Genomic DNA, 65,462 nt, shown 5'->3' on the forward strand with positions numbered 1-65,462 from the left:
TATAATTATATATATATATTATATATATATATATATATATATATTATATATATATATATATATATATATATATATATATATATATATATATATATATATATATATATATTCATATATATATATATATATATATATATATATATATATATATATATATATATATATATATATATATATATATATATATATATATATATATATATATATATATATATATATATATATATATATATATATATATATATATATATATATATATATATATATATATATATATATATATATATATATATATATATATATATATATATATATATATATATATATATATATATATATATATATATATATATATATATATATATATATATATATATATATATATATATGTATACAGGCCTTGAGATTCAATCTTCCATTTTGAATAGGAATATCATAAACTCAAACATATTTCAAGAGTAAAATTTTATTTTTAGATGGGAAACATGTAACATGTTTGTCGCAACCATATTCTTTTCTCATAAATTGTGTATATGTTTTTGGCAGAGAAAACAATCCAGATTAAATATTTTTGATCTAAAGGGCATGTAAAGCCAATTCTAGGTTGATGCCTAAATATTTTGGCATCAACCTAGAATTTATTATTTTGCACTGGGTTGTCATTGGTAAAGGATAACTTTTTTTCGAAAGCCCTAAAATGTTTGGAAGATCTACGGTAATATTATTTCCCAATTTCCCTAATGATACCCCATGATTTATAAAAGAAATATCAAATAAAAGACAAAAAGATTTTTTTTTCACTCAATGATCAGTCGTCAATTTTATTGGGTCAAAGCCTTTGATTGGTTCTTTAGCACATTACTGTGTTTAGTAACCGTATCCGTGACCGTAGCTGTCGTGGTGGCCGTAGGTTTCGTGGTGACCGTAGTTGTCGTGGCCGTAGTTGTCGTGGCTGTATCCGTGACCGTAACCATGACCGTAACCATGACCGAAACCATGACCGAAACCGAAACCGTGTTCACCATCGAAAGAGTGGCCAAGAGAGTAAGAGGGAACATCGTAGACATGGTGGGCAGGAGCGCTGACGGCAGCAGCAGCGGCGGCAGCAGCGGAAGCGGTGGAAGCGTGTCCGTAGTCATGACCGTGGTAGTCATCATGACCGTGGTAACCGCCATAGCTGGGTTTGGCAGCAGCGACAGCAACGAAGGCAAGGACGGCAAACTAAAAGTAAATGGAAAGAAAATGGCTCCGTTAGCATGGCTTATCCTTTCGTATGTTTCTTGTTGTCAAAGGATTTTTGTTTTTTGATTTTTCTAAACAAATCTCCTTGGCCTTAATACTTACAGTGATGGCTTTCATTTTGATGTTTGTTGTTGTGATTAGTTGTGAATAACTATATAGTTTACTCGGATTGTACACATCTTTATATATGAAATTCGAAATGATTCCGTCAGGTTGGGCTTATGTTACGTGACACCATTTTGTGATGCATACTTTTTCCCCTAATATGTCAATTTTGTATATAATAATAATTATTAGTGCTATATTTTTTTATTTTTTGGTTTATTTCGAATTGAGTTTCTATTGCATACCACCACCTGGCGGGAACCTGAGTCGTTTTTTTTTTTTGCTCCAAGCTCCTCCAAAGCACATCCACACAAACCCTTAAATTATGAATTATTATTTAGTTCAAACAAAAGATGTACAATAAGTAAAAAACTAATAATAATAATAAACAATATACAGCAAACCGACAACACAACCCTCCATCCACACCACCCTCTCACCAAAAACCAACAAAGGCATTCCATGGAGAAAAAAAGTGTTTGAATAAATTCGAAATGCATGTAACTGCATTTAGTATGGAGAACTATACAAAAGCCTTTGGGGAAAGAGAATCAATTTTCATAAATTAATTTACTTTCTATTTGTGTAATAATATATATTTATTAAAATAATTAGATTTATTAGTTTTGATGTTCTAAACGAGGTTGGATATATCAGTTGGCTATGAAATGAGTACCACGACTATAGTTTGAAAGAATATGAGCTAGGCCAAAAGTTTTGTTAACTCACACCCTAAAAAAAATCGCTCCAGTAACATACACCCCAAACACATTTTGCTTCAAGCATATATATTTTCAGGATTGGCCCAAACAAAATATTGTTTGTATTATTCAAACATATTATGTTTCACCTTAGGCCATATACTGGTAGAAAAAATGTTAATGCAATTTTCTTTGTGTGGATATATTTTTACACTGAAGAAAACTTTCGGTTAATTATAGAAAATTTTGAAATTTTAAGAAAATTTTAACTAACCAGTATTACAAACGCTGGCATCACGCCGATATGACAAAAAATAAGTAAACATTTTTCGACAAAGTCAAGAAAAATTATTAGACATAAATAATTTTTTTCACTTGTTGAAGAAAATTTTGTAGTTTGAAGGACAAAATTGGTGTTCAAAATTGCAAGAATGTCTCTAGTGACATACGAAGTTCATGATGGACGCAGTTTTAGTAAAATTTACAAACTTAATGAAATAATGAACTATTTTGTGAGAAATCGAATTTAGTAAATATTTATGCTTAATTTGTGTATAATTTTTTACCGTTTTTTAGTTCATTTAACTAAGGTACGCAAAAAATTATTAGAGTAAAAAAAAAACTTTCTCCAAACATACTAATTCCATGAACTAAAATAAAGTTAAATTGGCTTTAGTGAAATAAAGTGTTCACGTTTTTTGAGTGTAAGGCGCCAATTGGTTACTTCCATTATTTTACTTACTCTCTAGGCTATTTCTAAATCAATATATGTTTGCATCTAAGCATATTATAGTTACAAATATTTTATGGCCCAAACATAATATGTTCTAACATATTAACATATATGTCCCAAACATGTTATGCTAGTTTATGAACATTATATGCGTGCACTTAAAAATATTGTGTTAAAAAATTTAAGTTCCAAACATATAATTTTTACACCCAAACAAAAACAGTCTTTTTCGTCGTAATGACTTTTTAAGCCATTAAGTTTACTATCAAAAAATAAAAAAAAAAACATATGGACTGGAATGGTATGGAATGAAATGAAATTCACATACACATCTAATATATAAGGACAATACGTCGCACACGGACGAAAAACACTTTTTTTCATATGTTTGGGTGTAAAAATTATATGTTTGGAACTCAATTTTTTAACACATTATTTTTAAGTGCATGCATATAATGTTTATAAATTAGCATAACATGTTTGGAACATACAAATTTTGTAAATAAAAAATTGAAATTTTTAAGTGCAAGCATATAATGTTTCTAGTTTATGAATATAATGTTTATAAATTAGCATAACATGTTTGGGACATAAAAAATGTTGTAAATATAATATGATTGGCAGCAAACATATATTAATTTAGAAATATATTAATTTAGAAATTTCATCCGATCCGGCTGAAATTAGGTACATGGTGTTCGTATATGGTCTCTAACAACCATGCAAAAATTGGTCCACATCGGTCCATAATTATATATAGCCCCCATATAAACCGATCCCCCGATTTGGCTTGCGGAGCCTCTAAGAGAAGCAAATTTCATCCGATCCGGCTGAAATTTGGTACATGGTGTTAGTATATGGTCTCCAACAACCATGCAAAAATTGGTCCATATCGGTCCATAATTATATATAGGCCCCATATAAACCGATCCCCCGATTTGGCTTGCGGAGCCTTTAAGAGAAGCAAATTTCATCCGATCCGGCTGAAATTTGGTACATGGTGTTAGTATATGGTCTCTAACAACCATGCAAAAATTGGTCCTTATCGGTCCATAATTATATATAGCCCCCATATAAACCTATCACCAGATTTGACCTCCAGATTTGAAAAATTTTCCCATTCGGTTGAAATTTGGTACGTGATGTTAGTATAGGGTATCCAACAACCATGCAGGAATTGGTTCCTATCAGTCCATAATAATATATAGCTCCCATATAAACCGATCCCCAGATTTGACCTCCGGTGCCTTTTGGAGGAGCAAAATTCATCAGATCTGGTTGAAATTTGGTACGTGGTGGTAGTATATGATATTTAAGTCTTTAGTCTTTCGTAGAAGTTTGTACGCAATCCATGGTGGAGGGTACATAAGATTCGGCCTGGCATAACTTACGGCCGTATATACTTGTTTTTATTTTTTTTTTGAGATTTTCAAATTAAATTTCATTTCCATTAGAAAACTGTAAAGAAATTTTTAAACTATAATTTAATGAAATTCCAGGAATAAGAAAACAACAGTCCATTTAACCCTTATACTACGTTGGGTATTAGGTCGTATTTTGCATCACCGAATTTCTTACTTTTGGATTATAATTAAAAGTTCTTACTACTCAGCATGAATTGAGCATATGTTACCAATTAATCCACTGAGTGATACAAATTGTTAATTATTTTCGAACAGTAAGATATGCGGTGTTGAAAAATACGATATGGGTCAGCAAATGACCCCAACGTAGTATAAGGGTTAATTATTCGCAGCAAAATGTATTATTACATACCGCCCTCGTACATTGAAATCAACCACGTATAAAAATAGTCTTAATTGAAATGCATTTAATTTATGACAGCATCTGAATATGACTTGTTTTAAGCTGCATGGATTTGTATTTTGCCTATAGGTTTTTTTCATCAAAAACAATTAAACGTGTAAAGGTCTAGCGGATTCATTTGCATTCAATTATGTGTCACATGCATAATATTTTCAAATACGGCCGGCATTGCCGGCACATGAACATTTCTTGCCAATGTTAGTAGCACATATTCAAAATATACTACAATACACCATTTCCAAAATATAGATAAAAGTAATATATAATTAATGTAAAATATTTATATTAATGAAAACTTTTGCTGTAATTGCTTCTTTACTTCATTAGAAAAATTAAAAATAAATAAGAACTAAATCAAGTTTTCAAAAGTTCTGGAATATTTGGAAAAAAGACGCAACTGCACTGGAAAAATTATTGTCACGAGACCACAGATTTCATGTCCTTCAAATACGAATGGGAATTTTGCTTAGCATTGAAGAGGCATTTCTCTGATGCAAATTTGTTTACTGTACATTAGTTAAAACAACTAAAAAGGGAGAAAATTATACACCATTTTTAAGTATAAATATTTACTAAATTCATATTTCCCACAAATTAGTTCAGAATTTCTTAAACTTTTTAGATTTTACCACAAATGTGCCCATCATGAACTTCGTATGGCGCTAAAGATATTTTCACATTTTTCAAGTCCAAGTTTTCTTTCAAACTACGAAATTTTCTTTAACAAGTGCAAAAAATTAATTATGTCCAATAAATTTTCCTGAATCTAAGAAAAAATTGAAAGATGTTCCACAAACATTATGTTTTGAGAGAATCTCGGGATCATTCAACCATTTGTTTCCACTTCCAATGAAGTTCTTTTGGACCAGTCTTAGAAAATAAGCTATTTCGCGGCTTAAAGTGAAAGTTTAAATTTTCGAGAATTAAATGAAGCAAGAATGAATAAACCCTAAAAAATCGCTTCTGTAATATATACCCCAAAAACATTTTGCTTCAAGCATATATATTTTCAGGATTGGTCCAAACAAAATATTGTTTGTGTTATTCCAAAATATTATGTTTCACCCTAGGGCATACACTTGTAGTAAAAAATTTTAATGAAATTTTCTTTGTGTGGATATATTTTTAAGGCGCCAATTAGTTACTTCCATTATTTTACTTGCAGCATACTCTCTAGGTCTCTCTTTCTAAACACATATATGTTTATAGGCTATTTCTAAATTAATATATGTTTGCATCTATACATACTATATTTACAAACATTTTATGTCCCAAACATGTTATGCTAGTTTATGAACATTATATGCTTGCGCTTAAAAATATTGTGTTAAAAAAATTTGAGTTCCAAACATATAATTTTTACACCCAAACATATGAAAAACAGTATTTTTCGTCCGTGTAGAAAATCAGCAAAAACGTAAAAAAATAATAAAAATAAAGTTAAAAATGTCACCACCGCGAGGATTTCAACCTGTGCCTATTGACTTTTTCACTTCCATGGAAGTTCTTTTGAGAAGGTTTTGCAAATTACTAGAATTTTCAATTTTTTTTAAAGAGATATAGTTTCAGAATTTGTGCAACCAAAAAATTTTTTATACTGTGCAAACATATTTTATGTTTCACCCTAAGCATATTTTTAAGGCTCCGAATGCACAATTTAATGTGTAAATTGTTTAAATTTAAGCAATTAAAATTTTTGATGTTGATGTTTGTAAGCTCATTTATCAACATAAAAATATGTCTCTCAAGCAGAGCATATCTTTCGTTATCATCTTTATCTCTCTTCCACTCTCTGACGTTTCTAAACACATATATGTTTATACGAAAATTCCAAATTAATATATGTTTCCATCCAGAGATATTATGTTTAGGAAAATGTGATGTCCCAAACATAATATATACGTATAGCCCCCATATAAACCGATCCCCAGATTTGATTTCCGGATCTTTCTGGAGGTACAAGTTTCACCGATCTAGTACACCCCCAAAAAAAATCGCTCCTGTAACATACACCCCAAACACATTTTGCTTCAAGCATATATATTTTCAGGATTGGCCCAAACAAAATATTGTTTGCATTGTTCAAACATGTCATGTTTCACCTCAGGGCATACACGGGTAGTAAAAATTTTTAATGAAATTTTCTTTGTGAATATATATTTTTAAGGCGTCAATTTGTACTTCCATTATTTTACTTGCAGCATACTCTCTAGGTCTCTCATTCTAAACACATATATGTGTTTAGGCTATTTCCAAATTAATATATGTTTGCATCTAAGAATATTATATTTACAAACATAATATGTTCTAACATATTAAAATATATGTCCCAAACATGTTGTGCTAGTTTATGAACATTATATGCTTGCACTTAAAAATATTGTGTTAAAAACTTTGAGTTCCAAACATATAATTTTTGCAACCAAGCATTTTTCGTCCGTGTACGTGATGTCAATATAGGTTTCCTAATAGCAATGCAAAAATTGGTCCATATCGGTCCATAATTATATATAGCCTACAAAAAAACATAAACCGAATCTCACAAAAGTGACTTCTGAAGGAACAAATTTCATCAGACACGGTTGAAATTTGTGTGTCTAGTAAATCTCATAAATTGGTTCATATCGGTTCATACTTATCTATAGATCCCTCTATATAAACCGATCAAGGACTGAATTGGTTTATTTAGTTATTAAATACGTCTTTTTTTATCTAAAAAAGATTCCATATTGACTAATTTACAATGTAGAAGACAGTCCCAGCAAAAAAACAAGTAAGGAAAGTCTAAAGTCGGGCGGAAATTTAAGATGGCTAATGCACTAGGGTGGAACACAATTTTAGTAAAAAAATATGGGAAACATTTAAATCTGAAGCAATTTTAAGGAAACTTCGCAAAAGTTTATTTATGATTTATGGCTCGATATATATGTATTAGAAGTTTAGGAAAATTAGAGTCATTTTTACAATTTTTAGACTAAGCAGTGGCGATTTTACAAGGAAAATGTTGATATTTTGACCATTTTTGTCGAAATCAGAAAAACGTATATATGGGAGCTATATCTAAATCTGAACCGATTTCAACCAAATTTGGCACACATAGCTACAATGCTAATTCTACTCTCTGTGCAAAATTTCAACTAAATCGGAGCAAAAAATTGGCCTCTGTGGTTATATGAGTGTAAATCGGGCGAAAGCTATATATGGGAGCTATATCTAAATCTGAACCGATTTCAACCAAATTTGGCACACATAGCTACAATGCTAATTCTACTCCCTGTGCAAAATTTCAACTAAATCGGAGCAAAAAATTGGCCTCTGTGGTCATTTGAGTGTAAATCGGGCGAAAGCTATATATGGGAGCTATATCTAAATCTGAACCGATTTCAACCAAATTTGACACGCATAGCTATAATGCTAATTCTACAACTAAATCGGAGCAACAAATTGGCATCTGTAGGCAAATGAGTGTAAATCGGGCGAAAGCTATATATGGGAGCTATATTTAAATCTGAACCGATTTGGCTGATATTTTGCAAGTTTTTCGAGACTCATAAAATATTCGGATGTACGGAATTTGAGGAAGATCGGTTGATATACACGCCAATTATGACCAGATCGGTGAAAAATATATATGACAGCTATATCTAAATCTGTACCGATTTTTTCCAAAATCAATAGGGATAGTCTTTGAGCCGAAACAGGACCCTATACCAAATTTTAGGACAATCGGACTAAAACTGCGAGCTGTACTTTGCACACAAAAATACACCGACAGACAGACAGACGGACATCGCTAAATCGACTCAGAATTTAATTCTAAGACGATCGGTATACTAAACGATGGGTCTCAGACTTTTCCTTCTTGGCGTTACATACAAATGCACAAACTTATTATACCCTGTACCACAGTAGTGGTGAAGGGTATAAAAATTGGAAGTTCTTCTAAAGGCACAACTTAAAAAACACTTCCAAATATGCCCTCGCAAAGATGTTCTTCTTTTTAACTACACAGGAAGTTCTTTTGGTTTAATTTTTTAAAAGTAGCTTTTTTCATATTTTTAATAAGAAATTTTAATTTTTTTTTTTTCAAATAGGTTAAAAAGGGGGAAAGAATTAATAAAATGGTACAAATTATTTAAAATTTTTCGAAAAAAAAATCTGAATCCATTCTAGAAAAATTTCGAATTTTTGAAAATATTTGTGGTCAAACGTTTTAGACAAGCGTTAGAATGCAAATCATAAAAAATTATAAAAAATATTTATTTGTCAAAATATGGCACAATTTTATAATTCACATCCAAAAAAAACATAAAAAAAATATTAATTAGTCAAAATATGGCACAATTTTATAATTCACATCCAAAACATTGAATTCGGACCACACCTTAAAAAATGATGCAACTTCAGTGCAACGGTTGTTGAAATGGTGGACATCCGTCATATGGCAAGCCCATGTTAAATTCATCGCTTCTGCGCCAATTTTGCACCGCTTCCGAATCCAAAAAGAACATTTTCACTACTTTTTTGGCGACACTTTTTTTGCTGGGATACTAAGAAGTTTTAAGATAACTTGCCATTGACAAGTTTTCATTCGATGGTGGATGACAGGATAACGAACTTTGGGCCGCATATTCTTGTTTTATTTTAAGATAGAATGAAGCTATTAAATATCATTGTTTAAAACAAAGTATGCTCGGTTCCAAAGATTTTGTCTTTACACTAATGATTATGGTATTGATTCCGAGCCAAAGAAGTGGAGAATTGAAGTAATCCCAATTATCTTATACATTTAAATCCCAATTATCTTATAAATTGCAGTACTTTCATAATAGTATACCCAATATTATGTCGAATCACTTAACAATAAGGACAAAACGACTTCATTGAAAAGTTTATCGATTTTATGACAAGAGAAAATTTTGCATTCGTATTTTAAGGACTTGACTTTGGCCTTACTACAATATTTTTTTTAGTGTAAAACAAGCAATTAATTAATTGAAAACGGAAAGGTCGAATAAACATACCTTACTTCAAAAAACTATTATTATTTCTTTTCTTTAAATAAAATTTATAAACTTTCATTCCTATATTTGCTATTGTGTCAATTAAATATCGTCATATACTAATTACTATGGAAATGGTGTCTGGAAAACAAAACCATCCAATGTTGAAATAATGAAATGGTGTCATACGTAACATTTCTATTTGCAAATAGTTTAGTAAGCGAATTTTATTAATGGCATACATTGTGCGGGGAGTACATTGAATTTCCGTACTACTTATATTAGAGTGACCAGATTTGGTTAAATAAATATGTACACGCAAAGAAAAAAATACTTGCCTGGGAAACGAAATTGTAGACAAACAAAATATTCCTTCGTTATATGGTAGTTTATTTAAGAGCAAATAAATACGAACTTATGAAAAACATCGCAAGGTTTAACTCTAAGTAAACGTATATATATTCTTGGCCAGGGAGAAAGACGATTTAAGCATGTCCGTCTGTCTGTCTGTTATAATCACGCTACAGCCTTCAATAATGGCGCTATCCTGAAATTTGGCACATTTTCGTTTTTTGTTTGCAGGCAGGTCAAGTTCGAAGATGGGGTATATCGGCCCAAGTTTTGATATAGTCCCCATATAAACCGACTTCCCGATTTTGGGATCTCGGGCTTATACACTGTTAGAAAAATATGTTTTTCATATGTTCCGATATAAACAAAATGTGTTTCGGGCACGATTTTAAACCACAATATATTTAAGTGCGAACATGTAATGTTCCTAAACTAACACTAAATGTTTGGGACATCTATGTTAATATGTTAGAATATATTATGTTTGGGGCATGAATGTTTCATAAAAATAATATGTGTGAATGTAAACATATATAAATTAACAAATTTCGAGTAAAAATATATATGTTGTGATATTTTATTCAGAGAGCGACAAAAAGAGAGTATAGAGAAAGAGAAATAGAGATGGAAACCGGGAGGGTTGACGAAAGATATCAACACAACAAAGCGAGAGAATGAAAAAAGAACAATTTCTGTAAAACCGCTTGTATGTGGTTTCGGAAAACTGTTTTATGATAAGGCTAAAAATTTGATATGCTTAAGTCAAAATATTATTTAATTTGAATAAAGAGAATAGACATTCGGAACCAAGAGAATAGACATTTGAAAAACAAACTGCATATGTTTTCGCCTTGAGAGCAGCATTTTATGCATGTGTGAACATGTGTTTTGTTTATCATTTTGGCATTATGGGCACAATTTTTCGTTAAAATAAATCAGGGATCTTCATAAAAATAACGAAAGGGCACTATACTCTTTTTAGAGTTGGGACAGTAAAATGAAATAAGGAGGAAATAGTGAAAAATTACACAGTAAAATGTAAAAAACAAACTTTAGTTCCTCTTTATTAAAAAGTAGTCCACGAGGAGTTGACGGACACCATCAAATATAAAAGCGTGCATTAAGTTCGAGTTTTACAGCTAAAACAATTTAAAAAGTTTATTTTCTTTAAAATGAATTATTAAAGAAAAATAAAAGGAATTTTAGAGCGATGGTGTTAAATGCTAGTAAAAAAATGTTCACTCCTAAATAAATTTATGTTCATATTATAAAATTATGTATGTATGTTTATACTCGACTCCACGTTCTTCTTTTGTTAGTTTTTGATTTCCTTCCAAATTTTAAAGTTTTGTACAAAAACAGTTTTTTTTTTTAAGTTGTTATTTTTGCATTAAAAAATAATATTTTATACAAACATCAGTCAATTTCGTTTATATCAAGCACTGTTACTGACTATAAATCTTTAAAAACACACATTTCGAAGTTTCAGTTAAAAAAATTTAATATAGTATAAATATAAATGTTTTAATTAAAAAAAAAAAAAACAAAAAATGTTCGGTCGGAGCAGGGATTGAACCCACGACCCTTTGTATGCAAGGCAGACATGCTAACCACTGCTCCACGTGGCAAACAAATGTATGTTTCTGTTAAATAATGTTATGTTTGCATGGGCTCGTGGGCGCTGCAAACTATGCTATATAAATGTAACTTAAAACGATAATTATCTACTGGTGACTATAACAGCTACGTAGCCCAGTGGATAGTGTGTTGGCTTACAAACTGTATGGTCCTCGGTTCGATTCTCCGTGCAGGCGAAAGGTAAAATTTAAAAAAATTTATAAAAGTGAATAATTTCTTCAACATTATTTGTATTACAGAAAAAGGTGCCAATAACTAAAAAATTTCGTGGAAGTGAAAATTACGAGTATGTTAGGGAATGAGCACAATCGTGTTTGGGAAAAATTCTTCCAAGCATATAATATTTTTGGCTCAAAATGCTTCCAAACATATAATATGTTCACATAAAACAAACATATTAATGTTTCGGCAGTATGCAATAATATATGTGCTTCCTGCAAAATATGTTTGGAACATATGTTAAAGAAGCGATTTTTTTGAGGGTGTAAAAACCGTAGTTTTTATCCAATTTGCCAGAAATTGAAAATCTAGAGGTACTTGAGGACCATAAAAAGGTGTGCCGAAAATGGTGCTCATCGGTCCATGCTTTGGTATAGCCCCCATATAGACCGATCTCCCGATTTTGTTTCTTGGGCGTCTAGAAACTGTATTTTCTATCCGATTTGTCTGAAATTGAAAATCTAGAGGTATTTTAGGACCATAAAGAGGTGTGTCGAAAATGGTCCGTACGGTCCATGTTTTGGTATAGCCGCCATATAGACCGATCTCCCGAATTGTATTCTTGGGCTTCTATAAACTGTATTTATTTCACGATTTGCCTGAAATTGGAAATCTAGAGGTATTTTGGGACCACAAATAGGTGTGCCGAAATTGAGGTGTATCGGTCCATTTTTTGGTATAACCCCCATATAGACCGATCTCCCGATTTTATTTTCCTGGGCTTCTAGAATCCTTAGTTTTTATCCAATATGCCGGAAATTAGAAATCTAGAGGTATTTTAGGACCATAAAGAGATGTGTTGAAAATGGTCCGTATCGGTCCATGTTTTGGTATAGCCCCTATATAGACTGATCTCCCAATTTTACTTCCCAAACATAATATGTTCTAGGTTAGGTTAGGTTAGGTTATGTGGCAGCCCGATGTATCAGGCTCACTTAGACTATTCAGTCCATTGTGATACCACAGTGGTGAACTTCTCTCTTATCACTGAGTGCTGCCCGATTCCATGTTAAGCGGGCATGCTAACCATTGCACCACGGTGGCTAATATGTTCTAACATATTAACATATATGTCCCAAACATATTATATTAGTTTATGAACATTAGATGTTTGCACGTAAAAATAATGTGCTAAAAATTTGAGTTCCAAACATATAATTTTTACACCCAAACATATGAAAAACAGTCTTTTTTGTTTGTGTACTTGCCAAAAGGGTCAGCTGAAAATGTACACCTTCGATTTGTCATCATAACCCAAGTCCCGCCGATGGTAATTGTGTGGGTCGGACCCACCCGAGGGGTCAAAATAAATGCGAAATATTATCGGAAAAATGTTCTAAAAGCAGTATTGAAGGCCGCAAAACATGAGCATTCAACAAGACTCAGCACCATCGAACTCACTTCCTTTCATTTCTACCACCCAATGGCCAAACAAATCTACGAATCTCAATCCGTTGGACTTTACCCATTTGGGAGAATAAATTTGGTACTAAAAATACCAAAGTGTATATCATCTCAAGACGGCAAGCCGCCGAGAATATGCCAAAATATCGCTCAGCTACTTTCGGTAGTTTCGATGATGGCAAAGGGCGCCAATTAGAACAAATCTAAATTGATGTTAAAATTTGATGTTTTCCGAAATTTTTTGCTTTTGTACAATAAATTAAAAACAAGTATATATGGCCGTAAGTTCGGCCAGGACGAATCTTATGTACCCTCCACCATGGATTGCGTAGAAACTTCTACGAAAGACTGTCAACTACAATCGAATTACTTGGGTTGTGATATCTTACAACTTCTTAACATCGTTTTCTAAATTGTGAGTTAGTATAGGTAAGTCTACAAATAATTACGAATCGTCATGGACTTTTGCACGGTACGTAGAGAGCCAGAATTGAAATATGGGGGTCGCTTATATGGGGGCTATATAGAATTATGAACTTTATATGGACCAATTTTTGTGTGATTGGGGATCGATTTATCTGAGGGCTATATATAACTATAGACCGATACGGACCTAGTTAAGCATGGTTGTTAACGCCCATATACTAGCACAATGTACCAAATTTCAACTCACTCGGATGAAATTTGCTCCTCCAAGAGGCTCCAAAACTTAATCTCGGGATCGGTTCATATGGGGCCTATATATGATTATGGACTGATATGGACCACTTTTGGCATGGTTGTTAAATATCATATACTTCCACCACGTACCAAATTTCAACCAGATCGGATGAATTTTGCTTCTCCAAAAGGCACCGGAGGTCAAATCTGGGGATCGGTTTATATGGGGGATATATATAATTATGGACTGATATGAACCAATTCCTGCATGGTTGGTGGATACCATATACTAACATCACGTACCAAATTTCAACCGAATCGGATGAATTTTGCTCTTCCAAGGGGTTCCGGAGGTCAAATCTGGGGATCGGTTTATATGGGGCCTATATATAATTATTGACCGATTTCGACCAATTTTGGCATGGGTGTTTGAGGCCATAAATTAACACCACGTATCAAATTTCAACTGAATCAGATGAATTTTGGTCTTCCAAGAGGCTCCGGAGGTCAAATCTGTTGATCGGTTTATATGGGGTCTATATATAATTATGGACCGATGTGGACCAATTTTTGCATGGTTGTTAGAGACCATATACCAACATCATGTACCAAATTTCAGCCGGATTGGATGAAATTTGCTTCTCTTAGACCAATCGCAAGCCAAATTTGGGGGTCCGTTTATATGGGGGCTATACGTAAAAGTGGACCGATATGGCCCATTTGCAATACCATCCGACCTACATCAATAACAACTACTTGTGCCAAGTTTCAAGTCGATAGCTTCTTTCGTTCGGAAGTTAGCGTGATTTCAACAGACGGACGGACGGACATGCTCAGATCGACTCAGAATTTCACCACGACCCAGAATATATATACTTTATGGGGTCTTAGAGCAATATTTCGATGTGCTACAAACGGAATTACAAAGTTAGTATACCCCCATCCTATGGTGGAGGGTATAAAAAAAAATAAAAAACTACTGAAGCCGACCCATTTTGGTCGGTAACGGCGGACACTCAATTTTACCACCGACGGCGGCGGCTTGACGACTGAGCCAACGGAAATATGTCTACTCGAAGTATCCGAACCACTATGGGATTAATCGTACAACCAATCTTAATATTCATTCCAATTTGTTGAGCATGAATTTTTCTAATTTATTACAGAATCTTAGGTGTCGATTCGATTGGGTTAAAGATTAAATTTTTAACAGAATTTGGGGAAAATTTTAAGCCATCATATAATATTTTTTATTAATTGGCGGCTACATTTCAGACGAGCCATCTTAATCGGCAGTCGACTGGCCAGGGGGCTAAAGTCGGCGGTGTGACTCGACGGCTTTAGAGTCTACCCTGTATTTTTTGTTGATGATTTTATGTTTGTTATGAATATTTTTTACAGCGATTGTGAGTACCATTAATGGTGGCGAGAAGTAATGTCAAATCACATTTTAGAATAAATAACAACATATTAGATGACATGATGCCAATATACAATACAACTTGTTTTTAAGTTGTACAATAACATACATCATTTATGTTGCAAAATTATATCATTGGATATATCGATGTCTGGCGTCATAGAGATTTTCAAAGTACAAATTGTACCATAAATATAAGCAGAGGGAGGGAGCAGAGAATGAAACCGATCCATTTTTGTCGGCGGCGGAGGACACTAAATTTTTGCCTCTGGCGGCGACGGTTTAACGGCTAAGCCGATATAAAATTGTCTATTCGGGGGAGCACAATTATCCGTTATAAAATCAATTTGAAGTTTTCCGAATTGTACACAGAAAAAATATCACCAAAATATTTCCAATTAAAAAGTTGAGTGAAGTTGAAAATTTAATTATTTTTAATAAATTAATTGATACAATTAACATTTTAATCAAACTCGGAAGACTAAGTCAGATTAAAAAGATGATGGATTTTTTTTGTTTTTATTTTTAATTAAAAATTTATTTCAAGAATCAATTTTTTAATTAAACTAAAAAGACAAAATCAGTTAAGAAAGTAATTGAAAATAGTTAAAATTTTAATCAAAAAATTTATTGAACATCTGCAACCAACATCAATTAAATTTTTAATTGGATCAATCAATTTAGGTTAGGTTAGGTTAAAGTGGCAGCCCGATTAAATTTCAGGCTCACTTAGACTATTCAGTCCATTGTGATACCACATTTAACTAAAAGTACCTATTACATATGGGCACTTCTAGTCTTAACCACTGAACCTTCTCTATTATTTACTTTTGTGGAACCAACCAGATTGCTCCAAAAACATTAGCAAACTGCTTAAGTTAACGTTTTCCAGGTCAGCCAGTAATCTAAAGCTATATGCTCCTAAAATTCGCTTACGCCTTACACAAAAAGCAGGACACTCACACAAGAGGTGTTTACTTGATTCCTTTTCCTCCGCATCATGACAGCTCATACAGTAGTCATTATACTTCGCACCAATAGTTTTTGTAGAATCGCCTATCAGGCAGCTACTCGTTATAGCAGATATTAGGAGTGCTATCTGACGCCTTGAGAACACTAGCATATCTAGTGTGCGGTTTAAGTTTAAATGGGGCCATATTTGCTTGGTGTCGTTACAACCCTTGCAATTTTCCCATCGAATATTGGCCATCATAACAGCCTTCTCACGCAGTAAGAGCTTCCAGGTGGCCAGAGGTATACCAACAGATTCTAGTTCCCCTGGAATATGTAAGGTAGTTCCTAGCTTTGCTAACACATCTGCTTCACACACACAAAAAATTATCACCAAAATTTTTTCAATTAAGCACTTAATTGAATTTGGAAACGGATTCAATTAATATGTTAATTGATTCAATTAATTATTTAATCAAATCCGAATAAAAACCAATTAAAAAAATGATTGATATTTGTTACGTTTCCAATTAAAATGTTAATTGATTCAATCAATTTGTTAATCAATTCGGAAATAATTTTCAATTACAAACCTGATTGAAATTTTTTCCGTTTCCAATTACACATGTGATTGATCCAATCATCTTTGTGATTGAAACTGAAGAATTTTGAGCAATGGAAAGAGCGAAAAGAGAACAAGAGAATGGGTATTTATTCAACAATGTATGATGGAGAGATCAGTCTGTGGAAGTAACTCGTAACGAACGGTTGGGTTTTTGTTTTTCGCGTAAATTGAAAAACATGATTGGCGACATTCTGTCTGCTGCATTCAAAATGTGTGCATAAATATTTTGAACGCAACAACAAATCATAGCAAAGGGTTGAAATAAATAAAGTGTGCAACAACAAACGGCCACGTGGTAAAGGTTTGAAAAAAATATGTGACAGAACGCATTTGAAATTACCTGTGTTTGTGTTTTGTGGTATTGTGAAAATGGAAAACAATCTACGTTTATTGAAGGTAAGAAATTGTGAAATGTGAATACCGTTGTCCATTGAAGCTTGTTTACATTAAACGGACTAAAGTAATATATTTTCTATTCATTTCTTTTAGTGACCAATTTTATTTCGTGAAATTGACCAATCAATCCCATCAACTTCATCATTTTATCAAATATATAATAATATGTTTGCAATAAAAAAATGGGTACCGTATTGATCTTTTAAAATTATAATTTTTTTCACTCCTAGTTTTCTTAAAACCAAGAGCGGTATGGGTTTGTTGGAAGATTCACCTTGAAGTTGCGAAGTAGCGTTGGCATTAAATTGCATTTTTGTTTTACCAGCCTTTTTCAGTTTGAACCCAAGTAGAGAGCAGTATATTTGGTATATAAACTAATGAGCTGAATTATGTAATGGTAAAAAGTTCTTTCTTTTGGATTTAAAAATATGAAAAATATCCGAAAATAATAAAAATATGTATTTTCCATTTATATTTTTTTCTATTTCCAGAATTTGCAAAGTATCATCAATATAATACCAAATATTACATTGCTTTCCCATTATTTTTGTCTTTGATTGGTTCAAATTTTAATAGACGATTTTAATGTGTGGAAATTTTGGAAAGGAATTGTTACTAAAATTAAATTACCGAGCTCCTTAATACACCTTTTTATGCTAAAAGACTACAACTGCAACCTGGAACTAAGAATTGAACTTCATATTCTATGCAGGTAATGTTTAATAAAATTAACTTTTAATTGAACAAAATTAAATTCGAATTATTCTGTTTTCTTTCAGAAAAACTAATTTAGCTTACAGGCTGCTGATTTATTGGAAATCTAGGCGCATCTACATATTAGAAGGAACATGCTAACATGGTTATTATTATAAGGAAGATTTATATAATTTATTTTTTCACCCTATAGTTGTTATTGATAGTTGTTCTAACATAACTTACAAATACAACTGTAAGTTATGTTAGAACAAAACACAAAATACAAGAACCAAATTTATTTGTCTATTGCATAATTAAAAAAATAATAAAATATTAAATATGTTTTATAAGAAACACATATTTTCTTTTATTTCAAAAGAAAAAAAAACTAACTACGATTTTGGGGTCGCAATATATACATTTTTTGATCGACATTTATAGCCAATTTCAATTAATTATTTAATTGAATGAATCAAATAGTTGATTGATTTTTGTCGCGAAATTAATTAAAATTTTAATTGATTCAATTAAAACTGTGATTGAATTTTATGTTAAAAATCAATCACGTTTTTAATTGATTCAATCACACAATTAATTGATTCCGTGACAAAAGTCAATTAAATTTTTAATTAAAAATCGTGTTGGTTTTCAATCAAAATGGGTGATTGATACTATCATTTTCGTGATTGAAGACATTTCAATTAAAAAAATGATTGAATCCGCGATTTTCGTGATTGAAATCAAACAAAATTTTTTTGTGTGCAGTTCCCCGGTATGTTCCTATGGCCAGGCACCCATATTAGGTGAATATTGTACTGCTCAGCCATCTCGTTGAGAGATTTCAATCAATTGGAATTTGCTCATAAAATCAGTTAATTTTTTAGTCAAGTAAAATAAAAACTGTGATTGATACTATCATTTTTGTGCTTGAAGACATTTCAATTAAAAAATTAATTGGATCAATTAATTTCATGATTGAATCAGAAAACAATTTTTTGTGTGTAATAAGATTTACTGTACAACCCATCTTACAATCAATACTAATTGATTGTAGGCAGAGAATGAAGCCGCCGAGTCGCGCCGCCGATTTTAGCCGCCGCCGACCAGTTTCTTCCAGCCGAAGCCGCCGCCGAATATATCGACTCATCTCGACTCATAATTAGCCGCCAAGTAATCAAAAATATTGATTTAAATCAGAAAAATTTATTAATAATTGTTGTATTTTTTGTTAAAATGTTTAACTTTCAACCCAAAATCCATCAGTATCATGTTTCTATAATAGCTTTGCAACCATTTAGCTCAGAAAATGCAAATGAAATGAAAATTTGATTGTAAGTTTGGTTGTACAACTAATCTCATTACCATTCGGATTACCTCAAATCGATTTTATAATGGATAATTGTCCGCCGCCGAATAGACGAATTTATATCGGCTTAGCCATCAAGCCGCCGCCGCCGGAGGCAAAAAATTAGTGTCAGCCGCCGCCGGCAAAAATGGGTCGGCTTCATTCTCTGATTGTAGGTGGAAATTTCAAAATTTTGACAAAAAAAAATATAACAATTATTAATAAATTTTTCTGATATACATCAATATTTTTGAATATAATATCAATAATTTGGCAGCTAAATTAGAGGCGAGTTAAGTTGACATATTCGGCGGCTGCATCGACTGCCAAAAACTGGTCGGCGGCTGCTAAAAGCAGAGGCGCGACTCGCCGATGAGATATGAGAGCAATGTGCTCTCTTTTTTATGGTAAAGCTATTATTTTCGCCTGCTGATATGCTTCCACCGAAATACTTTCCTTCAATGACAAAGTTGTTACTATGGTAATTTTGCGGTGGCTTACCTACACTCACAATTGGTAGTGGAGTTTTCGCTGGGATTATATTACAAAAGAGAAAGTGGTGAGAGCTGAATTAATCATGCACGCAAGGAATGAACATTAACACCCCAAACATGTTATTTTTAAACGGTGAACATGGAACATTTTTGTCGGAAAAATGTTGCTATCTCGGCATACAAGGTCGCCGAAATCAGATACATCATTTTCGAGAAAATAACACGGTTGCAGCAAACATGATCTATGTTCAACGTCCAAAAATAACATTTTCCTCTTATAACATGGTTAGGGTGATCATATTCCTTTGCTGGGTGTATGGAAGTGAGAGTGATATAGGGAAGATGAAATCAAGATTAGAAATTATGAAATTGGAGCTAGTACTCATTGAATTGTTTGACATCCCGTTAAAGACGTCATTTTTTATCACAAAATTATTATACTAATTTCCAACCTACGATATGTTCGTTTGTACATTTTGGAGGAAGTCCGTGCAGAGTGTAATTAAGTTTTTAACCCTTAAATGCGCACTGTATCTTTCAAGATACAACCAGAAAAAAATTCTTATGTTTTAACATTTCCGAATTCTATAAAATCAAGTTTGTTGTATTTAATGCATCATAGCGTTATTTCTAAAAGTATGTTTTTTTCGGAAAATTTGTTGTACTTCTGAGTAATCTGCAGTCAAAATTAAATATCAAATTTTGACTAAAAATTCAAAAATAAACGAAAAAAAATTAGTTTGATTCGCACCGTATTTTTGAAGAACAACCACTATTTTTTTTTAACACATAACATACATATTTTTATACCCTCCATCATAGGATGGGGCTATATTAACTTTTCATTCCGTTTGTAACTCATCGAAATGTTGCTCTAAGACCCCATAAAGTATATATATTCTGGGTCGTGGTGAAATTCTGAGTCGATCTAAGCATGTCCGTCCGTCCGTCTGTTGAAATCACGCTAACTTCCGAACGAAACAAGCTATCGACTTGAAACTTGGCACAAGTAGTTGTTATTGATGTAGGTCGGATGGTATTGCAAATGGGCCATATCGGTCCACTTTTACGTATAGCCCCCATATAAAGGGACCCTCAGATTTGACTTGTGGAGCCTCTAACAGAAGCATATTTCATCCGATCCGGCTGAAATTTGGTATATGGTGTTGGTATATGGTCTCTAACAACCATGCAAAAATTGGTCCAAATCGGTCCATAATTATATATAGCGCCCATATAAACCGATCCCCAGATTTGGGTTGCGGAGCCTCAAAGAGAAGCAAATTTCATCCGATCCGCCTGAAATTTGGTACATGATATTGGTATATGGTCTCTAACATCCATGCAAAAATTGGTCCACATCGGTTCATAATTATGTATAGCCCCCATATAAACCGATCCCCAGATTTGGCTTGCGAAGTCTCCAAGAGAAGCAAATTTCATCCAATCCGGTTGTAATTTGGAACATGGTGTTAGTATATGATATTTAACAACCGTGCCAGAATTGGTCCATATCGGTCCATAATTATATATAGCCCCCATATAAAACGTTCTCCAGATTTGACCTCCGGAGCCTCTTGGAGGGGCAAAATTCATCCGATCCGGTTCAAATTAGGAACGTGGTGTTAGTATATGGTCGCTAACAACCATACCAAAATTGGTCCAATCACACAAAAATTGGTCCATATCGGTTCATAATCATGGTTGCCCCTAGAGCCAAAATTAATCTACCAAAATTTTATTTTTATAGAAAATTTTGTCAAAATTTTATTTCTAGAGAAAATTTTGTTAAAATTTTATTCGGTTCATAATAAAATGTTCATCATTGTCAAAATTTTATTTCTATAGAAAATTTTGTCAAAATTTTATTTCTATAGAAAATTTTGTTCAAATTTTATTCGGTTCATAATCATGGTTGCCACTCGAGCCAAAAATAATCTACAAAGATTTTATTTCTATAGAAAATTTTGTCAAAAGTTTATTTCTATAGAAAATTTTGTTAAAATTTTATTTTTGTAGAAATTTTTGTCAAAATTTTCTTTCTATAGAAAATTTTGTCAAAATTTTTATTTCTATAGAAAATTTTGTGAAAAATTTAATTTCTATAGAAAATTTTGTTAAAATTTTTTTCTGTAGAAAATTTTGTCAAAATTTTATGTCTACTTTGTCAAATTGAATTATATACGTATTGGATCGATCTTTTTTGATTTAATATATACCACGTATGGACTTACATACAATTTAGAAGATGGTGTTAGGAGGTTTTAAGATACCTTGCCATCGGCAAGCGTTACCGCAACTTAAGTAATTCGATTCTGGATGGCAGTGTTTAGAAGATGTTTCTACGCAATCCATGATGGAGGGTACATAAGCTTCGGCCTGGCCGAACTTACGGCCTGGCCGAACTTACGGCCGTATATATATATATATATATATATATATATATATATATATATATATATATATATATATATATATATATATATATATATATATATATATATATATATATATATATATATATATATATATATATATATATATATATATATATATATATATATATATATATATATATATATATAAAGGGTGATTTGTTAAGAGCTTGATAACTTTTTTTTTAAAAAAAACGCATAAAATTTGCAAAATCTCATCGGTTCTTTATTTGAAACGTTAGATTGGTCCATGACATTTACTTTTTGAAGATAATTTCATTTAAATGTTGACCGCGGCTGCGTCTTAGGTGGTCCATTCGGAAAGTCCAATTTTGGGCAACTTTTTCGAGCATTTCGGCCGGAATAGCCCGAATTTCTTCGGAAATGTTGTCTTCCAAAGCTGGAATAGTTGCTGGCTTATTTCTGTAGACTTTAGACTTGACGTAGCCCCACAAAAAATAGTCTAAAGGCGTCAAATCGCATGATCTTGGTGGCCAACTTACCGGTCCATTTCTTGAGATGAATTGTTCTCCGAAGTTTTCCCTCAAAATGGCCATAGAATCGCGAGCTGTGTGGCATGTAGCGCCATCTTGTTGAAACCACATGTCAACCAAGTTCAGTTCTTCCATTTTTGGCAACAAAAAGTTTGTTAGAATCGAACGATAGCGATCGCCATTCACCGTAACGTTGCGTCCAACAGCATCTTTGAAAAAATACGGTCCAATGATTCCACCAGCGTACAAACCACACCAAACAGTGCATTTTTCGGGATGCATGGGCAGTTCTTGAACGGCTTCTGGTTGCTCTTCACTCCAAATGCGGCAATTTTGCTTATTTACGTAGCCATTCAACCAGAAATGAGCCTCATCGCTGAACAAAATTTGTCGATAAAAAAGCGGATTTTCTGCCACTGATTTTGGTAATAAAATTCAATGATTTGCAAGCGTTGCTCGTTAGTAAGTCTATTCATGATGAAATGTCAAAGCATACTGAGCATCTTTCTCTTTGACACCATGTCTGAAATCCCACGTGATCTGTCAAATACTAATGCATGAAAATCCTAACCTCAAAAGAATCACCCTTTATATATACATATATATATATTTATATATATATATTTAACCGTTAACGTTTAATTCTATTTTGCTCGGCATATTTCTAGAAGCTAAACCAACAAAATTCTTTCAAATATTTTCTAAGAACACAGAAAAAAATTTCACGAAAATTTTTCCAATTAAAATCTAATTGAGTTTTAAAAAATATTCAATTAAAAATTTAATTGATTCAACAAATTTTTTAATTGAAATAAAAATCAATCACACAAATGGATCAATTAATTTTTTAATTGGCTGTCAATTAATTTTTTAATTGATACTATCATTTCTGTGATTGAAGACATTTCAATTAAAAAATTAATTGGATCAATTAATTTCGTGATTGAATCAGAAAAAAAATTTTTTGTGTGAAAAGACCATGTATATCTCTCTTTCTCTTTTTAGTAAAAGCTCTCCTTTAGGTAACAGAGGCATATTTTCCCACCCAATCTAGTTTGACTTTAGAAAAGCAAAAACAAAAGCCATATAAATTTTGTTTGTAAAAATCTGGGTCCTTATTTATTAATATTTCGTTGCAATAACGAACGAAATTTAAGGAAATTCAGCTTAGTAGGAATGACCATAGGATTTCTTGCCGAAGTCCTTAGCGTGGTTCTTGTCGACGTTACTGGCAGCAGCAGCGGCAGTGGAGCCGGTAGCACCAACGGGGAGGGCGGGACTGGCATGAACAGCTGGGGCAGTGTAGGCGGTGTTGTGGAAGAGAGGAACATTGACGGCAGCTCTCATGGGAGCACCAGCTGAGGGGAGAGCCAAAGCTTCACGGGCCAAACCCAAAACTTGACCATCGAGGGCGGAACGGGGAGATTCAGCGAAACCGGCGAGGTTACCGAGACCATGAGCGCCATGATGATCACCATGGTATCCACCGTATTTGCTGTAAGTCTTGCCATGGACAACGGTTAAACGGGGTTGGACTTGGGCGGCATAACCGGCATTTTCATGACCGTATCCAGTGTAGTCGGCTTGAGCGGCGACGAAGAGAGCACAGACGAACTGTAAAAAGGTAACCAGAAAAAAATAATTTAGTAAAACCATCCCATTCGTCGTTATTGGACATATTATATTTCGTAGAATCCTCTTCCTCCCATTCAAGTAAGTGGATTCATCACATTTTTGGTATACTTACAAGGAGCTTGTACATGGTGGTGGATTTGGTTTAGTGTTGCTGTTTAATGGATATTCAACAATGTTCTTCTAACGCTGGGAGCATACACTTTTATAGTTCTCATTGGTCAACCTAGGTTAGGTTACATATTTCTTTCCGCCCCTACGTGACCAACAATGCAAATAATTCCAGACCACCACCACCTACCGTCCAGTCATCCATCCCTCCAGTTCTTCATTATTCTTCGTCGGTAGGTTATTGTTGTTTGTACTTCTTGACCAAACTACGACCGGACCTGCATAACCAAAAAAAGCTTTGGCTTTTTCAAACTTTTTTTTCTTCAAGCTCTTAGTTTTCCCAATGACTTTGACATTGCTCTAGACCTACCAAAAAAAAACACAACAATTTAATACGTAACACTAAGCCATAAAGGTGGATGGACGGTGAAACCAAGTCTTGTAATTTGGGTAAAATAATTAGAGAAGGTAGTGGTAGGCCATGGAACAAAATGGAAGATCGGTAGATGTGAGACTTTAAGAATGCTTATTAATTGCTTGCTAGTATACCCTACACCAATAGTGGTCAGACTAAATATTAAAACGTAAAAGTGCCTACTAGAAATATTGGTGTTAGATATTAACTGATCGACATGGAATCTTGCTGAACAAAATGAATCTAGATTAGGTTAGAATGGCAATCCGTTACATCGGACTCACTTCAGACTTCACTTTTATCAGGGGCCTAGCAAGCAACCACCACCATGGATCAAATATAATAGTTTCTTCCGAAAAATCTTCGTAGTTTTACTTGACAGTATATAGAAGTTCAGATGGATTTGATAAAAGACCTCAAGAAGATCGGTTCAAGTGTTATAGAACCTTAAATTTTAAGGTTCTATAACATATGGCGACAATATCACATTATTGATTTATAAGAATCATTTTTTTTTTTGTTTGAGCTATAGAGGAATTTGAATCTTCTCGTTTAAGCGTGCAACCAGATCAGACGAAATAATGCCTTTGATATAATTGGTTTGATTTCCATTAATCGAATGAGAAAGAAATATAAAATCATGAAATTTTTTCACGCAATTTGAAACAATGCTTTCTATTCCCTCATATTCACCAATGTGGTATCACAATGGGCTGAATAGACTAAGTGAGCCTGATACATCGGGCTGCCACCTAACCTAACCATTCCCTCATGAAGTTAAATCAGAAAACAGATGTATAGGGGGACTTTATCAAACTCTTACCGATTTGCAGTTTGAAATCGGCAAGAACAATTTCAGCATAATCGGATAAAAATAGCGATGTCTTGAAACGCAAAAATCAAAAGGGAAGATCGGTTATATTGGGCGATCTATAAAATCATGGCATAGCCATAGCTCCCACGTTTGTAGACCTAAAACAACTTTGGATTTCCAATTGCAAACAAATCGGAGAAAAATTGCGGTGTCAAGAACATGAGAAGTAAAGTACTGATATGGGTTAATTTTTGCATGATTGGGAATATGCTGATGTCACCAATGTCAATGAATGAACTTTGCTCCTCCTGGAGGCTTCAGAAGTCAAACTTGGGCATTGGTTTATATGTGGCCTATATAATTATGGACCTATATTCACAAATTTTCTGAATGGCTAGTAAAGAACATAATTAATCCTTCATAAGGTTCCAGAAATTAATTCTAGGGGATCAGTTTATATCGGGACTATATATAAGAATTCTACCGTAAAACTCAACTGCTGTCTGCGACTGGGAGACTCCATAATTGAAATTGCTAATAAATCCAAATACTTAGGCGTAATTTTTAACGAAAACTTATCACCGCTGCATATGGCAAAACCTACTCAATGCTAAGAAATCTTTGGACTTCTAAATCCTATACCCCTCGGAACATCAGAATACTTTTAGTAAGGGCCTACATTTTACCTACGCTGCTTTATGGTTCTAAGATCTTTGCAGCCTGTGACGCAAACTCTAAAAGAAACCTCCAAACCACCGTCAACAATGCCATACGATATACTTTTTGGATTTAGAATGTTTGATCGTGATTAAAATGCCTTGGGAAAAGTACTTAGAATACAAATCTCTGCTATTTTTACACAAAATAATTTATACAAGGAGTCCCTCCTACTATATAATAGACTACAATTTGCTATATCATCTAGAGGAATGAACCTCATACAAATACCATACCGTCGAATGTCATCACAAAACTTCTTCTCATACGATCAATTCGCCTCTGGAATCATCTCCCAAATGTTATTCAAGCCATTAGCAACGCGCGATGTTTTAAGAATGAGCTCTTTTCACATTTAATGCTTGGTACTAAGTTCGTTTCTACGAAAAACGAATATCTTCATCTATCTCTGTAAATAGGGTCTCAAACGTGATTTCAACAGACGATGATAGCGAGGATAGCCAGGATAGACTAAGAAATTCACCACGATTCGTTACAAACAGAATGGCATTGTTAGGTTATACCTCATTTTAATTAATCATTTTAAATGAATATGCATGCAAATTCTGTTAAGATTTTATTTGAAAACAAGTAAGTAAAGTCTAAATTCGGGCGCAGCCGACTATATTATACCCTTCACCACTATGTATATCAACATTTTTCGTACCATCTTAACTCCTTCAAATTTGTTGGGAGCTATATAAAAGTCTATATTCCCATATACAAATATTTAAATATAAACCGATTTGGACAAATTTTTTTAGACTTTTACTCAAAATTTAAATCTGTTAATGACCGGGACGGTGCACAATGTTAGTAAAAACTATTGTAAATATTAAAGACATTGCATTAAATTTCCCAAAAATGCATTTATGATTTATCGGCCAATACATACGAATTAGAGTATAGGTAAATTTGAATTATTTTTGCGAGTTTTCGACTTAGCAAAATATACCGATAGTTTTGTATTTTTATACCCTCCACCATAGGATGGGTGTATATTAACTTTGTCATTCCGTTTGTAACACATCGAAATATTGCTCTCAGACCCCATAAAGTATATATATGCTGGGTCGTGGTGAAATTCTGAGTCGATCTAAGCATGTCCGTAAGTCTATTGAAATCACGCTAACTTCCGAACGAAACAAGCTATCGACTTGAAACTTGGCACAAGTAGTTGTTATTGATGTAGGTGACAAAATAAAATCTGGAAGTCGAGTCAGTCTGTGGTTATTCGTGTCCAAAAAAGACGAAATACTACTCCCAAAGAGCAAACCAGAGGCTGCCGAAAACTGTTGAACGAAGCGGACGCTCGCCTTATGATGACAGAAATGAGACAGAACAAGTCCATAACGCCGAAAAATACTGCTGTTGCCAAAAATAAGTAAGTTAGTGAATGGACAGCAAGACGAGCGCTCCACAAGATTGGTTATGTTTCAGCTGTAAAAAAATAAGCTTGCATTGTCCGAAAAGAATCAAAAGGCGCGAATGAAGTTTGCAAGAGAGCATAAAAATTGGACGACAAATGACTGGAAACGTGTTATCTGGTCAGATGAATCAAAATTTAATCGTTTCCAATCGGACGGTAAACAATATGGCTGGCGTCTTCCTGGTGATACCATTCAACGCCACCATGGTATGCAAACTGTTAAGCATGGTGGTGGAAGCATCATGGTTTGGGGCTGCTTCACTTGGTGCCACATTGGGCCATTGCAGAAAATTTATGGTATAATGAAGAAGGAAGACTAACTCGCCATTCTGCAACTCATCTTCCCGAGTTTGTTGACAAGACTGCCTATCCTGAAGATGAAGTCGTATTTCAACAGGATGGTGATCCGAAGCATAGTGCAAAAATAGCTTAGTGAGCAAAAATTTCAAGTGATGAATTGGCCAGCGCAAAGCCCCGACCTCAACCCGATTGAGAATTTATGGTCAACCGTGGGAAGACGGCTGGGATTGTACAAATCACCTCCATCAAAATTAGAAAACCTGTGGGAACGAGTACAGCTTCAGTGGGAGAATATACCTGATGAAATTATAAAGGAATTGGTTGAAAGTATGCCAAAACGTATAAATATGGCATTAAAAAATAAAGAGTTGTGGACCAAGTACTAGAAAATGTTCCAACTGACACCGGTATAGAAAGTGCAAAATTGAGTAGATGTGAGTTTTTTTATACCCTAAACCACATAGTGGTTTTTGGTTAGGGTATAATAAGTTTGATCTGCCAAAAAATGTGCCTACCAGAAATATTGATTTTAGACCCCATAAAATATATACCGATCGACTCAGAATCATCCTGAGTCGATCTAGCGCTTGGTGTCCGTCCGTCCGTCTGTCCATGTATTTGTTGTTCACAGGATTCCGGTCGCAATTATTAACCGATTTTGATGAAATTTGGTACAGGGAGTTTTTTGGGCACAAGGACGAACGCTATTGAAATCGGAGAAATCGGATCAAATTTAGATATAGCTCCCATATATATGTATCGCCCGATTTCGACAAATGGGGTCACGTTGCGCATTTTCAAAAGGATCGTCACCAAATTTGGCAAAAGGTAATCTTTTCCACCGCCCTTCAAGCCTGCAAAATTTCATCCAAATCGGTTCAGATGTAGATATAGCTCTCATATATATGTATCGCCCGATTTTTCTAAATTCGACCATAAAACCCTTATTTATCAACCGATCTTACTCAAAGTTGGATAAATGCAATCTTCTATAGCACTTACTATATGTGCAAAAAACATCGAAATCGGTTCAGATTTAGATATAGTTCCCATATATATGTGTAGCCCGATTATCCCAAATTTGGCGATAGAACCCTTATTTATAAACGGATCTTACTCAAAGTTGGCTAGATCTAGTCCCCTATAGTACTAACGGTATGTGCAAAAAATCATCGAAATCGGTTCAGCTTTAGCTATAGCTCCCATATATGTGTATCGTCCGATTTTGCCAAATTTGGGCATAATAACCTTATTTTTTACCATATTTAGAGGCCTCATTTATTGCCTGATCGTACTCAAATTTTGCACAAGTTAAGAGTCTGTGGTATGAATCAAACCCGCAAAATATTATGCAAATTGGTTCAGATTTAGATATAGCATCGCTCTATTTTCCCAATTTGGCCATAGTACTCTTATTTATTAACCAATGTTACTCACATTTCAAATTTTGTTGTACTAGCCGATCGTATTTATACGTACTTGTAGCTCTAACATAAGAATATTGCTCGATTTTTACAAATTTGGATTTATTACCCACATTAATTGAACGATTTTCTCTTTTTGAATAATGGGCTCAGTATTAGTGGCATACTAACTCCGTAGCAACACAGCCAGTGTTACTAGAAGTAGGGGAAATTCCCTATATGTAGGTTTTTTCTAACATTTAGCGTTTTGTAGGGACGTAGGGCCACAATGTAGAGACATTTTCACTCAACAGGATTTGTAATAAGTTTTACATTTTGGTGGCTCTAGAGGAGGAAATTAGAAGCCGGCAAGGCTTGATCTTTAACAATGTGTGGTAACAAAAGTTACCAGTGGTAACTTACCACTCGTGCCAAAAAAAAAATCTAACAAAATTTGAAGATTACCACAAATCTACCAAACAAATATTTATATAGAAATTTTTGTCAAAACTTTATTCCTGCAGAAAATTTTGTCAACATGCTATTTCTATAGAAAATTTTGTCAAAATTGTATTTCTATAGAAATTTTTTCAAAATATTATTTCTATAAAAATTTTTCTCAAAATTTTATTTCTATGGAATTTTTTCTCAAAATTTTATTTCTATAGAATTTATTGTCAAAATTGTTTTTTGTAGAGATTTAACAAAAAAGATTACTATTTTGAGTAGAATTCTACCAACTGTGGCAACCGTGGTGGTAATAAGTTAAGTTATATACGTTGCATATTCATGTTTTAAGATAATAAAGTTCTTAGAACCATTTTTTTTTAAATTTAAGGAAAAATATTGTAGGGAAAATTGTATGGGAAAGTAGGGAACTTTTTTTGTCCTTGTAGGGTAAACCGAACATTTTCCCTGGCAACATTGACTATGAGCTATAGTCAGATTGAGACAAAGCACCCATAAACATGCACCCCTTAATTTTCTAAAATATGCAACTGCGGTTTATCTTGCAGGCCTATATCAATGTTACCCCACAAATGTTTATGATTACTAAGGGTGGTTTAGGGTATGATATAATCGGCCCCGCCCGACTTTCTACTTTACTTACTTGTTTTTATACCCACCACCATAGAATGGTGATGGGGGTATAATAAGTTTGTCATTCCGTTTGTAACACATCGAAATATCGATTTCCGACTATATAAAGTATATAAAATCTTGATCAGGGAGAAATTCTAAGACGATATAACGATGTCCGTCTGTCCGTCTGTCCGTCTGTCTGTCTGTCTGTCTGTCTGTCTGTTGTAATCACGCTACAGTCTTCAATAATGAAGCAATCGTGCTGAAATTTCGCACAAACTCGTCTTTCGTCTGCAGGCAGGTCAAGTTCGAAGATGGGCTATATCGGTCCAGGTTTTGATATAGTCCCCATATAAACCTACCTCCCGATTTGGGGTCTTGGGCTTATAGAAATCGTAGTTTTTATCCAATTTGCCTGAAATTTGAAATCTATAGGTATTTTATGTCCATAAAGAGGTGTGCCAAAAATGGTGAGTATCGGTCCATGTTTTGGTATAGCCCCCATATAGACCGATCTCCCGATTTAACTTCTTGGGCTTATAGAAACCGCAGTTTTTATTCAATTTACTTGAAATTGGAAATCTAGAGGTATTGTAGGACCACAAATACGTGTGCCAAAAGTTGTGAGTATCGGTCCATGTTTTGGTATGGTCCCCATATAAAACGACCTCCCGATTTGGGGTCTTGGGCTTATAGAAATCGTAGTTTTTATCCAATTTGCCTGAAATTTGAAATCTAGAGGTATTTTATGACCATAAAGAGGTGTGCCAAAAATGGTTAGTATCGGTCCATGTTTTGGTATAGCCCCCATATAGACCGATCTCCCGATTTTACTTCTTGGGCTTATAGAAACCGCAGTTTTTATTCAATTTACTTGAAATTGGAAATCTGGAGGTATTGTAGGACCACAAATACGTGTGCCAAAAATTGTGAGTATCGGTTCATGTTTTGGTATGGTCCCCATATAAAACGACCTCCCGATTTGGGGTCTTGAGCTTATAGAAATCGTAGTTTTTATCCAATTTGCCTGAAATTTGAAATCTAGAGGTATTTTATGACCGTAAAGAGGTGTGCCAAAAATTGTGAGTATCGGTCCATATTTTTGTATAGCCCCCATATAGACCGATTTCCCGATTTTACTTCTTGGGCTTCTAGAATCCGAAGTTTTTATCCTATTTGCCTGAAATTGGAAATCTAGAGGTATTTTCGGGTCATAAAGAGGTGTGCCGAAAACGGTGAGTATCGGTCCATATTTTAGTATACCCCCATAAGAACGATCTCCCGATTTATCTCCTTGGGTTTCTTCCCGAAGATGAATTTAAAGATTTCACCTATGAGGACTATATCAGATTCTGGATTTATAAGAACCATTTTTGTTTGAGTTTTAGAGGAATCATTAACATCTCTTGTAAGTGTGCAAGAAAATTATAAAATAACGTCTTAATTTGAAATCTTAAATCTGTGGAAGTAAAATCTGAAAATTTTACATTGAGTTTCAAGCAATTTTCATGATCAGTGCGCCTTCTACACCGTCAAGAAGTGAAGTCGGTCTATATGGAGGCATTATCAAATGGACCGATAAAAACTTAATCCGATACACGTTTTTGTGAGCCTAAAATATCAGAATATTTACAAATTCAGGCAAACATATATTAATTTAGAAATAGCCTATAAACATATATGTGTTTAGTAGCTTGGAGCGCTATTTAACAGGGAGCGATATGAATTAAGTTGGTGGTTGTTGCTTGTTATTACAAAATTAACATTTTATTTTTCCTTGGGCAATTGATCAGCTACTTCTTTGATCCTTACAAACTGTGTGGTCCGCTGTTCGAATCCCCGTCCGGCAAAAGGTAAAATTAAAATAAAACCAGTAAGGAAAGTCTAAAGTCGGGCGGGGCCGACTATATTATACCCTGCACCACTTTGTAGATCTAAATTTTCGATACCATATCACATCCGTCAAATGTGTTGGGGGCTATATATTGTCCCAAATACATATATTTAAATATCACTCGATCTGGAAGAATTTGATAGACTTCTACAAAATCTATAGACTCAAAATTTAAGTCGGCTAATGCACTAGGGTGGAACACAATGTTAGTAAAAAAAAATATGGGAAACGTTTAAATCTGAAGCAATTTTAAGGAAACTACGAAAAAGTTTATTTATGATTTATCGCTCGATATATATGTATTAGAAGTTTAGGAAAATTAGAGTCATTTTTACAACTTTTCGACTAAGCAGTGGCGATTTTACAAGGAAAATGTTGGTATTTTGACCATTTTTGTCGAAATCAGAAAAACATATATATGGGAACTATATCTAAATCTGAACCGATTTCAACCAAATTTGGCACGCATAGCTACAATGCTAATTCTACTCCCTGTGCAAAATTTCAACTAAATCGGAGTTAAAAATTGGCCTCTTTTGTCATATGATTGTAAATCGGGCGAAAGCTTTATATGGGAGATATATCCAAATCTGAACCGATTTCAAACAAATTTGGCACGCATAGTTACAACACTAATTCTACTCCCTATGTAAAATTTCAACTAAATCGGGGCAAAAAATTGGCCTCTGTGGGCAAATGAGTGTAAATCGGGCGAAAGCTATATATGGGAGCTATATCTAAATCTGAACCGATTTTGCTGATATTTTGCAAGTTTTTCGAGACTCATAAAATATTCGGATGTACGGAATTTGAGGAAGATCGGTTGATATACACGCCAATTATGACCAGATCGGTGAAAAATATATATGGCAGCTATATCTAAATCTGAACCGATTTTTTCCAAAATCAATAGGGATCGTCTTTGAGCCGAAACAGGACCCTATACCAAATTTTAGGACAATCGGACTAAAACTGCGAGCTGTACTTTGCACACAAAAATACATCAACAGACAGACAGACAGACGGACAGACAGACGGACAGACAGACAGACGGACATCGCTAAATCGACTCAGAATTTAATTCTAAGCCGATCCGTATACTAAAAGGTTGGTCTATGATTACTCCTTCTTGGCGTTACATACAAATGCACAAACTTATTATACCCTGTACCACAGTAGTGGTGAAGGGTATAAATATGGGAAACATTTAAATCTGAAGCAATTTTAAGGAAACTTCGCAAAAGGTTATTTATGATTTATCGCTCGATATATATGTATTAGAAGTTTATGAAAGTAGAGTCATTTTTACAACTTTTCGACTAAGCAGTGGCGATTTTAGAAGGAAAATGTTGGTATTTTGACCATTTTTGTCGAAATCAGAAAAACACATATATGGGAGCTATATATAAATCTGAACCGATGTCAACCAAATTTGGCACGCATAGCTACAATGCTAATTCTACTCCCTGTGCAAAATTTCAACTAAATCGGAGTTAAAAATTGGCCTCTGTGGTCATATGAGTGTAAATCGGGCAAAAGCTATATATGGGAGCTATATCTAAATCTGAACCGATTTCAACCAAATTTGGCACGCAGAGTTACAATGCTAATTATACTCCCTGTGCGAAATTTCAACTAAATCGGAGCAAAAAATTGGCCTCTGTGGTCATTTGAGTGTAAATCGGGCGAAAGCTATATATGGGAGCTATATCTTAATCTGAACCGATTTCAACCAAATTTGACACGCATATTTACAATACTAATTCTACTCCCTGTGCAAAATTTCAACTAAATCGGAGCAAAAAATTGGCCTCTGTGGGCAAATGAGTGTAAATCGGGCGAAAGCTATATATGGGAGCTATATCTAAATCTGAACCGATTTGGCTGATATTTTGCAAGTTTTTCGAGACTCATAAAATATTCGGATGTACGGAATTTGAGGAGGATCGGTTAATATACACGCCAATTATGACCAGATCGGTGAAATATATATATGGCAGCTATATCTAAATCTGAACCGATTTTTTCCAAAATCAAGAGGGATCGTCTTTGAGCCGAAACAGAACCCTATACCAAATTTTAGGACAATCGGACTAAAACTGCGAGCTGTACTTTGCACACAAAAATACATCAACAGACAGACAGACGGACAGACAGACAGACAGACAGACAGACAGACAGACGGACATCGCTAAATCGACTCAGAATTTAATTCTAAGACGATCGGTATACTAAACGATGGGTCTCAGACTTTTCCTTCTTGGCGTTACATACAAATGCACAAACTTATTATACCCTGTACCACAGTAGTGGTGAAGGGTATAAATATGGGAAACATTTAAATCTGAACCAATTTTAAGGAAACTTCGCAAAAGGTTATTTATGATTTATCGCTCGATATATATGTATTAGAAGTTTATGAAAATTAGAGTCATTTTTACAACTTTTCGACTAAGCAGTGGCGATTTTAGAAGGAAAATGTTGGTATTTTGACCATTTTTGTCGAAATCAGAAAAACACATATATGGGAGCTATATATAAATCTGAACCGATGTCAACCAAATTTAGCACGCATAGCTACAATGCTAATTCTACTCCCTGTGCAAAATTTCAACTAAATCGGAGTTAAAAATTGGCCTCTGTGGTCATATGAGTGTAAATCGGGCGAAAGCTATATATGGGAGCTATATCTAAATCTGAACCGATTTCAACCAAATTTGGCACGCATAGCTACAATGCTAATTATACTCCCTGTGCAAAATTTCAACTAAATCGGAGCAAAAAATTGGCCTCTGTGGTCATTTGAGTGTAAATCGGGCGAAAGCTATATATGGGAGCTATATCTTAATCTGAACCGATTTCAACCAAATTTGACACGCATATTTACAATACTAATTCTACTCCCTGTGCAAAATTTCAACTAAATCGGAGCAAAAAATTGGCCTCTGTGGGCAAATGAGTGTAAATCGGGCGAAAGCTATATATGGGAGCTATATCTAAATCTGAACCGATTTGGCTGATATTTTGCAAGTTTTTCGAGACTCATAAAATATTCGGATGTACGGAATTTGAGGAAGATCGGTTAATATACACGCCAATAATGACCAGATCGGTGAAATATATATATGGCAGCTATATCTACATCTGAACCGATTTTTTCCAAAATCAATAGGGATCGTCTTTGAGCCGAAACAGAACCCTATACCAAATTTTAGGACAATCGGACTAAAACTGCGAGCTGTACTTTGCACACAAAAATACATCAACAGACAGACAGACAGACGGACAGACAGACAGACAGACAGACAGACAGACAGACGGACATCGCTAAATCGACTCAGAATTTAATTCTAAGACGATCGGTATACTAAACGATGGGTCTCAGACTTTTCCTTCTTGGCGTTACATACAAATGCACAAACTTATTATACCCTGTACCACAGTAGTGGTGAAGGGTATAAAAATCATAAAATTGAATAATTTCTTCTAAAATGTTTGTATTACAGAAAAAGGTGCTAAGAACTAAAAAATCTCGTGGAAGTGAGAAAGATGTGGGGGAATATACAATTAGGCAGAAACAAAATTTTGAGCATTCAGTTCGAAAACCTATGTTGTTAGCACCTACACTGAAAAAAATATTGTCGTGAGGTCAAAGATTTCATGTCTTTAAAATACGAATACAAATTTAGCTTAGCATAGAAGACGTATTTCTCTAATATAAAGTTATTTTCCTTGTCCAAAAGTCGATAAACTTTTCAATGAAGTCGTATTGTCCTTATAATTAGGTGATTTGACTTAAAAATGGGTATCTTAACATGAAAGAAAAAAATTATAGGCTAAGGTCAACTTGACTTTAATAATTCAGAAAAATTCTTTAAATTTAATGAAATTGTCTTTAAATTTGTTGTCTTTTTGCATCTTGACTACAAAGCAAAAAATCGTTCAAATATAGGACATGTTTTTCAAAACTTTATTTTAAAGAAGTTTTTTACTTCAAACATAGTATAATTTCTACTGGAAGTCGAGTCCTAATTTGGAAAATAAAGTTGCCGTTAACTCGTTTTTAAAGGACTTTGATAGCATATGAAGAAAAAAGCTGAGAAAGCGAAAAATTAAAATTTGCTTCCTAGAAGCAAGTACACAAAACCTAAATTTAAAAGAGAATTGTGTCTTAAAAGTATCCTTACTTGTATTCTCCGCTTCTTTGGCTCGGAATCAATACCAAATTTTTTAAAGTAAAGACAAAATCTTTGGAACCGAGTATGCTTTTTTTTCAGTGTATATTACCTGTTTATTTTCATAATTCATTATGATTGTAAATATATAAATAAATAAATAAAATTTTGAGCACAATATTGTTTGGGAGAATTTTTTTTAAGCATATAATATTTTTGGGTGCAAAATGCTTCCAAACATATTATATGTTTACATAATAACATATTGTTTTTTGGAAGACAACATTATTGAATTTGGATGCAAAAATACAAAATGTTTGGAAATTGACTACCCAAACATATATTGTTTAGACCAATATGCTTTCAAACATATTATATATTGGAAGAGATCAAACATATAAATGTTTGGGCAATAGCCAAAAATGTATATGCTTGAAGCAAAATATGTTTGGGAGTATATGTTACAGAAGCGATTTTTTGTGAGCGTGTGCAAAACATCAGCTAAATCGGTTCAGATTTAGATATAGCTCCCATATATATCTTTCGTCCGATTTGCACTTATATGGCTTCAAAAGCCATAATTTTGCCCTGATTTGCTTCAAATTTAGCACAAGGAGTACGTTTAATAATGTTGTTAACTGTGCCAAATTTGGTTGAAATCTGTTCAGATTTAGATATGGCTCCCATGTATACCTTTCGTCCGATTTGAACTTATATGGCCTCAAAAGCCTGAATTTTACCCTGAGTTGCTTCAAATTTTGCAAAAGGAGTGCGTTTAATAGTATGGTTAACTGTGCCAAATTTGTTTGAACTCGGTTCAGATTTAGATATACACGCATATTTACAATACTAATTCTACTCCCTGTGCAAAATTTCAACTAAATCGGAGCAAAAAATTGGCCTCTGTGGGCAAATGAGTGTAAATCGGGCGAAAGCTATATATGGGAGCTATATCTAAATCTGAACCGATTTGGCTGATATTTTGCAAGTTTTTCGAGACTCATAAAATATTCGGATGTACGGAATTTGAGGAAGATCGGTTAATATACACGCCAATAATGACCAGATCGGTGAAATATATATATGGCAGCTATATCTACATCTGAACCGATTTTTTCCAAAATCAATAGGGATCGTCTTTGAGCCGAAACAGAACCCTATACCAAATTTTAGGACAATCGGACTAAAACTGCGAGCTGTACTTTGCACACAAAAATACATCAACAGACAGACAGACAGACGGACAGACAGACAGACAGACAGACAGACAGACAGACGGACATCGCTAAATCGACTCAGAATTTAATTCTAAGACGATCGGTATACTAAACGATGGGTCTCAGACTTTTCCTTCTTGGCGTTACATACAAATGCACAAACTTATTATACCCTGTACCACAGTAGTGGTGAAGGGTATAAAAATCATAAAATTGAATAATTTCTTCTAAAATGTTTGTATTACAGAAAAAGGTGCTAAGAACTAAAAAATCTCGTGGAAGTGAGAAAGATGTGGGGGAATATACAATTAGGCAGAAACAAAATTTTGAGCATTCAGTTCGAAAACCTATGTTGTTAGCACCTACACTGAAAAAAATATTGTCGTGAGGTCAAAGATTTCATGTCTTTAAAATACGAATACAAATTTAGCTTAGCATAGAAGACGTATTTCTCTAATATAAAGTTATTTTCCTTGTCCAAAAGTCGATAAACTTTTCAATGAAGTCGTATTGTCCTTATAATTAGGTGATTTGACTTAAAAATGGGTATCTTAACATGAAAGAAAAAAATTATAGGCTAAGGTCAACTTGACTTTAATAATTCAGAAAAATTCTTTAAATTTAATGAAATTGTCTTTAAATTTGTTGTCTTTTTGCATCTTGACTACAAAGCAAAAAATCGTTCAAATATAGGACATGTTTTTCAAAACTTTATTTTAAAGAAGTTTTTTACTTCAAACATAGTATAATTTCTACTGGAAGTCGAGTCCTAATTTGGAAAATAAAGTTGCCGTTAACTCGTTTTTAAAGGACTTTGATAGCATATGAAGAAAAAAGCTGAGAAAGCGAAAAATTAAAATTTGCTTCCTAGAAGCAAGTACACAAAACCTAAATTTAAAAGAGAATTGTGTCTTAAAAGTATCCTTACTTGTATTCTCCGCTTCTTTGGCTCGGAATCAATACCAAATTTTTTAAAGTAAAGACAAAATCTTTGGAACCGAGTATGCTTTTTTTTCAGTGTATATTACCTGTTTATTTTCATAATTCATTATGATTGTAAATATATAAATAAATAAATAAAATTTTGAGCACAATATTGTTTGGGAGAATTTTTTTTAAGCATATAATATTTTTGGGTGCAAAATGCTTCCAAACATATTATATGTTTACATAATAACATATTGTTTTTTGGAAGACAACATTATTGAATTTGGATGCAAAAATACAAAATGTTTGGAAATTGACTACCCAAACATATATTGTTTAGACCAATATGCTTTCAAACATATTATATATTGGAAGAGATCAAACATATAAATGTTTGGGCAATAGCCAAAAATGTATATGCTTGAAGCAAAATATGTTTGGGAGTATATGTTACAGAAGCGATTTTTTGTGAGCGTGTGCAAAACATCAGCTAAATCGGTTCAGATTTAGATATAGCTCCCATATATATCTTTCGTCCGATTTGCACTTATATGGCTTCAAAAGCCATAATTTTGCCCTGATTTGCTTCAAATTTAGCACAAGGAGTACGTTTAATAATGTTGTTAACTGTGCCAAATTTGGTTGAAATCTGTTCAGATTTAGATATGGCTCCCATGTATACCTTTCGTCCGATTTGAACTTATATGGCCTCAAAAGCCTGAATTTTACCCTGAGTTGCTTCAAATTTTGCAAAAGGAGTGCGTTTAATAGTATGGTTAACTGTGCCAAATTTGTTTGAACTCGGTTCAGATTTAGATATAGCCCCCATATATATATTTCGTCCGATTTGCACAAAAGCCAGAGTTGAAGCCTGATTTGCTTCAAATTTTGTAAATATACGCCAGAGTTGAGTAAAATGTTTCATATTTTAGACCCATTTTCAATGGGAGTTTCCTTCAGTTGACTCGATAGTTTCCACAGAGAATATATTTAATATGCTTTTTGATCTAATTGCTTCAGATTTCGTAGTCATATTTCACACTGTAATACCACACTTTACACAAAACGGTCTAGTTTTAAACAAACTAGGCCAAATAATATATCACAACCCACAATTGACCACATATAATGCCGAGATTTATCCAATATCCTTGTAAAAGCGCCACTGTAGCAACAATTTTAAATATTACTTAAATTTTCCTTTAGCTCGAATACGTATTTCTCGCTCGATAAATCGTAAATATTATTTCGTACAATTGCATTAAAATTGCGCTAGCTTTATATTTCCCATATTTTGTAACTAACATTGTGTTTCATCCCAGGGTGTTAGCCGATTTAAATTTTAATTCTAGAGATTTTATAGAAGTACAAAAAATTGTCTCCATATTGTATATAAATTATATAAATATTTCTAATAAAAACCTTCATAATAACTCCCAACTAATTTGAAGGAGCTGAAATGGTAACACAAATTTTTGGTCTAATATAGTCGGCACCGCCCGACTTTAGACTTTCCTTACTTGTTTTTATTTAGAATTGAAGAAGGAATAAAGGAAAAATAAAATTATTTTAAGCTTCTTTGACCCAGACTAATATTCATGAGGATCTGTCTATGGATTAATCCTACTAAGTTGTCTCAGAACTTGTACTTTGGAACCTTAACCTAACCTAAGACGTGTCCTAAAGCGTAAATTTACCCCGTCAATGACAAAATATTAAAGTGACCGGTCTCTTCAGAACTGCGACTGGTCCATAAACACTATGGACTAGTCATGTACCGGCCTTGGGATTAACCCATTTCCCGTAGGGTAGATACTATAAAATTCTAATTAGAATGCACATCGCATTTGCCGAATATTTCTATTTCTATATCATTTAAAAAATCAAAATTTTCAATATCCCCGTTATGTTAATTTAAAGATTATTTAGTAAAATCAAAAATATTTGTCTTCACATTCAAAGAAACTTTGTCATCTTTCAAAGGTATTCGACTTTAACGGTGGGATGCAAATTTCAAAGACGAATATCTTAAATTTAATGATTTTTTTTTTTGAAACAAAGATTATGGACTTTATTCTAATTAAAAATTGGTATCATAAAATTATGATAAAGCGGATTCCAAATATTGAGATATAACAAGAAATAATTATGGTCACCAGAAACTTTATTCAATATGGGCCATTAAAATTCTTAACATACACAGAAAACAAATATTGTCGTGAGGTCAAAGATTTCACGTCTTTAAAAAACAAATGTAAATTTTGCTCAGCATAGAAGATGCATTTCTCTAATATAAAGTTTATTTTCCTTATCCAAAAGTCGATAAACTTTTCAATGAAGTCGTATTATCCTTATAATTAAGTGATTTCACTTAAAAATCATAACATGAAAGAAAAAATGTTTGGGCTAAGGTCAACTTGACTTTAATAATTCAGAAAAATTCTTTAAATTTAATGAAATTGTCTTTAAATTTGTTATCTACAAAGCAAAAAATCGTTCAAATATAGGGCATGTTTTTCAACACATTATTTTAATGGCGATTTTTACTTGAAACATAGCATAATTTCTACTGGAAGTCGAGTCTTAATTTGGAAAATAAAGTTGTCGTTAACTCGTTTTTAAAGAAAAAAACGAAAAATTCAAATTTGCTTCTTAGAAACAAGTACACAAACCCCAAATTTTAAGGAGAATTGTGTCTTAAAAGTATCCTTATTTGTATTCTCCGCTTCTTTGGCTCGGAATCAATACCAAAATTTTTAAAGTAAAGACAAAATCTTTGGAACCGGACATGCTTTTTCAGTGTACATTTCATTGCAATGTGTTCTGTTATTCAGACTCTCAGCTTGAATGACTTAATAAGGCTTCTTAACATACCTCTGCATGAATACACATTCAAATATTTTTCATAATTATCATCAGTGCTATAATTGTTAAAGGAATCTTCATATATCATCCATTACTAGAACAAAATATCTTAGTAGCACAATTTTTGGATAGTTTTGAAATATAAAGCCAATTAGATTGACCATTCAATGTTGAATTTCATGAAGTGGATGGAGGAAACTATTTATGAGCTCTTTAATGCGTTACATGTTAAGCTAAATACCTTTGCAATACCTCAATATTTTAAGTGAGTGGTTTGTGCTAGTAAATACACTGAAACAAAAAGCTTGTTCTGTTCCAAAGATTTTGTCTTTATACTATTGAATTTGGTATTGATTCCGAGTCAAAGAAGAGGAGAATTGAAGTAAGGATATCTTTAGAACATTCTCTTTTAAACTTAAGTTTGCGTACTTAATTATTATTGTGATAACGATACTTTATTCGTTTTGTTCTGCTTTTTTCGTCATGTGCTATGTCTTTTATAAACGTATTAACGACACCATAAATTTCCAAATTATGGTGTCGTTAATACGTTTATAAGACATAGCACAGATTCAGATTCAACTACCAGTAAAATTTATGCTATGTTACAAGTATAAACGGCCGTAAGTTCGGCCAGGCCGAATCTTATGTACCCTCCACCATGGATTGCGTAGAAACTTCTACGGAAGACCGTAAGTTCGGCCAGGCCGAATCTTATGTACCCTCCACCATGGATTGCGTAGAAACTTCTACGGAAGACTGTTAGACACAATCGAATTACTTGGGTTGTGGTATCTTAAATCGTTTTCTAAATTGTGATTTAATCCACACGTGGTATATATTAGACAAAAAGGTATGTAAGTCTACAAATAATTACGAATCGATATTGACTTTTGCACGGTACGTATGGAGCCAGAATTGAAATATGGGGGTCGCTTATATGGGGGCTATATACAATTATTAACTTGATATGGACCAAATTTTGTGTGATATATAACTATACACCGATATGGACCTAGTTAGGCATGGTTGTTAACGGCCATATACCAGCACAATGTACCCAATTTCAACTGACTTGGAGGAAATTTACTCCTCCAAATCTCGGGATCGGTTTATATGGGGGCTATATATGATTATGGACAGATATGGACCACTTTTGGCATGGTTGTTAAATATCATATACTACCACCACGTACCAAATTTCAACCGGATCGGATGAATTTTGCTTCTCCACAAGGCACCGGAGGTCAAATCTGGGGATCGGTTTACATGGGGGCTATATATAATAATGAACTGATATGAATCTATTCATGCATGGTTGTTGGATACTATATACTAACATCACGTACCAAATTTCAACCGAATCCGATGAATTTTGCTCTTCCAAGGGGCTCCGGAGGTCAAATCTGGGGATCGGTTTATATGGGGGCCATACATAATTATGGACCGATTTCGACCAATTTTGCATGGGTGTTTGAAGTCATATATTAACACCACGTACCAAATATCAACTGAATCAGATGAATTTTGGTCTTCCAAGAGGCTCCGGAGGTCAAATCTGGCGATCGGTTTATATGGAGCTATATATAATTATGCACCGATGTGGACCAATTTTTGCATGGTTGTTAGAGACCATATACTAAACCCATGTACCAAATTTCAGCCGGATCGGATGAAATTTGCTTCTCTTAGAGGGTCTGCAAGCCAAATGTGGGGGTCCGTTTATATGGGGGCTATAGGTAAAAGTGGACCGATATGGCCCATTTGCAATACCATCTGACCTACAGCAATAACAACTACTTGTGTCAAGTTTCAAGTCGATAGCTTGTTTCGTTCGGAAGTTAGCGTGATTTCAACAGACGGACGGACGGATGGACATGCTCAGATCGACTCAGAATTTCACCACGACCCAGAATATATATACTTTATGGGGTCTTAGAGCAATATTTCGATGTGTTACAAACGGAATGACAAAGTTAATATACCCCCCATCCTATGGTGGAGGGTATAATTACAAACGGAATGACAAAGTTAATATACCCCCCATCCTATGGTGGAGGGTATAAAACGTCTTTAAAATAAAGTGTTGAAAACATCTCCATTTTTTGAACGCATTTTTCTTTGTTTATTTTTATACCCACCACCACAGAATGGTGATGGGGGTATAATAAGTCTGCCATTCCGTTTGTAACAGATCGAAATATCGATTTCCGACTATATAAAGTATATATATTCTTCATCAGGGGGAAATTCTAAGACGATATAACTATGTCCGTCTGTCTCTTGTAATCACGCTACAACCTTCAATAATGGCGCTATCGTCCTAAAATTTGGCACAGATTCGTTCAAGTTCGAAGAAGGGTTATATCGATCCAGGTTTTGATATAGTCCCCATACTTTAACATAAATTATGGTAATGAAAATGTTCATTAATAGTATATCTTTATAAAATGAAACATTCATAACAATAAGGAAACATCTCATAGTATTTATGAACATCTTTCATTGGCTCAATTTTAGTGACAAATATCGTTAATATAACGCAAATTATTATTTTATTTTTCAAAATAAAATTTAAAAAAAAAGGATGAAATCTTCATGTTCATCGAATGTTCCACCCGCTTAGACGAATTTTGGCATACTCTTCCCAACATTTCGGCCGGTATCTTATGCTTCAATATTGTCTTCCAATGCGTCAATTGAAGTCAGCTGTTTAAACCAGTGTTGCCGTAAAGATAATTGTTTCTACTCACCCTTTATTTAATTAAAATGTTAATTGAGATAGTTAATATTTTAATTAAAAAAACGTTCAATCATTCCCTTAACTGACTTTATTTTTATACCCTCCACCATAGGATGGGGGTATATTAACACATCGAAATATTGGTCCACATAAAGTATATATATTCTGGGTCGATCTAGCTATGTCCGTCCGTCCGTCTGTGGAAATAACGCTATATTCCGGACAAATCAAGCTATCGACTTGAAACTTGGCACAGGTACACTGTTAGAAAAATATGTTTTTCATATGTTCCGATATAAACAAAATGTGTTTCGGGCACAATTTTTAAACACAATATATTTAAGTGCAAACATGTAATGTTCCTAAACTAACACTAAATGTTTGGGACATCTATATTAATATGTTAGAATATATTATGTTTGTGGCATGAATGTTTCATAAAAATCATATGTGTGAATACAAATATATATAAATTTACAAATTTCGACTAAACATACATATGTTGTGATATTTTATTCAAAGCGACAGAGAGAGTATAGAGAGAAATAGAGATGGAAACCGGGAGAGTTGACGAAAGATATCAATATAACACAGCAAAAGAGTCAAAAGAGAACAATTTCTGTGAAACCGCTTGTATGTTGTTTCGGAAAACTGTTTTATGATAAGGCCAAAAATTTGATATGTTTAAGTCTAAATATTATTTAATTTGAATAAAGAGAATAGACATTAGGAACCAAGAGAATAGACATTTGAAAAACAAACAGCATATGTTTTCGCCCTGAGAGCAGCATTTTATGTATGTGTGGACGTGCGTTGGGTTTATCATTTTGGCATTATGGGCACAATTTTTTTCTTGGTTCGTTAAAAGAAATCAGGGGTCTTCATAAAAATAACGAAAGGGCACTATACTCTTTTTAGAGTTGGGACAGTAAAATGAAATAAGGAGGAAATAGTGAAAAATTACACAGTAAAATGTAAAAAAAACAAACTTTAGTTCCTCTTTATTAAAAAGTAGTCCACGAGGAGTTGACGGACACCATCAAATATAATAGCGGGCATTAAGTTCGAGTTTTACAGCTAAAACAATTTAAAAAGTTTATTTTCTTTAAAATGAATTATTAAAGAAAAATGAAAGGAATTTTAGAGCGATGGTGTTAAATGCTAGTAAAAAACTGTTCACTCCTAAATAAATTTATGTTTATATTATAAAATTATGTATGTATGTTTATACTCGACTCCACGTTCTTCTTTTGTTAGAGTTTTTGAATTCCTTCCAAATTTTAAAGTTTTGTGCCAAAAACAGTTTTTTGTTACAAGATTGTTATTTTTGCAATAAAAAATAATATTTTATCCAAAAATCAGTCAATTTCGTTTATATCAAGCACTGTTACTGACTATAAATCTTTAATAACGCACATTTCGAAGTTTCATTAAAAAAAATTAATATAGTATAAATATAAATGTGTAAATTAAAAAAAACAAAAAAAATGTTCGGTCGGAGCAGGGGTTGAACCCACGAACCTTTGCATGCAAGGCAGACATGCTAACCACTGCTCCACGTGGCAAACAAATGTATATTTCTGTTAAATAATGTTATGTTTGCATGGGCTCGTGGGCGCTGCAAACTATGCTATATAAATGTAACTTTAAACGATAATTATCTACTGGTTACTATAACAGCTACGTAGCCCAGTGGATAGTGTGTTGGCTTATAAACTGTATGGTCCTCGGTTCGATTCTCCGTGCAGGCGAAAGGTAAAATTCTAAAAATTTATAAAAGTGAATAATTTCTTCAACATTATTTGTATTACAGAAAAAGGTGCCAATAACTATAAAATTTCGTGGAAGTGAAAATTACGAGTATGTTAGGGAATGAGCACAATCGTGTTTGGGAAAAATTCTTCCAAGCATATAATATTTTTGGCTCAAAATGCTTCCAAACATATAATATGTTCACATAAAACAAACATATTAATGTTTCGGCAGTATGCAATAATATATGTGCTTCCTGCAAAATATGTTTGGAACATATGTTAAAGAAGCGATTTTTTTTGAGGGTGTAGTTGTTATTTATGTAGGTCGGATGGTATTGCAAATGGGCCATATTACGTATATCCCCCATAAAAACCGACCCCCCAGATTTGGCTTGCGGAGGCTCTAGGAGGAGAAAATTTCATCAGATCTGGTCCATATCGGTTCATAATTATATATAGCTCCCATATAAACCGATCCCCAGATTTTGGTTGCGGATCCCCTTGGATCAGCAAATTTCATCCGATCCAGTTAAAATTTGGTACGTGGTGTTAGCATATGGTCTCTAATTCATTCATGTTAAAGTTGGTCCATATAGGTCCATAGATATATGTATATAGAGCAAAAATCTTGGCAGTCTTTATTGGAAATTTCTACGCAATCCATGGTGGAGGGTACATAAGATTCGGCCTGGCCGAACTTACAGCCGTATATGCTTGTTTTTAATTAAAAAGTTAATTGTATTAGTAAATTTTCTAATTGATTACGTTTTAAACTTGGATCAACTTTACAATTGGAAATATTTTTAGTAAGGTTTTTTTCGGTGTACCATTTATCTCCTTCAGCATATCTCATGTTAGTTAGGGAATAAAAATCCAATTATATTGACCATTTAACTTTGAGAAGATTGAATGCAAATGCGGAAAGTATACATTATTAAAATCCTTAGTGCAACACACCATACACAAATGTCTTCGTCAAGTCTCAATCATTTATGAGATAGAAGACTAATTGTGGTTGAGGCGTAGACTTTGCCTTGTGGTAAATATATTGAATTTTGTGGGAGCCTTTTAATTCAGACTTCCTTATACAATTATAATATGAATTGTGATAAAGGTTTTATATTGAAGCACGTTTTCAAATTGATTAAGATGTGACCTTAAATTGACCATAGAGATTTTGATCTTGATTGGGTGAATGATTTAGATCTTGATTGAGTGAATGTGTCATATGTGGAGGCTATATATAATTATGAAATAATTTTTGTTATCTTAAAATCAAATTTAATATTTTCTCATAACTATTGTTCATGAGTTTTGTTAAATTTTTATAGAATTGTACTATTTAACTAAATAGGATAAAATATTTATTTTTTTGGGAGAAAATGAGAATAGTTTTGAAGTTTATTTAAGCTCTAAAGGAAGCGAAATGGATCAACTGCAGGACCGGTACAGGACTAGTCCCTAGTATTGACCAGTCCCAGTTCTAGTCAGAACGTATGGAAGGGGCTCACTTTAACATGGGTTTGTTATTGCCAAGGTAAATTTACACTTTAAGACACGTCTTGAACTCATTCCAAATGACACGTCATGGGTCAATTTAGTAGGACACCCCATTGGCAGGTCCTCATAAACCAGTATCTGACAAACTGTTGGGAATCTTATTCATTTTGGGCATCCGCATCGCACCAGAAATGAAATATTTTGAACAATAGGTTTCACTAAATGTGTAGATTTTAACGTCATGCGAATATGGAAATCAATAAATTATAACTACTTAAAAATTGCGACAAACTGAAGCACCGGCACCAGTCCGTTGTAATAAGTCCGTCAGTGGCAATTTGCACCAATTTCCGTAGGTTAGGTATATGGATTGATTGGCTGCTACATTCCAGCCGTGGTGAGCCAACTTTATCAGCAGTGGTGTCGACTGACCAAAAATCAGCAGCGCGACTTAGTGACTTCATTCTCTGGACCCGAACTACTACAATAGGAAGTACTTGCCCAATGTTTTGAACCGATGTGTTGTTACGTTCACAAGTTAGAGGGATTTCAAAAGGTGGTCCGTGCAGACTCATGTAGGTGTAAATAAATTTGTATTTGGAGTTTTCTTATCAATATTTCAATTAATCAAATTCCTTTATCATCTTTGGCAACTACGCTCGAGCTTTAGCAGTCGCTTTTAAAGTTTTCCTTGGTATTTAACATACATAAGGTACGGTAAGATGATGCGGTTGTCCTGGTCTCCTTTCGTTTTACTTGTTAGAATCGAAACTAAGTGCATGGGAAGTGGAGCTCCCTCTTGTCATATTTTTTTAAGTAAGAACAAGTATATACGACCGTAAGTTCCGAATCTTATGTACCGACACTACAAAAGAAGCACACCCTAAAAAAAAACGCTTCTTTAACATATGTTCCAAACATATTTTGCAGGAAGCACATATATTATAGGATACTGCCGAAACATTAATATGTTTGTTTTATGTGAACATATTATATGTAATAATATTATATGCTTGGAAGAATTTTTCCCAAAGACGATTGTGCTCATTGCCTAACATACTCGTAATTTTTACTTCCACGAAATATTTTAGTTCTTGGCACCTTTTTCTGTAATACAAATAATGTTGAAGAAATTATTCACTTTTATAAATTTTTTAAATTTTACCTTTCGCCTGCACGGAGAATCGAACCGAGGACCATACAGTTTGTCACCAGTAGATAATTATCGTTATAAGTTACATTTATATAGCATAGTTTGCAGCGCCCACGAGCCCATGCAAACATAACATTATTTAACAGAAACATACATTTGTTTGCCATGTGGAGCAGTGGTTAGCATATCTGCCTTTCATTCAAAGGTACAAAACTCTAAAATTTGGAAGGAATTCAAAAACAAAAGAAGAACGTGGAGTCGAGTATAAACATACATAAAAAATTTTATAATATAAACATAAATTTATTTAGGCGTGAACAGTTTTTTACTAGCATTTAACACCATCGCTCTCAAATGCCTTTTATTTTTCTTTAATAATTCATTTTAAAGAAAATAAACTTTTTAAATTGTTTTAGCTGCAAAACTCGAACTTAATGCCCGCTTTTATATTTGAAGGTATCCGTCAACTCCTCGTGGACTACTTATTAATAAAGAGGAACTAAACTTTGTTTTTATACATTTTACTGTGTAATTTTTCACTATTTCCTCCTTATTTCATTTTACTGTTCCAACTCTAAAAAGAGTATAGTGACCTTTCGTTATTTTAAGGAAGACCCCTGATTTCTTTTAACGAACCAAGAAAAAAATTGTGCCCATAATGCCAAAATGATAAACAAAACACATGTCCACACATACATAAAATGCTGCTCTCAAGGCGAAAACATATGCTGTTTGTCTTTATTCAAATTAAATAATATTTAGACTTAAGCATATCAAATTTTTGGCCTTATCATAAAACAGTTTTCCGAAACAACATACAGGCGGTTTCACAGAAATTGTTCTCTTTTGATTCTTTCGCTGTGTTATATTGATATCTTTCGTCAACTCTCCCGGTTTCCATCTCTATTTCTTTCTCTATACTCTCTCTGTCGCTTTGAATAAAATATCACAACATATGTATGTTTAGCCGAAATTTGTAAATTTATATATGTTTGCATTCACACATATGATTTTTATGAAACATTCATGCCCCAAACATAATATATTCTAACATATTAACATAGATGTCCCAAACATTTAGTGTTAGTTTACGAACATTACACGTTTGCACTTAAATATATTGTGTTTTAAAATTGTGCCCGAAACACATTTTGTTTATATCGGAACATATGAAAAACATATTTTTCTAACAGTGCAGCGATTGTCATCTCAGACCTTAACATTGTTTGCCAAAACCGAAAGTAATATGCCAGTAAATATGAGTTTTAAAAAACAAATTTTCCCGAAAATGTTTATGGTTGATATAAAATCATCGCAGCCATCCTGGGAGAAAGTTTCATAGGCTCAAACATATTTTGGAATTTCAAAGTCTGCAGACAATAACGACTACGCCATAGCGTTTATGCAAATTTACCAAGTGATAAAATATGGGCAACTATTTTCGACAATTGTGACTGTTTTAGCTTGTCCCGACAAATCCCGGAATGTACCATGCAATGTCCCGGATTTCGGCAGCCATCATCTGGCAACTCTACACACAAGAGGTGTTTAATCGATTTCCTAAAAATTTGGCGTTCTCCTTCTATTCAATTCTAAATCAAAATCGAATTTAAATTTTTTTCGTTAAAAGTCGATACTTTTAAGATTGCAAAAAATCGACTTGTACTTTTATAAAAAGTTGATTTTCAACATTTTAATTCCAAAGCGAAAATTCGGTAGTTCGCTTTTTGATGGGATTTCCCCTTTCCTGACAACTGTATGTATATCAATGAAAACTCAAGTTTTCAGATTTGTTTGAAATTAAACGAGTAGTTTTTTTGTGGCAGTATGAGGACCTCTCCAGTTTAATTTTTTTGTTTGATAACTTCACGAGTGGTGGATGATAATAATTCTGCATAAATTTAAATACACAATATCCCAGCAAAAAAATTGGAACATTTCTTTTAAAGCGCATCCCGGAATTCCCCATCAATTTTTTTCCACTTCCGATGCAGTCCTTTTGGACAAGTCCACAAACATTTCCTTCAAAGAGCATCCCGGGATCCCACATCGATTTTTTCCATTTCCGCAAAAAAGAATAAAAAACAATAAGAAAAATAAAAAAAATAATAACAAAATCATCCCCGCTGGGATTTGAACCTGTTCCGTTTGACGTTTTCACTTCTTTTAAGAAGGTTTTGCAAATTACTTTTTTTTAATGTTTTGTTGATTTTTAATGTAGAAAATAAATTTATACAAAAATATATGCCGAAAAAAGAAAATAAAAACGATCTATAACATAAAAGATAATTTTTTAGAAAAATATTTAATAAAAAATTGCCGCTGGTGAGATTTGAACCAGCGTTCTTTATTTCTTCATTCATAATAATAAAGAACATCTCAGGAAGTAGTTAGATTGTCATGCCGCACAGTGTGTCCTTCCCATACATTCGACGGCCAAAAATAGGAGGAGTTGTACGAGAGTAATGAAATTTGACACGAGTTCCTAATATAATAGAATTAAGAAAATTTCAAAGTATCGACAAAATCGGTTCAGATTTAGATATAGCTCCCATATATATCTTTCGTCCGATATGCACTTATACGGCCCTAGAAGCCAGAGTTTTACCCCAATTTGGTTGAAATTTTGCACTAGGAGTACAATTAGTAGCATAGTCTAGTGTGCCAAATTTTATTGAAATCGGTTCAGATTTAGATATAGCTCCCATATATATCTTTCGTCCGATATGAACTTATACGGCCCTAGAAGCCAGAGTTTTACCCCAATTTGGTTGAAATTTTGCACTAGGAGTACAATGAGTAGCATAGTCTAGTGTCCCAAATTTTATTGAAATCGGTTCAGAGTTAGATATAGCTCCCATATATATCTTTCGTCCGATATGAACTTATACGGCCCTAGAAGCCAGAGTTTTACCCCAATTTGGTTGAAATTTTGCACTAGGAGTACAATGAGTAGCATAGTCTAGTGTGCCAAATTTTATTGAAATCGGTTCAGATTTAGATATTGCTCCCGTATATATCTTTCCCATACAAATAATATTTCAAAAATGCCATATCTTCTGTAAATTTATAACTAGAATGTTTATTTTTCGCAAAAATGCATACAGCATCTATTAAATGCTGTTTTGAAAATATGAAGAAAATCAGCCCACTGTAACACCCGTCCCCCGTACAACCCCCATACAAAAATTGTACAGTTCACTCTATTTAATTTATTAACAACATTTTCACATCTTCGTGATAATCTAATTTTTTAAGCTTCAATTTCGTTCTTAATGAATTGATGTATGGGTCGGAGGATATCAACAAATGATGCATTACGTCTTCGTTAGTAGAACAGCGCCCAGTCTTGCGCGAGTTATATAGCCTATAACGTTTATAGTCTTTATTCCTCGCTTCCTGCTTCATTATGGTATGTAAAAATTTATTTAAAAAAATAATAACTGATATATATAGCGTTATATTTTCTAATTTTGCAAAAATAAAATGCATATCAACATAGGTTCTATTTTTAGAATGACTGCAAGAACTGCTACAATTTTAAAAGATTCTACACATTGCGTGTAATAATAAGTGACGTTATTATTCATTCAATCCCAACGTCTTTAATAGCTCAGTGGATAGAGTTGGCGGCTGGTGTGCGAAAATCTGGAGTTCGAGCCCAACTCATGCTCAAGTTTTCATTATGGTATGTAAAAATTTATTTAAAAAAAAATAATAACTGATATGATTTTAATTTCAGTGTACGAGCACTTTATACACAATTATCTTACAAATATACTATTTATAGTAATAGACATGCACACAGGCAAAACAACAACAAGCTGTAACGAAAGAAAGAGTGCGCAGTTGTTGATGCACTCGTAAAATAACGCATAACTCATATTTTTACTGTAATTTTTTGGTTTTCCATTGTTTTTTTGGCCGCGGGCAAATATGGGCACAATTTTTTTTTGAATCTGTTAGCTGAGACCCTCAGCTTTAATTTGGTATAGGACTCCATGTTTCGCACTGCTTCGCACACAACTAAAAGTTTAACGGAAAATCATAAATGTTTATTTTTTTGGCCCAAATAAAAAAAAAATAATTTGTTGTTTTTTTTTTAACTTTTATTTTTATACCCTCCACCATAGGATGGGGGGTATATTAACTTTGTCATTCCGTTTGTAACACATCGAAATATTACTCTAAGACCCCATAAAGTATATATATTCTGGGTCGTGGTGAAATTCTGAGTCGATCTGAGCATGTCCGTCCGTCCGTCCGTCTGTTGAAATCACGCTAGCTTCCGAACGAAACAAGCTATCGACTTGAAACTTGGCACAAGTAGTTGTTATTGATGTAGGTCGGATGGTATTGCAAATGGGCCATATCGGTCCACTTTTACGTATAGCCCCCATATAAACGGACCCCCAAATTTGGCTTGCGAGGCCTCTAAGAGAAGCAAATTTCATCCGATCTGGCAGAAATTTGGTACATGGTGTTAGTATATGGTCTCTAACAACCATGCAAAAATTGGTCCACATCGGTCCATAATTATATATAGCCACCATATAAACCGATCCCCCGATTTGGCTTGCGAGGCCTCTAAGAGAAGCAAATTTCATCCGATCAGGCTGAAATTTGGTACATAGTGTTAGTATAGGGTCTCTAACAACCGTGCAAAAATTGGTCCACATCGGTCCATAATTATATATAGCCCCCATATAAACCGATCCCCCGATTTGGCTTGCGAGGCCTCTAAGAGGGGCAAATTTCATCCGATCCGGCTGAAATTTGGTACATGGTGTAAGCATGTGGTCTCTAACAACCATGCAAATATTGGTCTACATCGGTCCATAATTATATATAGCCCCCATATAAACCGATCCCCCGATTTGGCTTGCGAGGCCTCTAAGAGAAGCAAATTTCATCCGATCCGCCTGAAATTTGGTACATGGTGTTAGTATATGGTAACTAACAACCATGCAAAAATTGGTCCACATCGGTCCATAACTATATATAGCCCCCATATAAACCGATCCCCCGATTTGGCTTGCGAGGCCTCTAAGAGGGGCAAATTTCATCCGATCCGGCTGAAATTTGGTACATGGTGTAAGCATGTGGTCTCTAACAACCATGCAAATATTGGTCTACATCGGTCCATAATTATATATAGCCCCCATATAAACCGATCGCCAGATTTGACCTCCGGAGCCTCTTGGAAGACCAAAATGCATCTGATTCAGTTGAAATTTGGTACGTGGTGTTAATATATGGCCTCAAACTCCCATGCAAAAATTGGTCGAAATCGGTTCATAATGATATATAGCCCCCATATAGACCGATCCCCAGATTTGACCTCCGGAGCCCCTTGGAAGAACAATATTCATCCGATTCGGTTGAAATTTGGTAAGTGATTTTAGTATATGGTATGCAACAACAATGCAGGAATTGGTTCATATCAGTCCATAATTATATATAGCACCCATATAAACCGATCCCCAGATTTGACCTCCGGTGCCTTTTGGAGAAGCAAAATTCATCCGATCTGGTTGAAATTTTGTACGTGGTGGTAGTATATGATATTTAACAACCATGCCAATAGTGGTCCATATCAGTCCATAATCATGTATAGACCCCATATAAACCGATCCAGAAATTTGGTTTTGGAGCCTCTTGGAGGAGCAAATTTCATGCGAGTCAGTTGAAATTTGGTACATTGTGCTAGTATATGGCCGTTAACAACCATGCCTAACTAGGTCCATATCGGTCTATAGTTATATATAGCCCTCAGATAAATCGATCCCCAATCACACATAAATTGGTCCATATCAATAATTGTATATAGCCCCCATGTAAGCGACCCCCATATTTCAATTCTGGCTCCCTACGTACTGTGCAAAAGTCCATATCGATTTGTAATTATTTGTATTATTTTGTATCACGTATGGACTAACTCACAATTTAGAAAACGATTTAAGATACCACAACCCAAGTAATTCGATTGTGGATGACAGTCTTTCGTAGAAGTTTCTACGCAATCCATGGTGGAGGGTACATAAGATTCGGCCTGGCCGAACTTACGGCCGTTTATACTTGTTTTTTTTTAACTTACATAATGCTTGATGCCTATTTAAAGTGAAAAAAAAATTCTATAAGGTACACCCGGTGTATAGTTTATAAGTAACAATGTTTTAAATATGACATAGAAAACTAACCTATTTGAGACTTGTTCACATATGTCAACTTTGCGCTGCACGGGACAGAAAACCAATGGAGATATTTGCATAAAATTTTACACACATGACCTTTGTAATATAGTTTAACCAACTGTGCAAAAATCATCAAAATCGGAGAGCAGGTCCAAAATGATTTATTGCCGCAGCGGACACAGTGTGTGCCGTGGTGTCATATTAGGTTTCTATCGCAAACATTTAAATAGACGTTTTGATGCATCATGTTCAATGGCGTTTGTTGCTGAGTGTGCTAAGGCGTTCTGTTATAGTGCCAATAGACCCAGGTTCAACCCCCGGTGAAAGCGAAGAAGTTCTTCAATTTGTAAAAATTAGATAAAACGAAAATAAAAGTGTAACAAAAACTACAGATAAAAATAAAAAGTGTCATTTTTGTTTTTTAGTTTTTTTAATTTCTTCATCCAAATGAACTTCCAATGCACAACTTCCAGAGCAATGCAAAGGATCCAAAATAGAGGACTTCCGTGCTATGACAAGCCCATGCACATTGGGGATCCAAACTACTTTTTTGGAAGCTCTTTTTTTGCTGGGATATGAAACAACGCCATGAGTGAAATCTCATGGATAAGTACTGCCGGATCCTTAAACCTCCTAAAGAGTAAGTCATGATCAATCCCATCAAAAAGTTGTGAATTTCGAATACTTTAAAAATGTTAAGTGGGTAATGAGGGCTAAACACAACATGTGCTCACATAGTTTTCCAATACATAAGAATAAGAAATAATATTTTTATTTTTTTTTTAAATATTTAATTCTTACTTAAACTTCCAAGCATTAAATTAAATATTTTTATTTAATTTCCATTTTTAAGTACGCACTAAATTACTGGAAATAGTCACATAAGCATTTGATTGACCGCAGCCCTCTACGGGCAGCATACTATATATACTATAAGTCGCACATTAGTATAGCCACTGTATTGCTGGCATTAGGTTCTTTCAAGATAAACGACAAACAGACCACAATAAAAGAAAGAAAAGAGTGAAGAATAAAAATAGGTGAGACTCAAAAGCCTATATTCTATTGAAAATAATCGAAATTTTCCACGATTATTTTGTTTATCGACCTTATTCTAATTATTAACTTATCTGTATATATTTTCTCTGGCCTTTCAAGGTAATCTTTGAATGCGAATAAAATAAACAGATCGATGTGGATATTTTGATATAGTGCTTTTAAAGGCACAACTTTAAAAGCACTTCCAGAAATGTCCTCCCAAAGAAGTTCTTTATTTTAACTATACAGGAAGTTCTTTTAATTACATTTTTTATAACTCGGTTTTTTTAATGGGTAACTTTAACCTTTTATACCCTTCACCACTACTGTGGTACAGGGTATAATAAGTTTGTGCATTTGTATGTAACGCCAAGAAGGAGTAATCATAGACCAACCTTTTAGTATACGGATCGGCTTAGAATTAAATTCTGAGTCGATTTAGCGATGTCCGTCCGTCTGTCTGTCTGTCTGTCCGTCTGTCTGTCTGTCTGTTGGTGTATTTTTGTGTGCAAAGTACAGCTCGCAGTTTTAGTCCGATTGTCCTAAAATTTGGTATAGGGTCCTGTTTCGGCTCAAAGACGATCCCTATTGATTTTGGAAAAAAACGGTTCTGATTTAGATATAGCTGCCATATATATTTTTCACCGATCTGGTCATAATTGGCGTGTATATCAACCGATCTTCCTCAAATTCCGTACATCCGCATATTTTATGAGTCTCGAAAGACTTGCAAAACATCAGCCAAATCGGATCAGATTTAGATTTAGTTCCCATATATAGCTTTCGCCCGATTTACACTCATTTGCCCACAGAGACCAATTTTTTGCTCCAATTTAGTTGAAATTTTGCATAGGGAGTAGAATTAGCATAGTAACTATGCGTGCCAAATTTGGTTGAAATCGGTTCAGATTTGGATATATCTCCCATATATAGCTTTCGCCCGATTTACACTCATATGACCACAGAGGCCAATTTTTAACTCCGATTTAGGGAGTAGAATTGGCATTGTAACTATACACGTGCCAAATTTGGTTGATATCGGTTCAGATTTAGATATAGCTCAGTGGGGGCTAAGACCAAAAATTGTGCATTGGCTATACACGGCAGTGGTTAGACCTATAATGCTATATGGTGTTGTAGTCTGGTGGCCGGCACTTCAGAAACCGACTTGTTTAGATAAAGTTCAGCGTATGGCGAGCTTATTTATCTCAGGAGCATTTAGTAAGACAGGAACAGACTCCCTTAATGTCATGCTACATCTATTGCCTTTAGACATTTTGGCCAAACAGTCAGCTGCAACAACGGCTGTGCGGTTGCGCGAGCTATCGCTGTGGTCGGAAAAAATGTACGGTCATAGTTCGGTCCTCAAAGTAATGCCAGATGTGCCTAACGTAGTGGATTACACCCTGGCAAAACCACTTTTCGACAAAAAGTTTGAAACTCTAATTCCCAACAGTGAGGCGTGGTGTACACAGACCCCGGGGAATAAAAGATATATAGATTTCTATACTGATGGCTCCAAATTGAATGGACAAGTGGGGTTCGGAGTATATTCTAAAGATCTGGAAATTCGAATAGCGAAAAGACTACCTAATCACTGTAGTGTTTTTCAGGCTGAAATATTGGCAATAAGAGAGGTGGCGAATTGGCTGAGAAGTAATGTTCCAACAAATATTGGCATTAATATATACTCAGACAGTCAACCTGCAATAAAATCCTTGGACTCTGTGTTCCTTAACTCAAAAACGGCCATAGACTGCCGCAAATCTCTCAACGAGATGGCTGAGCAGTACAATATTCACCTAATATGGGTGCCTGGTCATAGGAACATACCGGGGAACTGTGAAGCAGATGTGTTAGCAAGGCTAGGAACTACCTTACATATTCCAGGGGAACTAGAATCTGTTGGTATGCCTCTGGCCACCTGCAAGCTCTTACTGCGTGAGAAGGCTGTTATGATGGCCAATATTCGATGGGAAAATTGCAAGGGTTGTAACGATACCAAGCAAATATGGCCCCATTTAAACTTAAACCGCACACTAGATATGCTAGTGTTCTCAAGGCGTCAGATAGCACTCCTAATATCTGCTATAACGAGTAGCTGCCTGATAGGCGATTCTACAAAAACTATTGGTGCGAAGTATAATGACTACTGTATGAGCTGTCATGATGCGGAGGAAAAGGAATCAAGTAAACACCTCTTGTGTGAGTGTCCTGCTTTTTGTGTAAGGCGTAAGCGAATTTTAGGAGCATATAGCTTTAGATTACTGGCTGACCTGGAAAACGTTAACTTAAGCAGTTTGCTAATGTTTTTGGAGCAATCTGGTTGGTTCCACAAAAGTAAATAATAGAGAAGGTTCAGTGGTTAAGACTAGAAGTGCTCATATGCAATAGGTACTTTTAGTTAAATGTGGTATTACAATGGACTGAATAGTCTAAGTGAGCCTGAAATTTAATCGGGCTGCCACTTTAACCTAACCTAACCTAAGCAGTCCAGATCAACCAGTACGCTTCCCGAAAATAAATTTTAAGATTCTACATATAAAAACTAGATCAGATTCTGGATTTATAACAACCATTTTTGTTTGAGTTTTAGATGACTCACAAATGTCTCGTGTAGGTGTGCAAGAAAATGATGAACTAACGCCTTGATTAGAAATCCAAAATTTGTAGATTTTTACCCATTATTGAAATGATTAGAAGAAATATAATCTGGAAATTTTGCTTTCAGTTTCATGCAATTTTCAGTGCGCCTTCTATACCCTCCATAAGTAACATCGGTCTATATGGAGGTCCTATCAAATGGACCTATAAAAACTAAATCCGTTAAAATTTCAGGCAAATTTGATAACAACAACGGCTTATATATAAGCCTAAGGAGTTAAATCGGGAGATCAGTCCATATGGGTTATTTTTTGTGGTTCTGAAAACGTTACAGAATCTTGACCGAAAATCGGAGGGTGGGTTTATAAGGGGGATATATCAAAATTTTTACCGATACACAATATATTCAGAACACCTATTTACGGCCCTAAAACCTCTAGATTTCAGGCAAATTGGATAAAAAATATGGTTTCTAGAAGCTCAAGAAGTAAAATCTGGAGATCGGCCTATATGGGAGCTATACCAAAACATGGACCGATAGACACCATTTTCAGCACACCTATTTGTGGGCCTAAAATACCTCTAGTATTGCAATTTCAAGCAAATCGAATAGAACATACAGTTTCTAGAAGCTCAAGAAATAAAATCGGGAGATCGGTTTATATGGGGGCTATACCAAAACATGGACCGATAGACACCATTTTCAGCACACCTATTTGTGGGCCTAAAATACCTCTAGATATCCAATTTCAGACAAATCGGATAGCAAATACGGTTTCTAGAAGCCAAAGACCGCAAATCTGGGGGTCGGTTTATATGGGGGACTATATCAAAACCTGGACCGATATAGCCCATCTTCGAACTTGACATGCCTGCAAACAAAAAACGAATCTGTGCCAAATCTCCATTATTGAAAGCTGTAGCGTGATTACAACAGACAGACAAGGATGACACGCAAAATCGTGAAGCGTTCCACAGTTTTTTTGGGAGCCACCGTGGTGCAATGGTTAGCATGCCCGCCTTGCATACACAAGGTCGTGGGATCGATTCCTGCTTCGACCGAACATCAAAAAGTTTTTCAGCGGTGGATTATCCCACCTCAGTAATGCTGGTGACATTTCTGAGGGTTTCAAAGCTTCTCTAAGTGGTTTCACTGCAATGTGGAACGCCGTTCGGACTCGGCTATAAAAAAAGGAGGTCCCTTGTCATTGAGCTTAACATGGAATCGGGCAGCACTCAGTGATAAGAGAAGTTCACCAATGTGGTATCACAGTGAGCCTGCTACATCGGGCTGCCACCTACACGGATGAAAAAGACTGTTTTTCATATGTTTGGCTATAAACATTATATGTTTGGAACACAAATTTTTAAACACAATATTTTTGAGTGCAAGCATATAATGTTCATAAACTAGCATAACATGTTTGGGACATATATGTTAATATGTTAGAACATATTATGTTTGGGACATAAAATGTTTGTAAATATAATATGCTTGGATGCAAACATATATTAATTTAGAAATAGCCTATAAACATATATGTGTTTAGTAGCTTGGAGCGCTATTTAACAGGGAGCGATATTGAATTAAGTTGGTGGTTGTTGCTTGTTATTACAAAATTAACATTTTATTTTTCCTTGGGCAATTGATCAGCTACTTCTTTGATCCTTACAAACTGTGTGGTCCGCTGTTCGAATCCCCGTCCGGCAAAAGGTAAAATTAAAATAAAAAAAATCAAAAAATTGAATAATTTCTTCTACAATGTTTGTATTACAGAAAAAGGTGCTAAGAACTAAAAAATCTCGTGGAAGTGAGAAAGATGTGGGAGAATATACAATTAGGCAGAAACAAAATTTTGAGCATTCAGGTCGAAAACCTATGTTGTTAGCACCTATATTACCTGTTTATTTTCATAATTCATTATGATTGTAAATATATAAATAAATAAATAAAATTTTGAGCACAATATTGTTAGGGAGAATTTTTTTAAGCATATAATATTTTTGGGTGCAAAATGCTTCCAAACATATTATATGGTCACATAATAACATATTGTTTTTTGGAAGACAACATTATTGAATTTGGATGCAAAAATACAAAATGTTTGGAACTTAGACTACCCAAACATATATTGTTTAGACCAATATGCTTTCAAACATATTATATATTGGTAGAGATCAAACATATAAATGTTTTGGCAATACCCAAAAATGTATATGCTTGAAGCAAAATATGTTTGGGAGTATATGTTACAGAAGCGATTTTTTGTGAGGGTGTACCTACCAGACAGACAGACAGATGGACATGGTTATATCGTCTTAGAATTTCTCCCTGATCAAGAATATATATATATATATATATATATATATATATATATATACTTTATATAGTCGGAAATCGATATTTCGATACGACAAACTAATATCAAAGAACTAAAATATTAGAATTCAGTCATTTTTCTGAGTGCTCTTTATTTTTGTTGTAAAAAAGTTAGTTTGCCATATACCCAGCAAAAACTCCTATTACGAGGTATGAATACAGGTAAGCCTGCGCTAACAACTTCGTCTTCGATATACCAAACTCAAAAAATTTTTGGATAATTTTAGAAAATTTTAATTAAACTGTATCACACACGCAGACTTCACATCGATTTCACAAAAATAAATAAATATTTTCGACAAATTAAAGAAAATTTATTAGGCATAATTACACACAAAAAAAGTGTCTCGTAAATTTAAGCAAATTTTTACAATAATTTATTACAAGAATTTTCCAGAATTTTAGTTCATTTTTCGTATCTTCAACGAAAATTAACTACTCGAAAGAAATTTTACAAATTCTAAGTAGCAATCGTTTAGGTCATGGCCTACAAAATACGATGGAAATTTTCTTAACTTAAAAATTCTTTCGTCATACTATAAAACTACTTCTGAAATGTAAAGTACTTTCTAACCAAGTATGTACGGCCGTAAGTTCGGCCAGGCCGAAGCCTATGTACCCTCCACCATGGATCGCGTAGAAACTTCTTCTAAACACTGCCATCCACAATCGAATTACATAAGTTTCGGTAACGCTTGCCGATGGCAAGGTATCTTAAAACCTCTTAACACCGTCTTCTAAATTGTATGTAAGTCCATACGTGGTTATATTTAATCAAAAAAGATCGATCAAATACGTATATAATTCAGTTTGACAAAATTTTCTATAGACATAAAATTTTGACAAAATTTTCTATAGAAATAAAATTTTAACAAAATTTTCTATAGAAATAAAATTTTTACAAAATTTTCTATAGAAAGAAAATTTTGACAAAATTTTCTACAGAAATAAAATTTTAACAAACTTTTCTATAGAAATAACATTTTGACAAAATTTACTACAGAAATAAAATTTTGACAAAATTTTCTATAGAAATAAAATTTTGACAAAATTTTCTATAGAAATAAAATTTTGACAAAATTTTCTATAGAAATAAAATTTTGGTAGATTATTTTTGGCTCGAGTGGCACCCATGATTATGAACCGAATAAAATTTTAACAAAATTTTCTATAGAAATAAAATTTTGACAATGATGAAAATTTGATTATGAACCAAATAAAATTCTAAAAATATTTTCTATAGAAATAAAATTTTGACAAAATTTTCTGTAGAAATAAAATTTTGACAAACTTTTCTATAGAAATAAAATTTTGGTAAATTATTTTTGACTCGAGTGGCAATCATGTATATGAACCGATATGGACCAATTTTTGTGTGATTGGAGATCGGCTATATATAACTATAGACCGATATGGAACAATTTTGCTATGGTTGTTAGCGGCCATATACTAACACCACATTCCAAATTTGAACCGGATCGGATGAATTTTGCTCCTCCAAGAGGCCAAATCTGGGTACCGGTTTATATGAGGGCTATATATAATTATGGACCGATGTGGACCAATTTTTGCATGGTTGTTAGAGACTATATACCAGCATCATGTACCAAATTTCAGACGGATCGGATTAAATTTACTTCTCTTTGAGGCTCCGCAAGCCAAATCTTGGGATCGGTTTATATGGGGGCTATATATAATTATGGACCGATGTAGACCAATTTTTGCATGGTTGTTAGAAACCATAACCAACTCCATGTACCAAATTTCAGCCGGATCGGATGAAATATGCTGCTCTTAGAGGCTCCGCAAACCAAATCTGATGGTCCGTTTATATGGGGGCTATACGTAAAAGTGGACCGATATGGACCAATTTTTGCATGATTGTTAGAGACCATATACCAACTCCATGTACCAAATTTCAGCCGGATCGGATGATATATGATTTTCTTAGAGGCTTAGCAAGCCAAAACTGAGGGTCCGTTTATATGGGTGCTATACGTAAAAGTGGACCGATATGGCCTATTTTCAATTCCATCCGACCTACATAAATAGCAACTACTTGTGCCAAGTTTCAAGTCGATAGCTTGTTTCGTTCGGAAGTTATCGTGATTTCAACAGACGGATGGACGGACATGCTTAGATCGACTCAGAATTTCACCACAACCCAGAATATATATACTTTATGGGATCTTAGAGCAATATTTCGATGTGTTACAAACGGAATGACGAAGTTAATATACCCCCTATGGTGTAGGGTATAAATAGATGATAAAATGCACAAAACAAGAATTACCATATTTATTAAGTTTTTTATTTTAATCCGAAGATTCAATATCCCAGTTAATGTAAAGACTATTTCTTTAAAAAATTTCAAAACTTCGTGTCCTACATTTAATAAAAAAATCGTGAGAAAATATAAAATTAATATTGATTTAAATATCTCTTTTAAAACACAAAATGTGCTTAATATTGTCTATATTAGGTGGCCTAAAATTTTGCTAAAAAAATCGTGAAAAAATATAAAATTAATTTTGATTTAAATATCTCTGTTAAAACACAAAATGTGCTTAATATTGTCTATGTTAGGTGTCCTAAAATTTTGCTTGCATAACCTTTCACATTGGGTTAATATTTTTTCAGTGTTGTTTCAATTATTTCAAAGCTATTTTTTACATTCATTTCATATGAATAAATATGTGTTCAAAATTCGCCCTACCCTAATATACATAAGTATTTGTGGCTGTGCCATTCAAGTAGTATGTCCAACATTCATGCCATAGACGGAGAGAACTACCATTAATTTCTGCTGAGCTGGTATTTGTAATATAGAAAAAACAAAAAACAAACATTGATAAATAAATATACGTTACCCGTAAACGCAGAGTTTATAGTAAAATGTATGTCAAGTGCTGAAATTTGCAAAAATGTTTACAAAAACAAATTATATTGGCAAAAAATTTATAATACTAAAATTTGCACAAAAAAAAACAACAACTAAACAACATGGGAAAACAGTTCTATAAGAGTAACGGAAATGAATGAAAAAAGTTCAGAAAAAATTATTTCAAGATAAAAAAGAGTTCATTTCAGACTAACCCAATAACTGTTCAGAGAAAATATCTGCTTCGAACTGCATCGATTATAACTTTTGTAGTTGGACATAATCCCACCACCCTTCTATCATACCCTCTGGACCATCACCATACAGTTCATTCATTCATACATCACCAAACACAATATTAACATCAGTATTCTTCAATTGCAGCATACTTTTAGGGATATTAATTTTTTACCAAAGAAAAAATTTAGATTTATTGCATTCGCATCTTTATATCTAGATTTAAAGCACGTCACCTATAGCTGGTTAACATACAAACTAAACCAATGGCCATTGTCTTGTCATATTTCTTCTGACCTATCAGTTTTAGTTTACCAAGTGAGATCCAAGAGAGCAGTGACAAAACGAAAATGGAAAAATTCCAAAGTGGTGTATGTTTTCTAAAAATATATATATATAAATATATAAAAAATATATACTAATAATTTTCTTTTTTTAACTAATGTGCTCTCCCCCATTTTATTCGCTATAAGTCTTATATAATGCAATGTTTGGCATGGTTCTTGATGGCTTTTATGATTTTCTACTTTGCTCTGGGTACTACTTATGAAGCGTATCACGATTGTGGTTGCGGTAATGGAGGTCACAAACTCGATTAAATCCAGTATCGATTGAATCCAGTCATTTTAATTGCATATAAAATATACCAAAATGTGCTCATATACTCGTTGAATAAAATTCAAGAATTCCTGTGAATTGCATTTGAATTTTCCATGAAAAAATATTTGGTTTTAAATAAATAAATGGTGTCTAAATATCTATTAAATACGTCGATGGTCTGTATCACACTTTTTAAGGTTTGCAACTGTCGCAAAGTTGTAAACGTCACATACACGTGGTAAATGTAGAAAAAGTAGAAACGTCGCAAACTCCTAATACTTCAGACCCTTCAGCTAGGCAGCGAATGATATCCAAGATGATGATGTATATGAAGAAGTTTCAATTCTCAGGAATGTTCATAAAATTATTATCGAGTTGAGAATAGAGTTATTTCAATTGGAAACTCGAAACCAAAATTACTATGAACTACTCGATGGTGCAGTAAACGTCACGGTCAGTACTCGCTCATAGTTAAACTTTCACAAATAAAAGGAATGAAAACTACTTATGATAAGTAACATATTGCATAAGTGAATTACTGTTTAGAGAGAATTTTATAAAATCACCTTTTGGCTTATTGGAGCCAGTTTCCATACAAATTCCATTCAAAAGTGTAGCTAGTCATTCGTTGATGCAACTAAAGCTTGGATGGACATT

General features: G+C 33.8%; 2 protein-coding genes and 2 long non-coding RNA genes across 4 annotated transcripts; 2 read left to right on the top strand and 2 right to left on the bottom strand.

Moving 5' to 3' along the window:
• Positions 1 to 762: 762 nt before the first annotated feature.
• Positions 763 to 1,504, bottom strand: Cp15 (Chorion protein 15). Its single transcript, XM_075306466.1, has 2 exons — positions 1,345 to 1,504; positions 763 to 1,221 (listed from the first exon to the last, which is right to left on the bottom strand). Exons 1-2 carry the CDS (start codon positions 1,357 to 1,359, stop codon positions 868 to 870), a joined length of 369 nt encoding a protein of 122 aa, XP_075162581.1. The 5' UTR covers positions 1,360 to 1,504; the 3' UTR covers positions 763 to 867.
• Positions 1,505 to 17,744: 16,240 nt separating this feature from the next.
• LOC142232654 (uncharacterized) lies at positions 17,745 to 18,327 on the top strand. Its single transcript, XR_012721157.1, has 2 exons — positions 17,745 to 17,987; positions 18,055 to 18,327. It is a non-coding gene; the product is annotated as an uncharacterized LOC142232654 (long non-coding RNA).
• A 5,503-nt stretch (positions 18,328 to 23,830) lies between these two features.
• On the bottom strand, positions 23,831 to 24,646 carry Cp18 (Chorion protein 18). Its single transcript, XM_075306617.1, has 2 exons — positions 24,487 to 24,646; positions 23,831 to 24,353 (listed from the first exon to the last, which is right to left on the bottom strand). The coding sequence occupies exons 1-2, from the start codon at positions 24,499 to 24,501 to the stop codon at positions 23,907 to 23,909; spliced, it is 462 nt and encodes a 153-aa protein (XP_075162732.1). The 5' UTR covers positions 24,502 to 24,646; the 3' UTR covers positions 23,831 to 23,906.
• Positions 24,647 to 64,155: 39,509 nt separating this feature from the next.
• On the top strand, positions 64,156 to 65,001 carry LOC142236392 (uncharacterized). The gene is made up of 2 exons (XR_012722012.1): positions 64,156 to 64,576; positions 64,679 to 65,001. It is a non-coding gene; the product is annotated as an uncharacterized LOC142236392 (long non-coding RNA).
• The last annotated feature ends 461 nt before the right edge of the window (positions 65,002 to 65,462 follow it).

Source organism: Haematobia irritans, chromosome 4, assembly GCF_050003625.1.
Source record: "Haematobia irritans isolate KBUSLIRL chromosome 4, ASM5000362v1, whole genome shotgun sequence".
NCBI classification, from domain to species: domain Eukaryota; kingdom Metazoa; phylum Arthropoda; class Insecta; order Diptera; family Muscidae; genus Haematobia; species Haematobia irritans.